Genomic DNA, 64,359 nt, shown 5'->3' with positions numbered 1-64,359 from the left:
AAGGAGACAGAGCCAAACATAATGGGAATGTAGCTAACATATCCTGCTAGCTGAGCAAATGAACAAGAATACAAATTTTAACTAATTTAAACGTTGATTGAGTACCACATTACAAATAAGGCTAGTCCTACGATGAGTGGTGGTGCAAGGTCAGTGCTACTTTATTATTTAACTATGAATGCAAAAATATACATGAATTTAAATGAAAAATGAACAGGTGAGTGATATGCATGCACCTGTTTAAGTGTCTAAGGGATAAATAAGGCAGGAGTCCAATTCTCTTCCAAACAACATTTCTCCTTCTGACGTAAGACAGGGCTGAAGACCCTGTTATCTCAAATATTTTCATCTACCACTCTCTTCAAATCCACCAAGCAAGGCTAATGATATGGAGAATGTAACTGACAAGCCAAAATACTTGGAGAGTGAAAGATTTCCTACTCCTGCTATAAAGACATCTAGCCATTTAAATGCATGTACCGTTTACAGTACTCCGAGGAATCCGTCAGAATGAGCTCACGCTAATCCTATGGAAGCTCCACCATGTACTTTGTGTCTCATGTAGGAGCCAGATGTTGGTGGATGAAGCTGCACTGAGGGGCAGTTCCCTTACACAGGCGGCTGCAAATCAGTATTTACATACCTGGGAGAGAGGAGCTTGCTTCTGAGTAATGTTGTTGTTGTTGTGTGCCTTAAAGTAATTTCTGACTTACAGCAACCCTAAGGTGAATCTATCATGGTGTTTTCTGGGACTGAGAGTGTGTGACTTACCTAAGGTCACCCAGAGGGTTTCCTTAGCTGAGTGGGGAACTGAATCCCATCTTCAGGGTCATAGTCCAACACTAAAACCACTATACCACACTGGTTGAGGATTGGTCTAAATTGTCAGTAACTTAGAATAGAGGAGGTAATTGCATTTTAAAAATGTTAACTGTTTACTACTGATTTTTAAGTATGTTAGGAAGCCAAGGCAGAACTGATCTAGAAAAGCAGATGCTTCCACAATGTTCAGGTAACTCCTTAGTTGTACAAAACTTTGCCAGAATACCGTGATGTTTCTTGTTGCTCAGAGAGCCTCAGATTTCCTCACCTGTAGCATCTGCAGCAGTGTCCAAGGAAGCTTGGATGGCTTCCTTTGTGCTGATGGCTGGAAACTGTGAACAAAATTATGAAGTATGATGGTATAAACATGAGAAGAAACTTCCCATTGGTGCTTCTGGCACCGGAGCTTTTCTCTGGTGCCACAACAAACTACCATTCCAAGAATTCCATAACACTGAGCCATGGCAGTTAAAGTGGTGTCAAACAAGATTATTTCTGCAGTGTAGATGCAGCCGAGGTATGCTTGTCTAAGTTGCAAGGACGCATCCTCTGCTTGGATATCCTTGCTGCAACAGGGCAGCTTCAACTTACTTGATCCTTGAGAATTAATCTCGTGAGCAAATATCTGGAGACTGCAACTGACAAACTAAACCAAGATCAGGCACTTGGGGTTCATCTACACAGTAGAAAGAATAGTTTGACACCACATTAACTGTTATGTTGCCATCCTACAGAATTTTGGGATTTGTAGTTTTGTGAGGCACAAGCACTGGTAAAAACTAAAGACCTTGTAAAATTACAGACCCCAGAATTCCATAGAATGATGTTATAGCACTTAAAGAGGCGTCAAACTGCATTATTTCTACAGTGTCGCTGCACCACAAATCACTGTCTATAGCAATGATTCCCAATCTTTGGTCCTCCAGGTGTTTTGGGTCCACACTGATCCATATACCAAATTGGGTTCAGATCTGAATTGCTAAATTGAGCTCCAAACTGATTCGGAATATCATGCCCAACCCCAAAAAATTAGATTTTAAGAACTTTGGGGCGGGGGGGGGGGGTCAGGCTTAAGTTGTCACTGGCCATGCATGGCTCTCACTCATCATGACATTAGCCTTCTTTGACACAGCCTGGCTGGTCCCTGCAAATTGTTGAAAAAAGAACCACCAATGTTTTAAACCATTTTAGGCAAGATACTCACTACATAGCTCCAACAATTCCAGCAGCTGTAGGTCTTACCCTGTTCTATGGGTTGGATAATGTAAAATTTGTTGTTATGGCCAATGTTGGTTTGCTTCGGTGTGCAGTGATAGTCCTTATGGTTGTGAACTCATATGAAAGAGACCAGCTCTACATAACAGAATGTAATTTGCCTTCATGCCAAGTGGGGTTGTCACAATAGGCCATTACACAAGAGAGCTCTGCTTTGACTTGGTCCATTTACTTGTTCAACATGGACCCTCTAGATTAGACCTGCACAACTAAGGGAGGGGCCAAAATTAAAATAAGTAAAACTTATTTGGCCCGCATATAGATTTTAATAAATAAATAAATAAATATTATTAATTAATATGTTAATAGTAATTCTGTTCTCCTCCTCTCCTCGGGAGAAAACTGAGTGGTGGAGAAGCCTTGCAGGGCAAATGTCTGCCCCTATTCCACATCTACTGCCCAATCTTCTCCTTGGAGTAAAGCCCAGCAGTGACAAAGCCTTCAGGGGTGAGCATTCACCTGTCTTCCTTCTCTGCCATCTGGCCTTCTCTTTGGGAGAAAGCCCAGTAGTGGAGGAGCCTTCAGGGGTGAGCCTTTCGCCTCCTTCACCCTTCCTCTTCCTCCAGCCTGTCCTCACCTTGGAAGAAGGTGGAGTGGCAGGGGAGCTTTGAAGTTGTTCTGCATCCACCTGGGTTGCCTAAAATCCTTTGATGGGCCACATGCTGACCCCGGGCTGTATGTTGTGCAGGCCTTCTGTAGATGGTACTGAGCAGATCATTATATTGTAGACTGCTTCAGCTGTGCAAAATAGGAATGCAGTAATGGTCCAGCACCTGAGAGTGTATTATAAAAACAAACAAGGCAAGATGGATAATACATTATTATTCTGAACTGCCCTAAGAGAGGAACCCCAGCAATGGTATTATTAGTCAACTAATGGAGTCCAGGATAGAATCCAAGGGGATAATTTGTCATCCAAATTGGAATCTTTGATCTATCCCTAGCCACTATAGCAGCAGCAGATCTCTATACAGAGGGGGAAAAGAATACTATCCAGTCCTATGCTAGGAAATCCATATTAGTTATTGAGACTCTGGTGAGGAGAGAGGGGGACCAAATATTTGGTCATCCATCTAAACTAATCACATATAAATTGGATCAGCAATTCAGTCAGTGGCATCACTGGAGCGGGGGTATGCAGGGGTGGATGGTCTGCACTGGGTGACACCCAGTTGGGCCCTTCTGCTGCTGTGCCTCTTTTGGCTTTGTGGTGGCAGCAGAAGCCTCCTCATGAGGAGATCTCTGCCACCGCAGTAAAGGAAAGGGCATGTTGGCCACCATTGCCCTGCCCCCGGCAGCCCCCACACACACACCAGGTGACACCAAGAGCGGGGTTGCTATAGAGCTCAGCTAAGAAAAGGTGAACAGGTTCCTTTTAAAAAATTGACAAAGCCTGAAGAGTCAGTGTTTATTTTAACGTTTATACCCTCCAACTGTTCCAGTTTGGCTGGGTCAGTCTCAGTTAATCTGTCATTCACTTTCAGCTGAATTTAAAATACAGTATCCCAGTTTTTCTCTCCTCCTCCCACTTTCGCTCTTTGTCCTCAACTTACTTACATTGATGCAAACTGTGTTCAAACTGCAAAGATCAACTAACTCATCAGGGGGCAGAATCCTACCCTTCTCAATAGGCTCAAGCAAAAGCAATCTGCTACAGCTTTTCTTAGCTCGTGTGTTCTTTCACATTAATAACTTTTTCCATCTTGACAATGTATCCCAGTTTTCATCTGTGAAATACTGGAGAGTTTCATTTCCTCCTCCACCACCCAGGTAGTTGCTGTCCTTTATGACACACCGCTATGTCCTAGGACTAGACAAAATGGGAAATAGATCCAGTCCAGTAACCTTCTACAACTCCCAGCAGTCCCAGCCAATGTGGCTGATAGTCAGTGCATTCTCACATACCAATGGCATATATATGTCTGTCCCTGGTTTCCACTCCATTATATGCATCTGAGGAAGTAGACTGAAGTCTATGAAAGCTCATACAGCCAACTTCTTTATTTCAGTTAGTCTCAAAGATGCTACAAGATCTCTCTACATGCTGAATCTACAGATTAACACAGCTATATCTTTGAATTCTACCACAATAGTTTTGTGTGATTTATACAGTCAAATGCTTTGCTAAAGTTTATAACACAGTGACTGATCTTCTTTTGAAACTCCTTAGCACTTTCCATTAGCCAATGTATGTTTGCTATATTATCCCCAATGCCTCTTCCTTTCCTTAACCCCATTTGGATTTCTGGCCATTCTTGCTCCATATACGGTAAGAATATTTTTGTTGTTGTTGTTAGAATTTTAAGCATCACCTTGCTTGCATGAGAAATTAATGCATTGGGTCTGTGATTGCTGCAGTTCCTGGTGTCTCGTTTCTTGCAGATTGGAATAAATACTGAGTGTTTCCAGACTGCGGGCCATTCTTTTGTTTTCCAAATCTACTGGCATATTTTACTTAGAACTAGAGTCAATTTTGTCCATTCTACAAAATAGAGGGCCTAGGTGATTGCATGGGATTTCTAACCCTGATGTTGTTTGGACATATATGTCCCAGTTTTCATCTATGACACAAACAAGGTTTGGAAGGTTTGTTGGAAGGTTTGCAAATAATGTCACCCAGCAGTTTCATGAATATATCAAGCATCACAGGAAACAGAACTGTTTTGCAGCTATCCCCCAAAACCAACTTCTCTATTTGATCCTCTGAGGACAACCAGAACCTGTATAAAACAGTCCCAGCCCAGCCCAGAAGGCTGATGATATGAAAAGCTGCCAAGAGTTCCAGTGGAACCAACAGGCACCTGCTCCCTTCTAGTGTAGGTCATTGACCAAAGTGATCAAAACTATCTCCATCCCAAAATCAAGCCTGAAACCAGACTGAACTGGACCTATAGAAATTCTCTCATCCAGACTCCCTGAAGCTGAGAGGCCAACCACATTCTATAGAGAGATTGTACCCTGTAACTTACACTCACAGAAAACAATTTCACAAGGTCTTTATATACACACACATTTTTAAAAAAGAAAATCACAATAATTATATTGGTAATTACCAATTAATAGTATAGAAAAGGAGCAAATGAGGAATTATGGGAGCTGCAGTCCAATAACATCTGGACAGTCACAGTTGCCTGCCTCTGGTATAGTGCTTTTAACAGGGAAACAGCTAGGACATGAATGACAAGCAGTCCAATACATTCTAAGAAAGATGACTAAGAAATGAAAATGAAAATTCATATACCAAGCTTTGCTCAAAATGGGGAAATTAATTCCAAGAGCTCACTCACCTTAATCATGAAGGCTGTGAAGTTTCCAAGAATGCAGCTTTAATTGTGGCATCTGCAGAAGCTGGCAAGAAAAGTCTGGGCTGGATTTGGGTTCTGGGAAGTTGTAAGGTTTGGAGCTAAGGAAGCTGGGTTGCAATTGCTCTGTGGGGAGGGAAAAGAGTAAAAGGAAGTGGGGAGATGCAGGAGAGATTAAGAAGTCAAAGAAGAGAGAAAGGATTCCAAACAATTTCTAGCAAAATGGGCACAGAGAGGAAGAGAAGAATTATTAGGATGGCTGCTTCTAAAACATCAGCCACTGCATCACTGGCAACACACAGTCCTGCTGACACAAAGTGATTAATTTGAGGGCATTTTGTCCAAAGAATCTGTGGTAAATAGGTGGCTAATGTTCTTTAAGGGGAATCAGTTGACTTTTCAAACATAAGGGTGGGGGGGAGAGAATAAGAGAATAAGACAAAGAACAAGACTGCCTTGGCAACCATACTTGCAAGCTATGATAGTATTAATTAAAACACAGTTCCAATACTGATGTTTGTTCTCTTGCCAGGCTATTTTGGTTTCAGCCAAATCACAAGTGCACGGCTTTAACACAACTAGGCAGATCTAATTAGGAACCCGTTTTGCTGCCTGTATGTTCAAATCCATACGACAACTCCTCTGGTACCCAGGGCCAAATGCCTATTTCAAGACAGACTCACAATTATGGCTTCAGGGATACACTACACTGTGATAGTACTATTATTCCACTTTTACTGGTATGGTTGCCTCTTGTGACATCCTGTGGTTTGTAGTTTAGTGAGGCCTAAGAATTCACTGAGAATTTTAAATGTTCTCCTCTAAACTGCAAATCCCTGGATTCCATAGGAGGCAGCTATAGCAATTCATGTGGAATAATAGCACTATAACAGTGTAGTGTGGTATTGGACCTGGTGCTCCTTTTCCAGGTTTTTCCACCCACATCTTTATTCACATTATAGGGTTGCCATAATTGTCCACTAAAACCAGGGACAAAATGTGGAATAAATTCTAGACCAAACTGTAGGACAACTGCAGGACAAAACTCAGCCCAAAATGTAGGACATTTAAGAAAAATGGAGGACCTTAAATGTCTTACATTTTGGGCTGAGTTTTGTCCTTCAGTTGTCCTACAGTTTGATCTAGAATTTGTTCTTCATTTTGTCCTGGGTTTTAGTGGACAATTATGGCAACCCTATCAAAGTTACTTTCATTGTTCAGTATTCTGTATCAGCTACTTAGTGAAGTAAACTCTCCTGGCCCAACTCCTAACAAACCTGACAGAAATGTCATTTGCCTAAGCTCCAATCATTGGCAGATAGACTTTCTTCTCGTATAGCTGTAGGTCGCCAATAGTGTTACAATTGTGACTAAGTAGTGATCATGTTTATGTAACAGTTATAGATAAATAAATCTAGATAACTGTTCTGAATTCATGATTACTATTTACTTTACTTAGTTATAATGTAGTTATAACTATAGTTAATTAAGTATACTTAACTAAATATCTGATACCAACTTCCTGTCCTAGTTCACAACTTCCAGAATCTCTGAGTAAAGAAGCCACCAGACACAGATTTCTTGGTGTTATAATCCAAAAAGCCCAATTTTACAAGGTGTGGATGTTATGGTCCTCCCAAAATCAAAATTTGCAAGCTCTTTTTATTATATTGCCTTGAAAGCAGATCTGTTAATATTGCAAAGGGGCTCTGCAATGCTTTCCAATGTTTGTCTTTTCCAGTTTGGAAAGTTAACTGCATCAGCATCAAGGAATCTGGAACCCTGTGACTGGAACACTGACTGAACTTATTTGGATGGTTCTTATAACTTGTAGGGCTATGAGTAGTTGGAACCTAAGAAGAACCTGCCTGGATCTGACCAATATACCCAGCATCCTGTTCCCCCAGTGGCCAACCAAATGCCTATGAAAAACCACTTTCTGATGCTGAAGATAATGGATAGTCATCACCACTAGTAGCATTGATTGCATTCTCTGCCAAAAGGATTGGTGAAAATTTCATTTCATTTGTTTGTTTATTTAATTATGCATCAAAATCCAAAATTTTCTTTCATATATTGAAAGGAAATGATTTGAACTTTAGAACCATCTGTATCGAAGAATCCAAAACTGACAGATTCATCTGCCAGGACGAGGATTCTGAGTGCTTAACTTTTTAAAAGTTTAATTCCCTATGAATTCAACTAGGGAAAAACTTCTTAACAAATCCTTTGTCCCTGCACACTATGATGTAGGAAGAGAAGTCTACCTGTGCTGACAGAGAAGGGCTTAATTCCTGAGGAATGTGCCAGGATAAAAAGATCTAAAGCTGGCTGAATGCCATGTCATCTGCCCTGGAAACCTGGCTAAATTATTACTATATGACATTGCCAGCTATCTACAACTAAGGAGGGCCAATATGGTGTAATGGTTTGAGTGCTGGACTATGACTCTGGAGACCAAGGTTTGAATTGCCACTCAGTCATGGAGACCCACTGGGTAACCTTAAGCAAGTTACACTCTCTCAGCCTCAGAGGAAGGCAAAGGCAAAGCCTCCACTGAATAAATCTCGCCACGAAAGCCCTGTGATAGGTTGACCTTAGGGTTGTCAAAAGTTGGAAATGACACACAACAACAACAATCTACAAGTAAATTGTTTAATCCCCCTGCTCCTCAGTGTACTATTGTGTGGGAATAGTACTCCCTAATTTTGCTAGAAAAAAGGCAAATGTTGAGACCTGATTGGCCTAGCACAGTACATTTGGGTTGCTACGCCTTGTAAGAATGTGACTTTGACTGGTAAGTGATGTCATGTTTCTGAGGGAACAGAACAATTGCTGGCAAGAGACCATTTGCTGTTGTCAGACATCCCTTCTTGTTGCTGCAAAAGAGAGGAGAGAGCAGCATTGTTCACTAAGATGGCACTGATGTGGGCACCCAGTGAAGTATTGCTCTTTTTTTAGCCCTGACTTCTGTGCCATCTGTGCCTGATCACACAGCAGTGTTTTTTGACACTCTGGTGTCTGTGAAGTATGTGTGCTGCTTGTGCAGTAAGTTCCAGATGGGCTCAGCCACACTGTTATTGGAGGCACCATGACAGTATCCCTAAGAGCAATCCCAAGGGACAGAATCTACATCTACATTGAAGATCATAGCTAAAGACCAGAAACAATGGTCAGAATCAAAGTACTGTACAAAACACACACACAGGTGTATGGAAATTGCCATATTTAACAACAATGACTCTGGTAGATTTTACTGATCTATAGTAGATCTTTCTGCTCTATTAGACTATAACAGATCCTCCTCATCTTAGAGAGTAGCCAGATCATACAGTGTCCTGTCCTAGGTCCAGTGCAATTCAACATCTTTATCAATTACTTAGATGATGGAATAGGGTTCATGCTTATCAAATTTGCAGTTGATACCAAATTAAGAGGGGTAGCAAATATCCTAGACGACAAGATCAGAATCCAAAATGACCTTAACAGATTAGAAAGCTGAACCAAAACTAACAAAATGAATTTCAGCATGGAAAAATGTAAGGTACTGCACTTAGAAAGTAAAAATGAAATGCACAGATATAGGATGAGTGACATCTGGCTTAACAATAGTACATGTGAAAGGGATCTAGGAGTCTTAGAGTACTGTAGGCTGAACATGAGTCAGCAGTGTGATGCATCAGCAAAAAAAGCCAGTACAATTCTAGGCTGCATCAACAGGAATTTAGTGTCTAGATCAAGGGAAGTAATAGTTCCACTCTATTGTGCTTTGGTCAGATCTCACCTGGAATACTGCATCCTGTTCTGGGCATCACATTTCAAGAAGGATGCTGACAAGCTGGAGCGTGTTCAGAGGAAGGTGACCAAAATGGTAAAGGGTCTGAAAACCATGCCTTATGAGGAGAGACTTAGGGAGCTGGGTATGTTTAGAATGGAGAAGAGACAGTCAAGAGGTAATATGATAGCCCTATTTAAATATTTGAATGTGTGTCATATTGAGGATGGAGGAAGTTTGTTTTCTGCTGCTCCAGAGAATAGGAGCTGGAGAAATGGATTCAAACTATAGGAAAAGAGATTCCACCTAAACTTTAGGAAACCATGCCTTATGAGGAAAGACTTAGAGAGCTGGTCATATTTAGCATGGAGAAGAGACGGTCAAGAGGTCATATGATAGGCCTGTTAAAGTATTTGAACGAGTGTCATTGAGGATGGAGCAAGCTTTTTTTCTGCAGCTCCAGAGAATAGGACCAGGAACAATGAATGCAAGCTACATGAGAAAAGATTCCACCTCAACATTAGGAACAACTTCCTGACAATAAGAGCTGTTTGACAGTGGAACACACTCCCTCGGATAGTGGTAGATTCTCCCTACTTGGAGAACTTTAAACAGAAGCTGGATGGCCATCTGCCAGAGGTGCCTTTGATTGTGAGTTCCTGCATGGCAGGTGGTTAGACTGGATGCTCTTGTCTTCTGATACAGCTCTAGGATTCTATGATTTTGTGAAGGAAAAATGTCATAAATTGGCCTGTCTTCTGCTCAGCCCCTAAGGAGGATGATATACCACAAAGTGAAAATGACAACAAAGCATTTGAAAGGAGACACAGATTAGCTGGGTACTTCCATGATGGCGCCAAAGATCATATGGACATTTACAACAGACACCTTTCTTAGCCATCAAAGACCACCAAATAGCAACAAGAATCCAGTTTTTAAATTTTTTTTCTTATTAATCAACAGAATTATTAACAATTTACAGACCAATACCTTGTAATGGCAACCTTGAACAATCCTAAAACATCGCCAAACAAGAATGGATATTATCTTAAAGCCTGCAGATAGAGGAGGTCCTTTTGTGGTACTTAACAGTGCAGACTATATAGCAGAACGCCAAAGATAACTGAAGGATGATAAAACATATACTGTAGCCTCTTGGAGAAAGACATCAATTAACTCAATGATGATGCCATCAAAACCACACAAAACATTACAAAAAAGAAGCTATTTAAAAATGAGCCAAAAGATCTCTTTATAAAGCCAAACCATCCATCATATGTCAAATACACTAATGTTTCTTATTGACAATTGAGTCTTTAAATCAGTAGTATCAATATGATCATGCTAATATACTGGTTGCACTGCATGTTACATCCCTTTACACTTAACATACCACATACTGGTGGGATTTGAGCTTTGTATGAATTCATTGCTACCAGGAGTTCAAATGATCCACAAAGGTTATTATCACTTTAGTGAGGCTAGTTCTCACTTGTAATAATTTGACAGTTAATGGTGAGCCCTGCTTACAGCTGCAGGGTACAGCAACGGGTACACTTGACCCTATCTTTTACTGTATAAATTTGTTCATGGGCAAACTAGAAAATAACATCCTTAAAGAGACCTGTGACAAACATCTCATATAATGGCAGTATGTTGATGACATATTTGCTTCATGAATGAAACGAAAGACAACTCAGAAAAGTTTATAAGATATATCAGCTCCATTTTTTAATGTCTTCCATTATCTAAGCAGAGCAGTGGAGGAGAGCAGATCTTGGAGATGTCTCACCAACAGGGTCACCATGACTTGGGGCTAACTTGAGGGCAGTTATAACAACAAACAACAAACGTAAATGTACAAAAGTTCTTCTCTGGTAAATGGCGGAAACAGCCTTATACCTTCATACACAACAGATCTGCAAGCCTGACCAGGAAGTTTAGCATCCAGTGGCTAGACATTTTAATTCAGGACACCAGTTTCTCTGATTTGTCTGTTTTTGAAATGAAGTGCCATCTCTTTCAAGATCTTTGGGTGTAAGGGAGAGCTTCTGGATCCACAGACTTAAGACTTTAGCACTGCATGGCCTCAGACTAGAAGATAATGCATAATGTCATAATCCACTTAACAATGTTGACAATAAGAATGTTATAAATGGCCACCTTGAATGTAGCTCATTTTTATTTTGAGCAATTGTGGAAGGCGGAAGCTGAAACATTTTACTAAGCCATTTCTTAAATTCTTTTTATTGGTGGGTGAGTGTGTTTGCATCAATGATACTATCTACCAACAAATAATATAGCACCTAAACGCCACCTGCTCCAAAGAGAATATCTATTTTTATCACTGAGTGCAACATCCATCACACTGCTATGTTCACTGCATTGTCTCTTCTATGAAAAAAGAGGCAGGAAAAAGTGGGTCTTCCAGATAGCACCTGGCAACCAAAGCAAGCTATCTCTTCATAGCTAATACATTAAGTCTTGCTTAAATTACTCATGAGCCCCTATTGTTACTCTAAGGAAGCTACTAGTTTGCTCTAACATTGGCTTGTTTATCCAAATGGTCATTAATCATCTACTGGTGTGAAAATACTCGTGCCCAATGGACCTTCACCTCTATTGTGCCTTCATGGTTAAATAGCTGTGTGGACTGTATATTTAATATGGGCTATTGATGGTTTATATGGATTTACTGGACATTGACTTTTTAATATTTATAAATATATACATATATAATTTTGTTTTGTTTTTTCCTGACTCTGTTGGTTTGTTATTTATTGTTGTGAATCAGGTACTATATTTCCTCCCCCTGCCCTTTGTTGCTCTTTCTCTCAACAGCACCAATGAACATCACTAAGAAAAGCAGAAGCTGAAATATTTGATGCTTTTTATAAACACCTGTTTTCAATAATTTTTATTGAATCAGCTTTAGTTTTATGTTATCGTTCTGGGATTCAGGTCCTTCCTGTAAACGGTGCTGTTACTTGCTTTCTTCGATGCCTACTCCCTCCCTCCCTCTCTCTCTCTCTCTCTCCATATATATGTGTATATATATCCCTGTCCACAAAAGAAGGTTAAGAGGTGATATGATAGCCCTATTTAAATACTTGAAGGGATGTCATATTGAGGAGGGAGCAAACTTGTTTTCTGCTGCTCCAGAGACTAGGACCCGGAGCAATGGATGCAAGCTACAGGAAAAGAGATTCCACCTCAACATTAGGAGGAATTTCCTGACAGTAAGGGCTGTTCCACAGTGGAACACACTTCCTCGGAGTGTAGTGGAGTCTCCCTCCTTGGAGGTCTTCAAACAGAGGCTGGATGGCCATCTGTCGACCATGCTTTGATCTGGATTTCCTGCATGGCAGGGGGTTGGACTGGATGGCCCTTGCAGTCTCTTCCAACTCTATGATTCTATGATTCTATGATTCTATGAAAACACTGTGATTGGAAAATGCTGGATTGGAAACTGGATTGACGACTGAGGATGTTATCAGATAAGGGAAATTGGAAATATAATCCAATGGCAATCCGAATGCAATCATGGGGTTTAACGTTATTGTGTGATAGACTACCACACGCAATTTCAGACAATGGGAAGTCAGTCCGAACGCAATCATGGGGTTTCATGTTATTGCGTAAGAGGTGATCACACACAATTTCAGACACTAGCAAGCTATTTTTGGGCAATGGGAAGTCAGTTCAAACGCAATTCAAATTCATGTAAATTCACTGAACTAGTGAATTCACGTGAATGCGTTCTGGCCCCACTTTCTCTTCATTTGAAATTAAGAGAAATTCCTGATGTGTGATAAAAGTAAAGGTTAGCTGCCCTCATCCCCTTCCCCATCACCTCTCCGTGGCATTTTCTCTAGATCAGTCCAAATTGTGGAATGCAACAGACCCCTCTAGATGTGAATCAAACTGATCAGAACCAATCCAGGTTTGATCTGAATTAATCTGAAACAGACTGATTTGGTTGGAAGTTCAGGATTCCTCTGAAACAGTTGTAGAGCCTTAATTTCTACCTGTTAAGCAGGAAAGCTCTGTGAGGGTTTTTGTTTTCTGTTGTATAGAAGAATACAGGTGAGGTCTGTGATTCTCAAAGTATGGGATGAGACCCCCGGTGTGTGTGCATGTGTGTGAATTGCTAAACGGGGGCAGAAGACTTGGAGGCCTATATTCCTCCTCCCCCCCTTCTTCTCCAATGTTTTCTCCCCTGGAGGGAAAGATAAGGCAAGGAGTCTCTGCCTGAAGGAGAAGGGAAATGTTAAAACATTAAAATATAAATATACACGAATATGTGAACAAAAATGATCATGCTAAACAAACAAAACATTTTTATTCATATATTACATTGAGGGGGAGCACACTATCCACATGTAGATGTAGAGAAGGGCCACAAGAGTAAAACCTTTGAGAACCACTGGCTTAAGTGAACCAGGTTTGGGAGGCAAGCAGCTGCTTTGCATCCAGATTAAAAATTGTTATCGGGAGTTAGTGCTTGGGACACACCATAGCTCCTGACCTTGGACAGCTCCCACCAGCCAGGATGGACAGACAATATTGGCTCAGAGATGGGACAGTCTTTACTTCATATTTCATGAAATGCTCCTTTTGGTGAACTCAAACTACCCTCCTTGCTAACGAAAATGAAGTGCCTTAGCTAGACAGAAATCTCATCCAGCAATTCTTGACAGGCCTACTCACATAAATTAAAAGCTTCTCTTCTAAAGCAATCTAGCTGCTGCTGCTTCAGACTGGAAGCAGGCAAAGAGGTTTAAAAAAACAAAACAGCCAACAGACCTGTAATTGTTATTTCCTTCTGTAAATACAGGAAAGGCACAGAGATGCTATGGTGATGGAAGCTATAAATATATATGTATTAGATAAGGAGACTGAGGCGCTAGCACACTTGAAAAAATAAAACTCACTGGCCCTTAACAAAAGCTGGGAACAGGCTAGTGGGCTTATGCACTGCTTCATTCAAGCAGAGAAGCAAAGAACCGAAAGGGGTCACAAAGGCCAGTTAGTCCAGTTCCCTGCTACTCCCAGCATTCCTAGCCATTGGCTATGCTGGCTAGGGCTGATGGGAGTTGCAGTCAATAGCATCAAAGGGCTGCATCATTCCCACCTTTAATCTAAGACCAGCAACACACTAAATGGAAAAATCTATCAGTGCCCAATTCTTTCAGGGAAGAAAAGAGCTGCTGACCCCAAATGCATCCTGAGGATATTGGTTTCCAGCAGGGCTTTCCTGCGCGGGAAATGGAAAGATACATAATCAGGATTTTGCAAAGAAAGCATACATATAAATTCTTAAAGAAGGCAAGCTAAACCTAAATAGCAAATTTCTCTATTTTACTTACTACTTTTAATTAACCTGGTATCTGCTTTACTATGCAAATGAGAATTAAAAATAGGAAGAAATAAAATCTGGGATGAGGAAGGGAACTGTGGCTTTGTCAATAGTGGAAGAGGAAGTTTTGCCATAGGATTACCAACTGCTGTTTGCCAGGTTTTCCCCCAAAATGGAGGGAGGGATTGCTGGAAAGAAGGAAAATACTTCATGTGTTTGCTTGTGCATGTTTGTGTATTTGTGTGTTTCAAAATTTCTCTGCCTGTTTTTACTCCCTTCACTTTCTTCCTCTTGCCTCTGTGCAGCTCTATGTCTTGCTCTCATTTTTGGCTGTGTGTGTATATAAAATTCATGGGACCACCATAAATTGACAGACACCTTGAAGACACACACACATGTAGCTGTTCCTGGACTGTATAGAAGAGTAGGAGAAACAGCCAGACAAGCCTGTTCAAATGTAACACACCAATAGTATCAGATTGCATGAGAGGATTGTATAAAATATGTACAGACAGAACATCAGTCAAAGAGTGGATGGATCACAGGTGGGAAGCGCGTGATCTTCCACTTGCAATGGCCATTCCCCCTTCTCTGCCTCTTTCCTCCCCCTTTTAAAACACATCTCTCCTATCAGTAGGCATTAATATTCCTCTGATAGCTGGTAAATGTTTAGAATTCAGGCAGGAAGACAAGACAAAACAGGCAATCTCTTGCTTCATCTCATCTGTCTGGCAAACAGTGTCATCATCACTTTTCACCTCAGTCACAGCTGAAGTAACTCCTCCAAAAGGGATATCCTCTTTTGGTATCACACTTTAATGGCACTGGACCTACCACTAGGGCAGATTTCCTTCATCTGTTAGGTTTAGGCATCAGTATTCTTTGCCAAGGGCCACCTCGTTCAGGAACATGATCTCAAAGCCCTTGAAAGTGGTGCCAACTGGGAGGAAAGAAATAAAACTGATGTGTCAATAATTAAAAGCATACAATCCAGCAACCTGTGTATACGTATTCACAGGTTCAAGATGCACTGAATTTAATGTATGAAAGAAAAATTAAGCAGTCTAGCTAGAGTAAAAAAACCTATAACATAATTAGCTCCAATTGCGTTAACTAAGATCTTTAGGTTATGAAGGAAAACTCCCCTAGATTAACAGACACCAGAAATCTTGCCCTGAAGCAAATAGAAAACTTTAGGACTCATTTCAAGTCAAAGGACTTTATCACGCTGGATGAATCTCAGGCAAAAGCTAGATTTAAAAGTAGGGGAAAAAATCCACAAATGCGGGATGTTTTTCAGACAACATTTGCCCGAAAGAGAAATAACGCAAAAATAACCTGAATGGAAAATTGACAAAAATGACTCCTTTTTACTTTCAGGAAATCCCAAAAGTTAAAAGGAGTTGTTTTTGTCAGCTTTCCATTTGAGTTATTTTCATGTTATTTCTCTTTCAAGTAAACATGTCTGAAAACATCCTGCAATTGTGGGTTTTTTCTGAATTTTAAAATCCTGTTTCTGCGTGGGATTTAAACAATTTGCCTCTGTGTGATAAAGTTCAAAGATTGGCACACTGAACATCTCTTTTGCTGGAGTTCTATTGAAAAGAGCCATCATTGTTGGATAACTCTATCCCCTGTTGTGATTAGGATCTTGCAGATAATTTCAAAAGTGGTGTAACTTGTGGGCCAATACAGACAGCTTAGGACCAGGCTATCTGAAAGCTCATATTTCCCTATATGAACCTGCCGGTCTTAGGATCTTTGGAGGATGGCTTCTCTCAGTCTCACAACCATTACAGACCCGTCTGGTGAAAACATGGATATATATAAATCTAGTAGGAGGGAACTGGATTTGGCCCAGATGCTGGATATTAACGTGTCTTCTCTAAAATGTTTGTTGAGTTACTATTTATGCAGTTGAAGAATTGTGCCCTTTCTTCCCACCAGTCTTATATGCACAGGGTGAGCAGATGTCACCACTGCAAAGCAGGACAAGGCACTGAAAAATGCAGGACAATCAAGAAAAATGGAGGACATTACACAATAAAAAGCTAAAAACACTAATTTAAATATAAATGTCTCCTTCTTAGTCATACCCAAAATGGAGGACATTTCAAAATGCCTTCTGGACAGAAGGTCAAAATGTAGGACATGTCCTGGAAAAGGAGGACCCCTGTTCACCCTGTATCTGCCTTAGGTGCCTTTGGGAAGCTCATCTCTTTCTACATTAACTGCTACATGATTCTGCCTCTTATTTATCTGGCCATGGATGGCTATGGGCCAGCACTGTGTCAGACAAGATCAGGAGGTTCTTCATTTCTTTTCTCTGCTAATCTGTGAAACTCAGTGGGTGGCTATGGGTTGATCATTCCCTTGTAGCCTAACCCAGCTCATCAGGACTGAGGTGGGTAAAGTGAGCTAGAATAGGATAGGCAACCTGATACCCTTTAGACATTTTGGATTACAGCTCTCCTAAACATGCATGTCTAAGACAAGCAAGTACGAGATGTAATCCAGAATTATCCAGAAGATACCAGGTTGCCAAACTCTGGGTAAAGTGTTATGGTTTATATGATTTATTCAATGTATTTATATATTATGTCTCAGCCCACCAGGACCCTCGTGGCAATGCTCAGTAGATAAAACCATTTATAACAATACATAGATGAAAACTCTTAAAAACAAACCAAAAATGGTCCTTAAAAAACATGTAAAGCCAAATAGTTAAAACAGCCAGATCAGTTTCGGGAATCAAAGGCAATGCAGAAAGAAACTGTTTTAGCTGTGAGATGAAGCCCAACAACTAACTTTGGCAGGGAATTCCACAGGGAGCTGCTGCAAAGAAATCCCTGCTTCCTTTCCTGGGTACTACTTCCATTCTCACTACCAGATAGGGATGTCATTTGTACATGTGAATGAAGGCCTAATTCTCTTATAGAAGGAACTGTTTTGGCAGATACCACAAGCAAAGATGTTAACTGTTTCCAAGGAGCATGTGTTGCTTCCACTAAAGTAGCTGATCTTGTTTCCAGTAGGTAAGAGCTACTATGGACTGCCAAGAGATAGCAGCACCTGTGGAATCGCAGTAGCAATTAAAGCCTTTGGGGATGGGTAAATGGTAGTAACAGTTGGTTTGCCAAAACTGTCAGAACGGCCCTTGTTTAGAATGAGTCTGACATTTTACAAAACTATTTATGAGACCTATTGATATTTTCAGTCAAATGTGTCATGCAGAATTAGAAGGGAATTCCAAGACTCTCTGGTCCAACAAACAGCTAAATGTTAATGTTCAGGGCTAGGAATGGAGATGATCTGACAGTTTTGCTTTGTTCTGCTTTCCAGTTTTTAAAATCTGAAGTTCTTTCCTAGTATGCAACGATTTAGAAAATCCTTCAAGAACAGCCTGAAAATAAATCTTTCTTCATTTTCACTGATCACATTGAAGGTACAGCTACCCCTGCATGAAATTCTCCGGCCTACTACATAAAGGGTTAAAGCCTGCCAGGATGAATAAAAGAGAATGCAACCAAAATTCACTAACATGGGGCTTATTCAGAAGGGAAGAGTTTCTATTTCTTTCTGTTTGATTTGATTTATTCACAGGTTTACATCCATATTTCCTTAAAATACTTCCCCCCCCCCCCGCATTCTTCCTCCTCCCATTCCCATTAATCATGTGTCACATCTAGACTCAGGTATAATTTCAGAAATGGAAAGGTAGAAAGCAATTGAAAGAGAGGAAGACCGCATGCCCGATGGATAGACTCAATCAGAGAGGTCACAGGCCTGAATCTACAAGACTTAAGCCAAACAGTGGAGGGCTGGGGGTCTGGGAGATGTCTCATTCAAAAGGCTGACATGAGTTGAAGGAAATTAACAACAACAATAAAAAGTCAAAGTGCTGACAAGTTAAACATTAGGATCATTTTGTTTTGGTGCAAATATTCCTTTGTCTTTCACGTGATCTCTGTTGAAACTGTGTCCTGGAAACAAGAACTATATTTACTAGCAGCAGCCATCTTAGCTGGTGCTGAGATAATACAGACAGAATACTGGGTTAATTTAGAGAGAGCTAAGAAGTAGGAAAGAAAAATCTTTGCTAATGTTCAGAGTTCCTAGGAAATAATCTAGGGTGAGGAAAGTGTCATGTGGATCTCTAAAATAAAATTAGTTTGTACAGGAATAAAACCTGGGACTTTCTGAGACTTTTTTCTGATCTGAAGAGACTCTTGATTGAATGGAATACACACAGGAATTCAGGCCTAGATTTACAAGAATTAAGCAGTCAAAGGCCTGGGTAGAAGTGGACAGATTGGTCTGATTCAGTTTCTCTTTCATCCAATTGTTTAAAAACTTTCCACCCTGAATATGAAGAAGCTTATGAATTTTGGTAAGTTCTTAATAAAAATCAAACCAAAACGAAATTTTCACTCATTCCTAGCTAAAGTACTGCAATTGCAAGAGAAGGAGAAAGCTATCCAAGCAGCACAGAAGGTTTAGACTTGGACCCAGAACAGCTAGGTCCAAAGCCCCAAACCACTGTATCTTGGGACAAGAATACTAGAGCGAAGGGGCAACAGCATTACTTTATAGACTAGTTGCCATATTCTAGTTCCCCAAGTCTGACTATTTAATTTGCACATTCTGCTAAGTATGTTAATTTTGCATTTTTTCCATCACTGTGTTTCAGCATTAGTATCATTTTTAATAGTAACCAGCAGGTATAAAATAATGTTGGAACAGGGAGACCCATACTCAAACCACTGCTTAGTCGTGTAATTTACCCATGGGCCATCACTATGTGTCAACAAAGCTACATTACAGGGTTGTTGTGGAGAATTAATGGGAAGATCCATCTTTAATGACCACACATATTCCTGGTGCAGTACAAAAGCTATTCTGGCCATACTCCAACTAAGTAAATGGCAACCCTATCTGTAACGTACCACATGCAGGGATGACACTGATAAAGAAAAGAAATCTATGCCAAAGCTTAGAAGCAACCTGTTAGTAATGTAGTTATCTGTAATGGTAGTATTACTGGTGGTGCTTCTTAGGGAATAAGAAAGTTACATTTCAAAAGCAATGGAACAGGGATGAGATTATTCATCTCCTTGCTGTAGGGGTTAACTTTTTCTCATTTTAAAAGTCATTTATTGTGGGCATTTTTAGACCTTTTTGGAGGGATTTTTGCTATTCTAATAACAATCCCAAGAGCAGCCAAACAAGGAGTGTACAAACCTCCAACTGTCCTGATCTGACATAAACAGTCCCAGCTAATCCCCTGTCATCCCACTTTTTCAGCTGCTTTTAAAATGTCTCAGTTTTTCTCTCCTCTTCCCACTTTCCCCCTTTGTCCTCAGCTTACTTCCGTTGCTGCAAACTATTTTTGCACTACTTTTGTAGTTTGTACTCAGTTCACTCAGCAGGAGGGAGAGAAGAGAAGGGTACAGAATCTTCCCCTTCCCAGCAGGTTCAGGTAAAAGCAAAGTGCTGCAGTCTCTCCTAGCTTGTGTGCTCTTCCTCATTATTAATATTTGCCATGTTGACCACACTCTGATGTTACTTGGCCTCATATGTCCTGATTTTCATCTATGAAATGTTGGAGAATCTATATGTAAGAGTGTAGGTTTGAATGTAGGCCTTGGACTTTGGAGAACAAAGTTCAAATCCCTGCTCAGCCATGAAACCCACTGGGTGACCCTGGACAAGTCACACTGTCTCAGCCTCAGAGTATGGCAATGGCACCCCCCACCCGAAGAAACATGCCAAGAAAACCGCATAATAAGGTTGCCTTAGGTTTGCCATAAGTCAGAAACAACTTGAAGGCGCACAACAACAACAAGAGCGCACCTGGTTACTATCTAAAATACTTGAATGTGTGTCTAAAGGATGACACAGGCCATCCTCTCTCATCATCCATAGCTTCTCTTTCTTGATCTCCTCTCATTTCTGCTCATGGGGAGGAAGCACAGCAGGGGTGCCACCTGCTTTCTTTGAACCTTCCTGAGTGCTTAGCAAACATTTAATTAACTGGACAAACATAACATTCTGGGGAAACACTGTCTTACATGCAAATACATGATAATAGAAAAGAGAAGGAAACTGGAAAGGAAAAGAAAGGAAATGCAGGTCAGTGATTCTAGACCAATTCCACAAAAGCTCTTTTAAAAAGTCACAGTTCAGCCAATAACTCGTAAAGGACATCGCTGACACTTGTTATGTAAAATGTTGCTATTGGCTGGGGTTTTTAAGAGTTGAAACAAATGAATATCACTCATATTTTACTCTAACCATGTATACAAGCATGTAAATGAAGAAAGAAAAATATACACTATGTAAATATTTTACAATATAGACCGTGGAGTTTATTTCATTTAGAAAATGACAACAGAGAAGTACAATAGGATACCTGGTCTTGCTTGAAGTAGTGAAGGCGGCAATAGAAGGATTTTGCTTCCAGTCAAAGGTATTCAATTTAGACAGTCTGGCATAGTAGTTATAGTGTTAGACCTTGATTTGAGTCTTGGACTTGGGACCAAGCTCCATCCTAGGACACATAAATAATGGAGAAGACAGTCATCAGTAAAACATGAATTTTAAAGAAGAGACTGTTATTGTCTAAACATTTTGGAGTGCAGTTGCTTCTTATTCCATTTACTAAAAAACAATAGCTTTAGCACATCTTAAAAATTGTTTTTCAGCAACAGTCAAATTTGCATACTTTTTTTAGGTCACACAGTGTAATTGTTTTGTGACCCAAGAGCAGCAGCAATGCCCCCAATCCAAGGATGGTACTAGTAAAAATTAATCAGTGGTGACTAGAAGATTGGAAGACTGCACAAAATTGGCTTTGAGTTACAGAGGTTGACTATTGTTGAGACCTTTTGGAAATATAATAATCTATTTAGATTAGAATACAAGTGTGGTTGTAAATGTATATAAATTAGAGAAAGTGGACAGAGGGACATTCCCCCCCCCCTTCTTATAATACTACAATGCAGGGCCATCCAGTGAAGCTGAATGGTGTCAGATTGAGAGCAGATCAAAAGAAATACTTCACAGTTAACATCTGGAATCTGCCTACATAAGGTGTAACTATAGCCATCAGTTTGGGTTGCATTAAAGGAAGATTAGCAAGAAAATCATGGGAGGATAAGGCTATTGTTATTGTTCAAAAAGTAACTTTTCCAAGTTCAAAATCACACACACAAAGATATGAAGGGCAAATCTATCAATGGCAAATAGGCCATCTCTTCTATGAGTACAGGTAAACTCCCTTCCACAGACCAACAGGGCAGTAAATCACACTCTCACTGCACACACCCGCACACACCCACACACACTTCTCTACCCATCTTTTACCCCTCTGTCCATTCCACTGTCATCTGCTACCTATTAAAGGCAGCAGTAATAAGGCCTAGGTGCGCTTCACGCTGCTGATGGCTGCTACCTCAAAGGTACCCCACTGTCACTTTATCACAGTGGCAAAAGACACCATATGACAATTAGTAGTGAACTGTTACATTTAAAGTAATGGGTTTTGTTGCTACTGCAAAGCTGCTAGCAGCATTCCTCCTATTGCTTTCTGGACTATTATTTCAATGCTCCAGCGTTTCACACAGAGGAAGGACCCTACTGCCTGTGATGAAGCCATTTGCAGAGGAAGACATTGTAGGACAAGATAACCCCAAACAGCATCAGGAAGAAGAAGGTAGCAGCATGGTGGCATTGACTTCTCTTCCTTAAGTGGTAGAATGTCCTAAACTGGCCCTGATGGCAATTATTTGTGATCTCTAAAGGGAACCTCCAGATTCAGAGATTCAACATCACTTGCTGGAAAGCAATGGCTAAGAGAGGACCATAGTCTCCACATTCTGGTTGTTGCTTTTCCTAAGAGATTAAAACTTACATCTTTTAAACCGCAATTATACCTGGAAGAAATCAGCTTTGACAATACCAATTGAATGATTTTGCTTCCAACCAGCAACTGCTACATCCCCTAAACATGGTTAGAGCACCCTTTTTCACTGATGGGGGAAACCTGTCAATGATCTCGCAATTACATTGGTACCCAGGTGCAAAATGTTGCTGCCGGGGCAATTGCGTTATTGGCAGTCACATGGTGTTAGTGTCCTCTCGTCTCCCTTACTCCTTCACCTCACTATTCCCAAGCAACTTGATTGCCTTTATTTATTTATTTTCCTATTTTTTTAATTTCACCCCTTCATAAACTGCAGAATCGGAGCTCCAGAACTGTGCAAAAAACAAAAACAAAAAATAAAAACAGCATTGAAAAACTCAGAAGACATGTTGGGTAGGGCATAGGGCAGTGCGGCAGAATTAAGAGAGTGTCAAGAAGAGAGCCTGGTGGCAGCAGTCATGCAATTACAAAGATGTGCAGTGATGCCGTGAATAAAAAGCGGGTACAGTTCAGTTTTCCTTGACAATTGCGATTGTAGTGAGAAAGAGGCTTGTGCAATTCTGTGATAAAGCCCCTAGAACAGTGATTCCCAAATTCAGGTCCTCCAGATGTTTTGCTCCTGGAATTCCTGCCTGTGGATTAAGGTGGCTGGGACTGCTGAGAGTTGAAGTCCAAAATACCCGAGGAATCAAAGTTTGGAAACCACTGCCCTAGAAGCATCTAGTTGGAAACAATGTGAAAAAGGATGCTGGGCTGGGTGCCATCCAGCAGGGGTCCTGCTTTTATTTCCTTCATCACTTCTGTTGTAACATGTAATGGGGGAGGGTATCATTCCAGATACAATTGTAATCTGAACCTATTTTCCTTGGTTAAGGACAACTAGAGGTATTTTTAACACACATACCACTGCTGCAGAGTAGGGAACTTTTATTTTGGACAACCAAGCATCTCATTTGATAGCAGAAGATGCAAACAGCCTTCAGAAAAATTAGGTTGGTGAAGTCTATGTTACAGATATTTCTAGAAAGTATAAGGGTGTGGCATACTTAATCCACAAACATCTTTTTGTTTCAGTACAGTGAGCAATAATAGAGCCAGATGGAGCTGTTAGTTTTTTTTATTTTAGATATTTTGAAAAGTTAATTGTTTTGATTAATGTTTATGGATCTAATAGTGATGCACCAGAGATGTTTCATAGTTGTTTTAGTAACCTTGTTGCTTTAGAATATGTTTATTTGATAGTTGGTGGCGATTTTTAACAAAACTATGGATCTTCTGTTAAACAGAAATACACCTCCACCAAAGAAACAATCTATGGTGACAGTTATTTTACAGACATATATGAACGAATATGGTTTAACTGATGTGTGGAAAACTGTACACACAAGAGATAGGGAGTATACTTTTATCTCACTGGTCCACAATAATTGTTTCAGATTAAATTATTTCTTAATTCTTCATCTTTCATTAGAAAAAATAAATAGAGGCAAAACTGAATCCTTTTCAATTTAATTGAAATTTTTTTCCTAGTATGGCACCTTGGTTGTGAAATCACTTCCTCCCTATGGAGGCCCAATTGGCACCTTGATATCGGTGTCAAGTTAAAACCTGGATCGTAATTAAAGTGTTTGAGCCAAACTGATTTTATCCAGGCTGCACATGTAGTTATATTAGTTATAATATAATAGTTATATTATTTAAAATTGTTTTTGGCTGTTTTGAATTTTCAGCCTTTAAATTGAAAATTATTTAATATATTTTTAATCTTTTAAAGTATTAAAAAGTTGATTTTATTGTAAGCCACACTGGGATCTTCAGATAAGAGACAGGATATAAATATTTTAATAAATACATAAATACATCTGCCAGAACTCCAGCCTGGTAGAATTCAAAGACACAGCCATATTAGTCTGGAAAATCAGTATGCAAAGGGATCTTGTAGCACCTTTGAGACTAACTGAAAGAAAGAAAGTTGGCAGCATCAGCTTTTGTAGACATGAGCATGCATGTGTCTGAGGAAGTACCCTCAAGACTACGAAAGCTCATGCTACCAACTTCTTTCTTTCAAAGGTGCTACAAGATCCCTTTGCATACTGGTAATTTCAACCTATTAGTCCTGCTGGCTGGGCCTTCTGGGAGCTGAACTCCAAAATATCTGGAGAACCAGTTTCTCCATCCCTGAAGCACAGGATTATTCTCAATTATTCTCAATGCATCACCTGCCACAAAAAATCCTGTTTTGGGGAATATGAAGCGTTACTGTAATTCTCTCTTTGACAGTTGAGCTAGGCTGGTTGATTCACACATGCATGTTATCAATCATTGATATAACTGAAAGGTGTCATACATGCATTGGTTCATCTCTGATTTTCACAGCCAGAAGGGCAGCAAAGACAAAAACATCCCAAATATTACAACAAAAAAAATGATATACCCTCCAACATGACACAGATGAAAACCAGGAGACATGTGGCTACATAACATCAGAGTGTGGCCAAAATGGCAAATCTTATTTATGAGGAAGAACACACAAGCTAAGAGGGATTGCAGCAGTTTGATTTTGCCTGAGCCTGCTGGGAAGGACAAGTTTCTCCCCCTCTCCTTTCCCCGCTGCTGAGTTAATGGAGTGCAAATTATTTTGAATAGTGGGAGGAGGAGAGACAACCAGGGATATTTTAGAAGCAGCTGAAAAAGTGGGACTGCAGTGGATCAAACAGAACTATTCCTGTCAAATCAGGACAGTTAGAGGGTATGGTTTGAGAGAGCAAGACAGGACAGAATGATGTTAAATCAATTTAATACAAAGTTAAGGCAAAGCAACAACAAAGATTAAGTAACAAAAAATGCAAATCCTAGCACTGGTAATGTTAAAAACTGGAATCATTATATACATACATGTATGACTGATAATAGTATAAAAACTGGCCAGTCTTTAAACATCGGCTGGACAGAACCTCTGGATCGAACATGGTACCACATGCCCACAAGCCTTATCAAGCTTCCAGGGAGCTAGCTTCATTAATTCAGCTTTCACCACAGGAGGGGGAGAAAAAAACCCAGCTCTCTTTATTCTTTTCCTCTTTCCCTCTTTGAAGTCAGGCTTGTTGCATCTGGTTGGAAACAGTCAGGCTCCGTTATCTCCCTGGCAGAGTGGCAAATGCCTCAGATGCTGCCTCAGAGCCACCACTGTGGCCCTGCCCAGTTGCAGAGTGTGCCCCAGCCGGGGTCACCCCAGCCTATGCTGTGTGGAAGGTGCTTAGGACCCAGCAGACCTCTCCCTGTGAATGACAGACTGTGCTTTAAAAGGCCAGGCAGAGCCCAGATGTGACAGCCTGTGCCAGCATCCACACACTGAAGAAGCAGCAGCAGGCGCTCCTGTCTTGCTTCTTCATTCCAGGTGTGGAAAATCTGTCTAACAGTGACTTACAGGAGAGGAGGCAACACCTTCCTGGGGGTTTTGTGCATCCTCCCAGCATCTTTCCCCTGCCAAACCACCTCCAGGGTGCATCAGATGCCCTCCTGCGTGGGGTCTCTCTTCTCAGTGGGGAAAGGACATTGATTCCACAAACAAAGCCGATCATTGTAAATAGGACAATAGTCCTGGCTTCCTGTCTGTGGAGCTGGTACGGCAGGCCAGAAGAACATCCCCAGCTGGCTGTCTAAGGGAGAGAAAGGACACTATGGATCACGGAGAACTGATCAAGCTGTCTTGAATTCCATCATCAGGGCTGGGCAGGAATGCTGTCTTCATCTGCCAGTTATGAAGAACTCACTGACCAAGAGGAGGCGAAAGTCAGGGTGGCTGCTGACCACCGAAGAACTTCCCATTGCACTTGTCTTGGGTGAGTTTCTTCTTCTTGGGAGCTTCTGGGGAGGAAGTAAGTCTGGGGTCAGAGGCAGACACTTCATTTTCTGAAAAAGAAGTGCAATCTATTGCCCCTTTCCCATTGTAGGGGCTGCTGAACCATTCAAGAAGAATGGATACCTTCAGGTATCATTGCTAGGCTGTGTTAGGCACTGCATTGTAGACTGGGCAGGGGGATGCAGACACACTGTGAGAAATGGAAAGCACAAGTAAACATTTGGTTGAGGTGTGGGGTCAAAATTTGCTCACCTGAGAGAGAGAGACAGCAAGAAGCATGGAAAGAAGAGTGCAAATAAAGAAGGGAGAGATAGAGAACCTGTTTTGTCATGGGGAGGTATGGGGAGAACTGCCCGGCACTACCAGTTTAAAAAAGATATTGCTGTTTAAGAAGACAGACAATTAGTGAAGTAAAGAGGAAATAAACTTCTCAAACTTGCAGAATTTTTTTGGATTTCAGTTCCCACTGCCCCTAGTCTGCATGACCAAAGGTGACACATGGCTAATGTATGTTGGTATAAAACCTCTTATTTGTCCATAAACTACCAAGTGTCAATTAATATGTCTCTAACAGAAGAAGAATAGACTGAAAATAAAACTTTCTGGTCAGCTCTGGGGAAAAGAATGACTTGGACTGCTTTCAAAACAGTTGGAATCAAATTATGAAGATGAATTTTGAGTTTATTACATTAGTTTGCTTCGACTTGTATCAACTTGTATGTGTGAGTGTGTTTCCTACGTTTTTTGCAGAGAGCTGTTTCAGTAGTGTCTTCCTCACAGTGTGTCTTGAACTTTTAAATAAAATACTACTGTAATATGCGCATCCTTTATGGTTCACCTCATTATCTTCTTTTATGGTTACTATGTCTGCCTAAATATCAAGAGAGCACCAGATTCTGTCTGATCTTGGAAGCTAAGCAGAGTCAGGCCTGGTTATCACTTGGATAAAAGATCACCAAGGAATATCAGGTGCTGTAGGCTAAATTTTAGAGGAAGGTAATTTGAGTATTCCTTACCTAAGAAAACCCTGTGAAATTCATGGGTTGTCAAGTGACTTGAAAGCATGCTGCATATGAGTGCATGTACGACACACATGGCCATTGTGTGGCCAGATGCTCAAAAATTCCCAAATGAATCCCAACTGCAATGATCCTATGTGGCTGCAGTTCAGCAAATGGACTTGCTGTGGGTAACAGAGTGAACTTTGAACACAGTATAGGTAGTTTTTTGTGGGTTTTTCGGGTTATGTGGCCATGTTCTAGCAGAGTTTCTTTCTGACGTTTCACCATCATCTGGCAAAACGTCAGAAAGAAACTCTGCTGGAACATGGCCACATAGCCCGAAAAACCCACAAAAAACTATGGATGTCGGCCATGAAAGCCTTCGACTTTACAGTATAGGTAGTTTCCCATGCCACTGGAAAGGCATGTTTAAATTTTTAGATTAAAACAAACGAGTAAAAAAATTAGCCTCCCTCTTCAGAACATCAATAGAAACACCAAATGAAGCTTCAGCTCTTCAGCATGTTATTCACATGATGATGAGAGTAATGTATGTTTTATGGGGTGATTGTCATCGTCGTCATCATCACCACCACCAGGATGCCTACCTGAAAGTGCACCAATGCCATTGGAAGTGTTGTTACTCTATGTCTCCTTTCACTCATGCAGCCAGCAGCACTGAAGCTGTTCTCACCTGGTGTGGTTCCATATTTTGTGAAAGCATGTGTGCCATAGTACACTGTAGCCTAAATCCTATGACTAGGCCCATTAAATCAATTGGATTTACCTACATATTGTCTTGCCACCGAGGAATTGATTCAATGGGTCTACTCTAGTTGGAAGAAACCAACAGGATGCCAGCTTGTGTGAGTTAGGTTAGTTGTGTGCATCTCTTGATGTGGTTGCATTATTCACCCATGCCTTCAGTAGCCTTGCTGGCTGAGGGGTTCTAGGGCTGTAGTCCAAAAAAATCATTTGTTTGCAAGCTCTGTGTTAGTATCTTGCAGAAGTGATTCCCACACTGCGTGTGTGAAAAGAGACCAAGGAATGCTTCCTAGTCTTGGGTCTCCTGGTGATGTTGTCCTACAATTCATGCTCCCCCCCTCGCTGGTCATGGTGGGTGAAGGTGATGGGTGTTTTAGTCTAGCAACATCTGAGGCAACCATTGCCTGAAGTTCTAAGTCCATGATGAAATTGCTTGGGCACTATCAAACAAAGGGACCCTTTCTATTTATCCTTTAAAAGGCACCATGCAGCTATACATGTCTCCTTAACAGATATTATTCCCTAGGGAGAAAAAAAGTGGAAAAAACAAAGGAAGTAAGCATAGGAGGGCTGCAAATGGAAGACGCTGAGATCTGTACCTCCCATAACCTTTTATAAATAAGGCAGTGTGACTGCACAGTGAAAACTTTGAACACATGATCACAGCAAGCCCTGGGTTTGGTTTGTGGATTGTGATTATTAGGTTATGGAGTCATCCATTGCAGCAACTTTGTCTAAGCTGTTGCAGGCCAGGAAGGCCCTAGGGGATGCCTCCCAAGCCATTCTAATCTTGTGGTGAGGAGTAAATTGTTCTTTGTACACTTTCAATGGTCTCAGGCCAATTTTGCCTCACAAATTGTACTTCTCTATGCTCTTTGTGCAAAGCACTGCCTGTACTTTGGTGTCACAGGATTAGCAGGGAAGTCAATGGAGAAGGATGGGCAACTGGAGGGGAGATGTCCCAGGAGTCTTTCTCCTTGTCCAGGCATCCCACAGGTCCTGCCAGTTTTTGCTTCCTTCAGAAGCAAAGATTGGATCAATCCTTTTAAAAAGCAATTCATGACTTGTTATTATGACAGGGGTAATTAGCTGCATTGCTCATCATAGGTGATAAGTTTGAAGGGGGAAGGGAAACTATTGGTAGCATGTTACAGCAAAAACAACAGAAAGCCTTGTGACAACTCAAAGACTATCAGGTGTTGTTGTTTTTTGGCACAAGCCTTTACCGACTCTGAATTACTTACAATACTCCATCAGATGGATCTGATAAAGTGGCCTGAAGTGCATGAATGCTTATACCTTAAGGCCTGTTACAGACTGCCAAAATAAAGCTGCTTCGGGTCTTTTAGGAGGTATGCTGTTTAAATGATGCATGCATCCTAAGAATCTGGAAGCTGCACCAAAGCTGCACTCTGGTGCTTAGGAATGGAGTGTGGCTTTGGCGCGACCTCTGGACTCTTAGGACCCATGCATCATTTAAATGGCATACCTCCAAAGAGACCCGAAGCAGCTTTATTTTGGCAGTCTGTAACAGGCCACAGTCTTTCAGATAGCCTGGACCCAAGCTGTGTAGGGCTTTAAAGGTGAAAATCAGCACTTTCAATTCTGCCCAGAAACAGAAAGGTAGCCAACATAGCTCTTTCAATGTCAGAGTCATGTGGCATAATGGCTTCAATGCTGAACCAGAACTCCAGGAGACCATAGTCTGGATCCCTACATGGGCATGGAAACTTACTGGATGACCTTGGGCAAGTCGCACTCTCTCAGCCTCCAAGGAGGGCAGGGGCAAGCCCCCTCAGAATAAATCTTGCCAAGAAAATCCTAGGATAAAGTAGTGATAAATCAGAGTCAACTTCAAGGCACATAACAGCAATAAGAATAATACTGTTATTGATTCTCCCAAATCCAACACATTACATGTGATGTAACACTTCCAAAATTTGTTCCCACATACCCCAGATCTGTCTTAGATCCTTCAGCCCCAGAACTGCCATTACCTGCATGCACTAACACAATATATTTATGTAACACTTTCAGGGTATACAAGACTACAACTCTGATGCTGCCTATATTGGATGGGTTCTTTTTCATCTTTCTTACACATACATACACACACACACACACACACACACACACACACCAAATGTGACATGTGCAATGTGGTAAACACACTTATGTTCTATCAACCTCCATACTGGCCATTCAGGTACAGACTATTTGAAAACAGGTTATTTCCAGTCTTTCTCTTGTCCACAGTATGTGCAGCAATTTCAATGTCTCTCCCCTTCCAACAATCAATTTTGGTTTGAGACAATCTTCTCTTTCCACTGTTTTGTCCACTAGGGGTTTTGTACAAAGCTGTTCCACAAAGAAACAGCTTCACAATGATGTTGCTACAAAAGCATGAGCCAAAGCTGCTAGTCTGCTGCTAGAATGGGATGCTCTTGGTGCTGGAGGGAGACCCACTCATATATCCAGCACTCTCTTCAGCAAGTATAGAGTTGCCCAGGCAACTCGGTCAAAGGAAGAGTATGCGATTATTGCTGGGGGAGGGGGTCAGATGGAGAAGTCAAAGGGATAGCTTGCTTATGGTTTTGGTTTTAAAGTTCTTTCTGGATCAGACCATCCATCCACTGCTGCATGCATACACAGAAGAGAGAAAGAGAGCTATTTGCTTTCCTCAGTGCATAAAATAGATGCAGATGTGTAAGTCCCTCTTGGTGTGCAGATGTGTATGTATGTGCCTTCAAGTCACTGTCAATTCAAGGCAACCCCATGAATTTCATATCGGGTGTTCTTAGGCAAGGAATACTCAGAGGTGGTTTTGCCAGTTCCTTCTTACATCACCTGGTATTCATTGGTGGTCCCTCTTCCAAGTACAAACCAGGGCTGACCCAGCTTAGCTCCCAAGATCAAGACAGGATCTGGCACCATTAGGGTAATAGTATACTTGCATGAAAATGTGCAGACTATGCAAGCCTGTACTTTGTAAAAGGGCACATATATGTGTGTTAGAATATATACAGATCAATGATGATCATGAGCATAATCAATCATTTACATCATTATTGGGGGAATGAACGTACATAACGTATTTAGGCAAGCCTTTGTGGGTGTCTTGAAAATTGTGCTGTAATCTGTAACTAAAGTTATATGCTGTGTGTGAGAGAGAGAAAGAGAAAATGAGATCTGGCATTGGATTTTAGTTTTTAAAATTAAACATTCTGCTTTTAGTTTAAAAAACAGTAATATGAGAGTGAGGTGAGCTTTCCAATCTATATCCGCTGTCCCCACAGCTGAAGAAAGCATGGGCAGTTTTGGCCCTGCAATGCAAAGGTACAAGTGAAGCCTAAATAAAGATCTAGGTCAAGATTTGAACAGTATGCTATGCACTAAAGAAGCTGCTTGTGTCAACTTCAAATCATACTTCTCTGCAGAGGAAATGGAATCACTGTTAGGTTCCTTGGAGCATTTTTGTCTCCAAATTCTGTATTTGTACAAAGTGTTTCCAAGGTAGGAATCTCAGTGTTTTTTAAAAACATAAACACCTGGAATTAGATTAGTTTGCTCCCTAGCTAATTTTTGAGGTACCCCATATTATGTGCCCATAGTCCATGCCCAGAAGACTGTCCTCTACAAAATTGAGGGGTGGGGCTTGTACTACCCTATTTGTTTTTAAGGCATTGGTCCAAGATTTAGAAATGTTTTGCTACTGCATTCTGAGAGTTGATTTACAGTGGCCCTTGGTATCCACTGGGGTTTACTTTCAGGACCCTCCATGGATAACAAAATCCATGGGTGCTCATGTCCCATTAAATACACAGGTACAGTAAAGTTGTGTCCCTTATACAAAATAGCAAAATCAAGATTTGCTTTTTGGAATTTAAATTTTATTTGGATATTTTCAAGCCATCAATGGTTAAATCTATGGATAAAGAAACTGTGGAGGTCCAGCTGTATATGTTATCAGAGTAATTTGAGGGCAGCTTCTGCATGGCTGCATGCATCCCATGCTGCTCCAGCAATGTGGGTCACATAAATAATATAATTCCTCTCCATGTCAGGCTTCCTTGGAGACCAGCAGAAATGGATCAGAAAGAAACTGTAATTTGTGCATACTGTGTTGTTCCAGCTCAAGTGTTAGAGCGTTCAGGATGTGCAACAGACTTCAGACATATTACTTTGGCATCCAGGATACAGGAGTTCAAAACTTTTCAAAGCTCAGATATGAAAGATACTTTCCCTGCCTATAAGTTACCAAAACTTACATTTAAACCAGTTTGCGCTTCGCCTTCACTTCGTGTCGGTGAATCGATTCCAAAAGGTCCATCGTTCCCACTATCAAAACAGATCTTTTCAATATCTCCTTGTAATCACTTCTTTTTTGGCATGATTGTCATCCCCACTAATTTGCGCCACTTCAAAATGCATGTCAGTCATCTGCGCATCATCGGTGAAGTAAGCAGCAGCCCAACTTGGGAACTATATTTTTTTAAAAAATTGATAGAAGAGTTGATTCATTGATTTTGAAACTACTTGCCTCATTGAGCTGCTGATTGCCTGGCTTGCCGCTCGAGTAACTGCAAGTAGTTGCAAAATCAATGAATCAAATCTTCTATCAATTTTTTTAAAAAATCATGTGCCTATAGGTCGCACCACAAGCACAAAGGCATTCCTGAGGGGGGAGGGTTTGGTGGATCTACCAAAAATGGAGGAGGGATGGTAAATATCCCTCTGCAATTAGTTCCTCCCTTCCAGAATGATGTGATTCAAATCCATCGTGCCCACTTGTTGAACGCGCTTCAGAATCAATTTTTTACAAAAGAACTGCCAAAGAACTAGTGTCAGGAAAGAGCAGGGTTTGGGGTTTTTTTTTTGCCTTGCTTCGTTGAAATTGAAACTGAGAATCAGAACTGGTTTCAAAGGGGAATGACAGTCATATAAACTGATGAGCAATTTGCTTTAAATCATAGTGGGAATGCAGCCATTGGAGAGTATGCTTACATTGTGTTTAACTCACAACTGGGGGGGCTCTCAATGCACCTCACCAAATGAGGGTATGTGTGTGAGAAGGTATCTGTAACAAAACATGTACTGAAATGAGCACAAATTAGGCAGGGAGATCAGACTTATTTACAGAGATTTTGCCAAACTGGGAGAGAATGCTAGGCAAAACCCAGCAGACCACATTCACTGATGGAAGGAATTGCTTCTGTGGAGCCAGGAATGGGTAATTTTCATGCCTCACACAGTTTCAGCCCCCCATGCTGTCAACATCTGCTCAGGAATCCCAGAGGAGAATTTCAGGCTGATTGGGGAGTATGAAGAAAGAGAAATTCCTATTGAAACTTCATAGATGCTGTAGGGGAGAGAGAAATGGAATCCTCCTGATTCAATTCAGGAAGCTATTTCCAACAACGGATGTATCATGTCCTGGCCCTTTACAGGAAAATGGTATAGAGAGTTTGGAAGGACACTCTATGGCCACATTAATGCATCCCCATAAACACAAAGCATATCAAGCAGCTACCTTGCATTTCCCTTCAGGCTCGCAAACAAGTCAGGATTCATAAACCAACAGCAGGCCAGGATTACAGGTTCAGGTGTGATGTGAAGTTCTATCTTTCCTGGTTTGTTTACTTGAGAGCGTGTATAAAGAAAATTTGGAACATTTGATTTATTAAGCAATAATTCATGAGGTGTGAAATTAACCAGTAAATTGCCCAGTGGATTTTCCTACTTGACAGTGGAAACCAACAACATAATGCAAGGCTTTAATCTGAACTTTGATTCAAAATACAACTAGCATAATCTTTCTCTGTGGACAAGTTTTTCTCATAATAACCATGGAAGATAAATCACTGTTATGCCTATTTGTGAACTAGGGAGAGCCATGTTTGAATAAGATGATGGGTTGAATTCAGCTCTCATCCTTGGCATCTTGTATTACATTGGTATCCACTGGGGTTTGGTTCCACTAGGACTGTGGATACCAAAATCTATGGATGCCAAAGTCCCATTTTATACAATGGCACAGTAAAATGGAGTCCATTATATAAAAAGGAAAAATCAAGGTTTGCTTTTTGAAATTTATATTCTGTTTGAATATTTTCAAGCTGTAGATGGTTGAGACCATGGATTAAAAAATCAGTGGATATGGAGGTCTAACTGTATATTGTGAGGAATAAAGCATCAGTTGTAGGAACCTTTGGGGATGTATCTTATTCAGAGCCACCCTCAATGTTGAGTTTTAATTTAAAATTAATTTAGACTGAAGCCCATTGTATTCAAAATTCTTAAAAATGGGTATCCACATTCTGTACTGAGTCTATAGAAACTGCCATATTCAGTTCAGCGAGATAAAATGCATAGCAACCAAACGAGTAAACTATTCCGCCTACTAAGATATAACTGTGCAAAATACCCACCATTGCCTGCTCTCAGTGATGACCCTGATAAAGGTGTATCAGGAATATTCTATCTCAGCCTAGGGTGACTCACTGAATAGCTCCCAGATTAATTTCTGCCCTTGTGTCAGCAATGATTTCATAATGCAGGCTTGTTATGTTTCATTTTCTTTCTTCTGCATTAAAAGGGGCTGATCCTGCTCCTCTGGGAGTCAATGGCAAATCCCTTCTTGATGTCACAAATGTCAGAATGAGATGAGACCAAAATATAGAAGGAAAGGTAGGCATTTTTCATTGACTTCACCGGGTATAGGTTTAACCAGAGAAAGCAGAAAAGTTTGGAGAGCCCACTAGGTAAATGTTTCCAGAGTAACATGGGCTCATCAAGCCATCACTGAATGTTATCTACTAAATATGGGTCTCATCTGACTAGATTCACCCCATCACTTGAAAAATCTATCAACCTACAAAGTTAAAGGTTGGTTTCAGGACAGGTTCCCAAGTGGGTTTGCAATGAGCTTGGAAACAACTTGAAGGCACACAGCAACAACAAAGCCACCTGGTTCATTATTTATCATGAAAATGTAAGCTATAAATGCAATAATGAAATAAGCAGAGAGGTATAGCATTCTTTCATTTATGTGGAATATTACTGATACCATAACAAGTCATAGCTATGGTGTTTCAACATTATGTAAAAGATACGTTTTTGAAAATGACAAAATAGTATGCATTGCAAAGTCTTAAAGAGAATCCATCAGTAATACCTTGGAGATGTTAGATGCCTGCATGTTGTTTCAGTCTTTGCTAAGGACTAAAACAACATGCAGGCATCTGACTAACATCTCCAATTGTGTTTTTCCCCCCTCCTGTTTGGTGTGTAACATCTTGCCTGATGAAGAAGTCCATGGAGCTTCGAAAGCTTGCAACAAGTATATTGTGCATTTTGGGTGGCCAATAAAGTTATCACTGGTGGATTTTTGTTTGTATTTGTTAAATTAGCAACACAGCTACCTCTGCATGTTTCCTAGAGATAATGTTTTTATTGTTGTTAACTTCCATCAAGTTGACTTATGAGGACCCTATGCATGAGAAACCTCCATGTCACCCTATGATCAATAGCTCTATTGAGGTATTGCTGGCTCAGGGCTGAGACATACTTAATTGAGTGCATCCATCTGGAATCAGTCTTTTTCTTTCCCTATTGCCTTCTACCCTACCAAGTATTATTGTCTTTTCTATGGATTCATGTCTTCCCATTATATGGCCAAAGTACGCCAGTCAGTTTAGTTATCTTGTCTTATAGGGAGAGTTCAAGCTTGATTTGCTCTAGGACCATTTATTTGTCTTTTTAGTCATCCATGGTGAATGTGTGTTTAATTTCAAATGACTACTGTATTTAGGCAAATTGAAGTTTTCTTATCCATAGCAACTATGCCACACTCAGTGCTTGGAAAAGTTACTGTTTTGGACTTTCCCTAGTGAACATGGCCACTGGTTGCAATCACACAAGAAAAAAACATAATTTTCCTGGTAGTGTGGGAAATCAACTCAGCTTGTAGTTGACAGTGGAAGAGTGATGCTTATGAGAACTAGGGGCTATCTGCCTGGGAGCAATGAAGAATATCTGCTAAAAGGAGTCCCTTTCATTGCACAGTTTACAGTGCAATCCTATAATATCTGCTTAGAAGTAAGCTCCATTGAATTCAATCATTCTTACTCTCTGTAGGAGTATAGGATTACAACTTTGTCTGCTTCTGCCAGTCTCCAAGAGAGTCAGGGAATGGGGCAAGACACTAAAAGTTGAGCCCTTGACCCATGACAATCTTATTATTGGCTTTGGAGATTTGCCAGACAATTCCTGCATACTGACAAGCTTCTTTCTATAGTCATATAAGCTAGAAACTAGATTTTAAAATAAACAAAGAAAGTTAGAGTTTTCTGCAGCTTACGGCACATTCTGTATTGTCTAGCTTAAGGCAGCCATCCTAAATATACTTATCTGAGAGTAAACCTCACTAGAACACAATAAAATAAAACAAAATATAAAATATACAAAAGGGTGGTAACCTTTATTGGCCAGTCATAGAATCATAGAGTTGGAAGAGACCACAAGGGCCATCCAGTCCAACCCCCTGCCATGCAGGAACTCTCAATCAAAGCATCCCCGACAGAAGGCCATCCAGCCTCTGTTTAAAGACTTCTAAGGAAGGAGACTTCACTACACTCCAAGGGAGTGTGTTCCACTGTCGAACAGCCCTTACTGTCAGGAAGTTCAAAATACATAAATCACATAATGGAAGCTTTCGAGACTTCTTCATCAGGTAAAAGATATTTAAAATCACACAGGACAAAAAAGTGATGGGTGTGGACTCATGGGCCTACATACAGTATAGATGTTGTCTCTGTTGTAATTCAGTTGGCTTGGAAGGATCTTGGTGCAGGCCATGGCCAAACCTTTCTTGGCCATGTGGTGTCAGACAAAGGACAATAACATTTAAATTGATTTGTTCAAACTCCAGTTCTGGTGCAAACAATCTGGATGATGTCTAGGCCATTCAGCACTGAACCTATTCTATAACACCTTTTAAAAGGTTTTTTAAAAGTTACCTTTTGTTCCGAACCTTCCCAGAAGATCTGGAGCTCTCTGTTGCATTACCAGGTGGCTGTTTGCTATGCATCCCACTGTGACATCTGGTACAGCCACCACCAGGGTGAAATGCTCACTCTGATCAGAATGAGATGATGATACGATCAATGCTGAATGCCTTGTTCTGACTTCAGAGTAAGTGAATTGCCATGGTAGTGGCCACAATGGGCAGCATGGTGGGATTTGTGTGAGAACAGCCCCCTCCCGGTGGTGCAACAAGAGTGTCAGTTAGCAGGGACAAAGTCAGGGCAGCTCCAGGGCCAGAATACTCTGAGCTCCCCACAGTACTAATGCATAGGACTGCACTGTAAGTCTCTGAAAGGAGCCGATTATTATGAAATGTCATGGGGAAAGTCATAGTTTGTAACTGAAGCAATGAACATCCTATTGCTCCAATATGTGTGCAGAAAGCTAAACTTTGGCAGAGTGAGGGAATCACCTCAGATGGTGGATCCTGGGGTGGTAGTACTGTAGCCTTCCATCTCTTTCAACTCTCCAGCTGTTCCCCTCAATCTGAAGACAAAGGTGTGTTTCGGTACACAGCCTGCTCTGTTCCCCCCTGCTGCCTTGGATGTAGTGAAGGACATAATCCAATCACCAGTATTCAAGTAATATTTAGTGGCCAGTCTCACTGGCTTCTAGATGGGGAATGTGGAGAGGACACCATCTTGTCCTTTAATAAAGTACTAGAATGACTTGAGCTAGCCCTGGAAAGCTAAAAGTTCTTAGTGAACTCTACAAACCTAATCTTCTGAATCCCCACATTTTTAGCCAGATCACATTTTTAGCCTTAAAATAGTAGCCAACAGTACCTCTCTGCACCCCCTCATTTATTTGACCCTTGAATATCCTCCACAAGTTTTCTATGCACTATATTGAAGAATGTCTCATCACTATCTCATTATATCATTTGTATGTTAATAGAATGGCTTCCAAAATGAGTTCCAAAATGCTGTTAGCCTAGAGTTGCATGTAGTGCAGTGAGATCATCAAAGCCCAAAGCCCATGGGCAGTCCCAACAAGGGTACACCCATTGTATCAATAGGTTTCACCTTTCAGTTGACTCACTGTTCAACAATTGATTCAGCCGGTCTATTCAAATTGGGACTTATCAATAGGATTCAGGCACAACTACTTTGATTCTAGCACATTTGTCTCCCTTCATTGCCTTGCTATTAAGTTTTGCTTTTCTCTACAGAAATCAAGCACTTCGAGAAGAGAAGATGGTGCCAGTGACACAGGCTCCAAGCATCTACTGGGAGTTCTTGTAGCTAAGGCTCAGGCCACTTTGAACTAGACCTCAGATACAATGGTAAACAGAACAAGGATTAATTCTACCTATGGACTGGATGCAGCTGGTGTTTCCCAGTTCCAAGAAGCCATTGGCATTTTCTTCATGGTCATGCTGAGTGTCATTGCCTTGGTTGCCAACACAGCGGTCATGGTTGTCATCCTCAAGACACCTCTGCTGAGGAAGTTCATCTTTGTCTGCCATCTCTGCCTGGTGGATCTCTTGTCAGCCATTTTCGTCATGCCTCTGGGGATCATTTCCAGCTCCGCCTGCTTCAACCGAGTATTGTACAGCATTGCTGAATGCCAGACGCTGATCTTCCTGAACGTCTGTTTCATCAGTGCCTCCATCCTCACCATCTCCGTTATCAGTATAGAGCGTTATTACTATATCGTCCACCCCATGAGGTATGAAGTCAAGATGACTACTGGGCTAGCCATCACTGTGGTGGCTTTCATCTGGGTAAAGTCCATTCTTGTGGCTGCCTTGGCATTAGTGGGCTGGCCCCAGGATAATGGTGCCAGCAGTGCCAGCAAATGTACTGTCTGCTGGAGCCCTGGAGCCCACAAGAAGGTATTTGTGATCATCTTCAGCATCCTCTGCTTCATAGTTCCCACTGTTATCATCTTCGCTGTCTATGGCAGCATCTACAAAGTGGCCCGGATTGCTTCCTTGCAGCACGCACCTCAGCCTGTCCCATCTTGGACTGCCACCATGCCCAGACAAAGAACAGACTCCATTCACAGCCAAGTTACCATAATCACAACCAGGAATGTGCCACCCAAGCTGTCACCAGAACGCTGGTTTGGGGGAAATAAAGCTGCCTTGACCTTGGTCCTAATTGTTGGCCAATTTCTCTCTTGCTGGCTTCCATTCTTCTCCTTCCAGTTAAACTGCTCTCTCACCTCTCCTGCCTCAGTTTCTAGTTATGGTGAGATTGTTGTGACCTGGCTTGCCTACTCCTCCTTTGCTATCAACCCTTTTTTCTATGGACTACTGAACCGTCAAATCAGGGAGGAACTAGCGAAGCTGGGACGACACTGTCTCAGCAAGCCTCTGGGCCAAGAACTGTGCATCTCCAGTCCAGAAGGTTCAATCCATGAGAATTTCCTCCAGTTCCTGCAGAGGACCAGTTGTACCACAGAGACTCGTTCCAGCTACGTTAATTCCAGCCCCAGAAACACTTTGGATCAGACTGCAATGGGTTTCAGAATTCCTGGACAAATCCCTGAAGAAACCAATTGACAAAGGAACAGTGTGATCATGTCACTGCCTCCATCTCTTCCCACCCTGTCTAACTTAAGAGGAAGAAGAGAAGAGGCAAGGTGCTGGAAGAACCGACTGAGCCTTCTTCATGGGAGAAATCTTCAGTAAGGAAGCAAATGTAATTAAATGTGTGAGGATCATCCCCTCTACCCCATTCCTAACAATGTGATCAGGGCCCAGTTCTTAACATGATCAGATGAATGAGACAGTGTTGTACATAAGGGCTTTCCAGAAAACCCCTCTTCCAAAGTTCTTGTTGTTGTAAGCATTAATGTTCTGTTACACACCGGCCAGAACCAATGGTGCTCTTCCTTGCCTATCTTGTAACAAAAAGGGAGAAGATTTAACTTTGTAGCAGATAGACAGCCAAATTGTTGTATGATTATTTTAAGGTGTGTGTGTGTGTGTTTTAAAAAATAAAATAAACCAAATCCATTGTACATTACAAGGCCTGAATCCTGTTGTTAGTCTGGACTAGAGTAGACCCATTTAATCAATTTAGTCAATTGCCACTTGTTCAGCAATTGGATCAATTGGTCTACTATGGTTTTGCCTGACCAACAGGATTCCAGTTGAGTGCTGAAGAGGGAGACAGAGCAACTCTCGAGTAGGAGCAGTGATCACTTGATTCAAACTCATCAAAATGGCACAGATTTGGAGGGAGAGACCCATTACATCAATCACATACCTGTGTTACAAGTCTGGAGCAACCAAATGATCCATGCAGTATGTATTAATGTGATAACTGAAACAGAAAGTGAAAAATGCATTTTTCCAGCACCTTAATACTCTAATACACATGTGGTTTTTCATTTCCCTGGTTGTTCAGGAGTTAAGTGGAATTTTCATGATTGATATAAGGTAGGCAATCCCTGTCTGTTCCCTTCATACGAGTAATATTTCCAAGAAGTGCCCTAACACTGTGTTCTTGGATACAGAATCATAGACTCAGCTGGAAGAGACCACAAGGACCATCTAGTTCAATGCCTTGCCTTGCAGAAATACATTGCTATAACATTCCTGACAGATGCCCATCCAACCTCTGTTTAAAGACCTCCAAAGAGGGAGAGTTCACTATCCTCTGAAACAATTTCCCACTGTTGTACAGCTCTTATGATCAGAAGCCATTGTATTTGTGAACTTGAAAGCTGTGCATGGGAAGAGGGTGAGTGTACTATAAATTTTTTAGGTATACTGAGGATATGTGAGAATTCTAATTTTTCATGTAAGATTAGTAATGACTGGGAACATGATAAAACAGACCCTCAACAATGAGAGCAAAAATGTCTTTAGAGGTAATCCGTTTTCTTATCGGCTGCATCCACACTGCAGAAATAATCAAGGTTGATGCCACTTTAATTGCCATGGCTCAGTGCTGTGGAATTCTGGAATTTGTCATTTGTTGTGGCACCAGAGCTGTCTGACAGTGAAGCCTAAATGTTTCACAAAACTATAATTCCCAGAATTCCATATGGCAGTTAAAATGGTGTCAATCTGGATTATTTCTGCAGTGCGGATGCAGCCTATAAAAAAAGGAATTACTTCTAAAGAGATTTTTGCTCTCGATGTTGAGGGTCTGTCTTATCATGTCCCTGGATGCAGTCTCAAAGGGGTTTATGATAATTCTTTAGGTCAGAAAATTATAATAGCATAAATCAAGTTTTCAAGATTACTTCCCCTTCCTTGGCCTTTATTTTGGTGGCATAGATAAAATCTCCCAATGCACAGATTAATTTAGGTCTCTCCCCATTGGAGGCTGGGATGAAGACAGTGACCAGCATCATACAACTGGTTATGGCAATGATGGCTGGGGATTGTGGAAGCTGTAGTCCAACACATCTTGAGGAAACAGAGTTGAGGAAGGCTGTCATAGGCTCTTACATACATACAGTTGGCCCTCTGTATCCACAGATTTTTCATCCATGGATTCAAACATCTATGGCATGAAAATATTGAAAAATATATATAAATTCCAAAAACAACCCTTGATTTTGCCGTTTTATATAAGGGACATCATTTTACTATGCTATTTACTATTCAGTGGTACTTGAGCATTCATAGATTTTGATATCCATGGAGGGTCCTGGATCCAAATCCTATTGGAAACCAGGGGCTCACTATATATGCATACATATGTACATGCACATATATACTGGGAAGATCCATGCTACAAACATATGTTGGTTCTATGTATGTTTAATTGTCATGGCGTCTCAGAAAGAACCTTGGGAATTGTGATTTAAAGAAGAACTCATAATTCTTTAGATCCTTGTAGCCCCAATGATTCCTCATGATGAGGGAATGGGTTTTTAAAATGAGTTTAAATGTAGAGTATAGCTTTGCAAATATTGACTGTCTTCTGGTTTAGATTTGGGCAATTTCAAAAATAGCGAACTATTGGTACTCATTAGATGACACATGTCACAATAATTTGTGTTTTGTGTTAACTAAGTTGTTGCTTAAGCTATGATTTACACAGCAGACAACCCAACAAACTGTGATGTATTTATCCATTTCTTGCTTGTTTCCTCTGTCCCTTTTTGTCAGCTTCATTTTAAGGTGGACAGATGGCACAGGAAGCTGGTGTCTCATGTGTCAGTGTCACAGTGAAACCACTCTGGAATTCGGTACGAACCTCAAAGGTGTGTCATGGTGGTGAACCCTATTCCCTGAACAGATACAGCCCCTTAAATAGTTCTACAATTCCGACTAAATTCACTGCCTTGCCAGCATTGAAGCCACTAGCTACCACTGGTATGTGGGCAGCAACAAGTCATGGTTGTGGGTTTGGAATAAGAGATTGTTTAAACAAACCCAAATTCATAAAGCAACAACAAACCATAGTCTGGATATTGTTTTATGGCTGATTAACAAACCATGATTTCTTAGCGGGGGCAGGCTCATACATCATAACAAACCATATTTCAAGAAACCATAGCTTGTTGTGATATATGAACACACAATCTTTAAATCAGTGTTATCTTCTGTGGAAAAATGTGTTTCAATTCCTATGCCTTTGTACTTTCATCAAAGATAAGGTGACAAAAGGAGGGAGGGAGAGAAGGTAGGAAGGAGAAGAGAGAGAGAGAAAGAAAGAAAGAAAGAAAGAAAGAGAGAGAGAGAGAGGCCACATTGTAGGTCTTGTTCTCTCACCGAGGCAGAAACAGAGCTGATTCATTCCAGATGAGCAAAGCTTTTCGTTCTGTGCAGTTGTATCATTTGGTTCACTGTGACCTCTGAGAAAGTGCAGCTGAAATAGACACGCAAAGCTGGGATCAATGAGACAGCTCACAGTAGCAGGCCAAGACACCACAGTACCTGTCTGCCTAAAGGCATTTCTAGAGAATCAGCCTTAATCTGGCATGAAAGTAACCTCTTGATTCGTTTGATGTGACAAATGCAGGCTGTCAGAGTAAGAGAGAGCGTTATTGTGTCAAGACATTACTTACTCTCTTGTAGTGGGCAGCTTCATATATTTCAGGGGCATATGACAACACCATCAGAATCTAAGATGCTGCTTATACAAAATGACAGAGAGTGATCACATGGCTTTGGCTTTCACACTAGTCATGAAATTTGGTTAAGCCATCTCACTGAGGGACTTAGGCTGTACACTTTCCATCTGGATGTAAGTTTCACTGAATTCAATTGAACTTCTGTGTCAACATCAGGACTCAGAAAATTTTACTTTTATGAAACTACCACTCCCAGAATCTTCCTGCCAGCATGGTCAAAGGCTATTTTCCCAAGCTTGGCCTGTGTACAGACCACTGTGGTACAAGACTAACATATTTAGCCATATTCATTAGAATCAGCAGCAAATACGCAATATCGTTGAACAGAAGCCTCCTGATGGACTAGTGAAGGAAGGCAAAGAAGAGTGATTGTACTGAATATTTGAATTTGTATGAGTTTTAACAGTCTGTTAATAGGAGCAAATCTTTGAAGGCATTTCTGAGCAACTGCTGTTTTTTGTTTGTTTGAATAAGGAGCACAAATTACTCTGATCCATGTCCAGAACTAAGTTTCTGGGTGTGCATGCATCTACATTAGACATGGAAATTGGGCACATATTGCTCCTCCAATGTTGTTGACTATATAGCATAGAGGAATATGGAGAGTAGCAGTCTGACAACATTTGGTGGGCCACATGATTTCCACCCCTGATCTAAATGTTCACTTCTACTCACATGCATGTAAATGGTCACCTCCATCTATATTGTGTTGCTCCCCTATACCTCACTGTCATGTTTTGGTGTATCTTTTAGTGTACGTAAGGCTACATGGACCACTAGTCGCCCATGACTGGAGCTGATTCTGGTGCCAACGTTCCCATGTAATGATTTGTTTCTATTCCTTCTCAGTCATGGAGCAAAAATTGAAGTTTTAAGAATGAAAAGAGAGGACAGTTTTTCTATTACCAGCAGCTTGTTAAAGCTTCTAGAGAATGATTCCCTGAGACCTGCTCTGTCTGAAGTATGGGAGCAGATTCCACTAGAAATTATTGTCTCTGGGTACATCTACACTGTAGAAATAACACAGTTTTATATCACTTTAAATGCTGTAGTGCAGTCCTGTGGAATCCTGGGATTTGTAGTTTCACAAGCTCTTTTGACTTCATAGCCAAAGAATACCGGTACCTCACAAAACTACAAATCCCTGGATTCTATAGTATGGAGCCATGGCAGTTAAAGTGGTGTCAAACTTGCATTATTTCTACAGTTTAGATGCACCTCTTGTCTCTATGCTAGATCTTGACCACGCTATTGACATTACACTCTTGGCTGGGGATGTGATCTGTATTTCTTGTGATGTGTCAACAAACACAGATCAACAGAAAAGAATGTCCTTGGAAAGAAGAAGAGTTAAAGATCCCCCCCCCCCCCCCATTTCTGGCTTTGGGAAGCTGCTTTGTACCAGGCCAGACAATTTGCCTGTTTCAACCAATGTTGCCTACTCTAACTGGCAGAGGTTCTTCAGGGTCTCAGACGGATAAGAGTCATGCCCATTACTCACTACTTGATCCATAGTGAGGCAGGATGAAATGCTTTACACCCTACGGGAGAATTTCCTCTGAACTTTGTTCTTAATTGGAAGTCTAATCTCTGTAACAAGCATTTAGTGGAAACATCAAACATTCTTTTTTTAAAAAAAATAAACTCCAACTGTTTTAAAACAAATATAGTTCAGAACAGTGAATGAATGTCTTTTTGTCATTCCTTTTTATTATTGTATTGCCAGGTTTGTGTGACATAAAGAAGTGTACTCAAGAATGAATGTCCGTCCCCCTGAGACATTGAAATTATCATGACTCCCCTGCTGCTATTTCTAATGAACCCAGAAGAGATTAGACTACAGTAATTAACAAAGTGCATCTTACCTTTTGGAGCACTAATGGTCCTGTCAGATTTGTGCAGCTACTGAAAAGAAAAGAAGTGATGGTGACAATTTGATGCCCCCACCGCCTTTAAAGCCTTTTCACTAAGAATCTCATAGTATGATCTCAAAAGCAATTGCTAGCAGAATATCAAAACATGCAAGTCCCCACATGGATGAACAGAGCCCCAGTCCTAAGAACCAGAGTGGGAAAAGTTAGTTTTTGGACACCCAGAAGCTCTCAGCCAGCATGGTCACTCCTGTTGAGTTTGAGGGACTAAAGCAACTGATGACAAGTTAGAGCATAACCAAAATGGGACAAAACCTGCCCACCATCTTTGACATTCATTGTCGCAGATTTTGGTGTCAACGACCATCAGGGAGAGCAGAGTACAGAGAGATTGGTTTTGCTCAGCACAATCTAGGATTCTACTAGTGTATTTCTTTCTACATCAGTTGTGCAAATAGGCATTTTACCACTTTGGTTTACAAACATTAATATTTTGACAATATATTATTGTCAATCCAATAGACAATAGTGCTCCATTCTTCAGTCAACTGAAATCTTTAAATCAGAAGATGTGCCCTATTACAACTGCACCACCTTGCTGCAGCTGGTACCATTTCAGACCTATTACCTATTGTATGTATAGCGCTGTGTAAATTTACAGCGCTTTATAAATAAAAGTTAATAATAATAATAATAATAATAATAATAATATTACAAAAGCTATTTATTTATTGAATTTTTGTGCTACTTTTTCTCTAGAGAATCTCAGATAAAAACAGATAAAATAAAATTAATTCATTAACAAAATAAATATCATAAAACCATGACATGCTGTATCTATGTCAGTACTCCTCCACGTACATAACCATGTTGCTGTTTTGCATGCGAAAAAGTTTGTCTATTTATCTACCACCAGCAACCTAAAACACTTTCTCTTTCTCCACAGCAAGATATTGAGCTTCGCTTGAGTGCAGCTATAGAGAGTATGGCCTTCAATGGTGCCACCTCACTTTTATTTATATTGATCCACATAAATTCACTTGCCTCTCTCTTCTGCAGTACAAACAGCTATATTCTTTCCTGACCACGTACATATACCCTAGAGAAATTCTAGCGTGAATATTTTTGTGTATAAGAGCAGGCATACCAAAGGACTTCTTGGGCTTCTTCTTCTTGTTGTTTTTATTGGCTGGCAGTCAGGAAACGGGCAAAACCATCTCTGAGTATTCCTTACCAAAGAAAACCCTATGAAATCCACAGGGTCGCCAACAGACAACTTCAAGGCACACACATACACACACATGTTGGCTTTAGTTTAGGGTGACCCTCTGAATGAGAGACCTTCAGATCACCCTCAGGTCTTTCAAACTCATGGTAGCTTCCTGGCTGCTGCAACACTGCAGAATTAATACAGTTTGATACTACATTAACTGCCATGGCTCCATCCGATGGAATCCTGAGATTTGTAGTTTGTTATGACACCAAAGCTCTCTGAAAGAGAAGGCTAAATATTCCACAAGACTACAGATTCCAGAATTCCATAGCATTGAGCTATGGCAGGTAAAGTTGTGTCAAACTGCATTAATTCTGCAGTGTAGATGCAGACAGACTTTGATTGGGTTTCTTAGGGCAGTTTAAACCTCTCCCTGGCTTTACTTCACATTCAGGAAGGACTCATCCCACGCTTTCTATCCTTCAATCCTATGCAATGGGTTTTTCTGGTGGAGCGCAGCATGCACAGAACTGGCTTCACCCTTTAAAAGATTCATCTGCTGAGGCCTTGACAAGCATGGACAGTGGGATGAGCAAGGTCCTCGGGTCGTAGGTTTGTTTAGAGTTACCTTCTCTTAGATGGTTGACCTTACAGGGTTAGATGAGCACCATCTGCCCGGGTTTGGGATTAGAGTTATCCTTCTCCTAGGATAGTTGCCATAAGGCTAGAGAGCCCATCCTGCCCTTTGGCACTCTTGGTCAGACCCTTCGATTGTGACCTGTCTGGCATTGAAGGCCCTACTGGTGGCTATTATACCACCGCCAACATAGCTCACAATTTCATTAGGTTAGGCAAGCCTCTCCCCCACGAGAAGGGGGCATCAATGGAGTTTAAACCTAATGCCCCAGTAAACAGCATATTGCAAGGATGCAAGTCTTAGCATCCTTAGGACCTTTTCAGATACATGCTGGATGGATAGACACAGTAGCACATAGCTGTGAAACCGTCCACATGTCCTTCCCTAGCGTGTGTTGAAAGTGCTGTATGCTTGGATGAGTGTATGTGCATACATCCCTATCCATGCAATCTGTCTACCCTTATTTGTGGTAGATGTACAAACTATTATATGTATCTGCAAGAACACATCTGGACACACTATATGCATGTACTAAGTCAAGGTTCTAGAGGCTAACTCTCCAGATGTGGTTGGAGTCCAATTCCCATCAGCCTCAGCTGACTTGGCTGATAATGAGAAATAAGAGAAGTAAATATTAATTAATTAATATCTGAAAAGCCACACATTTTGTCACCTGTGCATGGGATGGATGCAGAACCTGAGACCCATCTCTGCTGCTATCCCCTTTGCTTTGGTTTTCAGTTTACAGGTAATAAAATGGATTCTGCTTTGAATGATGTATGAAATAGATCCTTTCCACTTCTGCTAAAGCTCAAGTTCTTCAAACAATTTGGACTTCTGCTCCTAGAATCCCTACTCTCTGAGGTTTCCAGGAATTGGAAGTCCAAAACATCTAGGAGACCAGCGGTTGAGAACCATGCTTCTAGAAGAATTATTAGAAGAATGCTATGTCTAGAATGTTGTTGAGGCACTATGCCTGTGTAAAAATAGTTGCACCAGCTGTTGTGCTTTCAGAGGCTCCTGAAGGGTTGTTTCTAGTAATATATTCAGTCTTTCTGCAGGGACACATACATATTTTACTTTTTTCTCAGCAGGTGGAGATCTAATTAACTGTTGTGCAATGGATGAACTTAAGGCTGTGGTGGACATTACAAAACAGCTATGTGCCTGTGAGATCCAGCCTAACTGTGCCGGGGTATATTGATGCCATATCCTCTAACTGTTCAAATTTGGCTTGGGCAGTCCTGATAGATCCTGTTTTCTCAATCAGCTGCTTTTAAATGTTTCAGTTTCTCTCTCCTCCTCCCACTTGCTTTGTCCTTAGTTTACTTCAGTTGTTGCAAACTAAGATCCAAAATACACTTGCAGAAATAATTCTGTTTGAGACTGCTTATGTGGCCTGCCTCAATGCTTGGAAATTCTGGAAACTGTAATTTTGTGAGACATTTAACCTTCTCTGTCAGAGAGCTCTGGTGCCACTATAAACTACAATTCCCAGGATTCCATAGCACTGAGCCAGGTCAGATAAAGTGTTCTCACACTGGATTATTTCTAGCAGTGTGTTTAGGACCTAAGTGCAAAGTGCAAAAGTAATTTGCACTTAATTAACTCAGTAAGCCCAAGCAAAAGCAAACTTCTAGCTTATGTGTTCTTCCTCATTGGGAACTTCTACCATCTTGACCACAATCTGATATTGTTTGGCCACACTTATCCCATCTTTGTAAAATATTAGGGGGAGGGTAAAGGTAAAGGTTTCCCCTTGACATGAATGTCTCTAGTCATGTCCAGCTGTAAGAGGCAGTGCTCATCTCCGTTATTAAGCCAAAGAGCCAGTGTTGTCCGAAGACAACTCCGGTTGTCATGTGGCCAGCATGACTGCACAGAATGCTGTTATCTTCCCACTAAAGTGGTGCCTATTTATCTACTTACATGATGCTATTTTGAAAAGGCAGAGAATCTTGGGTCAATGAAGCCACACATACTTTCCCCATTCTATGATGTGCAGCAATTTCAAAGTGTTATGCTGGAAGTTGAGTGCCCATCCCCGACCTTTGCATCAGTCTGTAAATGAAACTGCATTCTCTATTCACAACTGCTTCAGCCAACATAAGTGGGTTGATCAAAGCAGTGCCTGCCTTTTATTGTCTTGGCATCTGCTGGCATATTTATTAAAAGCAAAGGTATCAAATAAAAGCAGTCTAGGTGAATGCTTCACAAGGCAAACACTGCAGAAGGCCTCTGAGTTCACCCACAGTCTTTCAGGAAGGATTCAATTTTCCATTTATTATTATTATTATTATTATTAACCTTTATTTATGAAGCGCTGTAAATTTGAACAGCTGCAACTCAAAGTGCTGCCTCCTCTTACCTGAGGGAGATGCAAGCAGGGCCAAAGCTCCTCCGTAATTCCTCAGGGCCAGTTCCTACATCATATTTTTGTACACAGGAAAGCCCTGAACAAGGAAACATTCATTTTGTTTTGTGTCAGTTGCTAAATACCTATCCAGTTTGAGACACTGGAAGTGGATGCTGTGAGGATCATCTGTGAAATTTTATTACATTCATTTTTTAAAAGATTTATATCCCACCCTAAATCATGAAGCTCAGGGAAGCACATAAGTTTTAAAAATATGGTGTTTTTTTTTAAGTTCAAGGAATTAAAAAAAAACAATAGTGCAGCCATTCGTATTTATATATTCTATTTCTACAGTAGTACCTTTATCATGCACCACTACTGTTATAGCCAGCTTTTAGGAATGAGTGGACTATTTGGAATATTCACTGCCAAGAATGAATGCATGGGGTATTATACGGATGATTGTAAAAAATCCATAGCATATTCATGGTGACAAAACAGTATCTACTTTATTACTACAACTGTTTAACTGGCAATTTGGTTCTTGAAACCTAATACTGCATTGCCTGTGTCCACATCATTAGGATGCCAAATTTGGGGACCTTCCAGTTCTTGCCTCACTACAGACTGCATTCACTACATCTCCCGGGAAAGTGTGTCAATAAATCTGTGTGCAATCTGGCTTTTCTCCTCCCACCTGACCCCAATTCTTTGTTATATATATATTTTCCCCCTGCAATTTTAGCCCAGTCCATGCAGTTGTTTCTACTGACCTGATTACTAGTCTGTCTGTCAAATCACATGCCCTGTTACATTTTGTTTCTATAATCGTTGTTCCTGTACAAGAGGGAAATCTTAAATTTGTAATACGGTGAGTAGAATCGACCTTCTGTATCCATGAATTCCTTATCCCTGGATTCAACCATCCACAGCTTGAAAATGTGTTTTAAAATATATAAATACCCAAAATCAAACTTGATTTTGCCATTTTATATAAGGGACACCATTTTACTACACCATTTAATTGGACTTGAGCATCCACAGATTTTGGTATCCATGGGGGGGAGGTGCCCTGGAACCAAATCTCAGCAGATACCGAGGGCCCACTGTATAGTTATATGGATATATTCAATATTTCAGTTCTAGTTTGAAAGGAATATGTGTTCCTTACTTATTTCCTGAGACATTTCACACACTTTAAGGGGGAAGGAGTAGATTTTATATACAGCTGCTAGAGGGTAGTAGTAGGAGCCAGGGTGGTGATTTGAGTATTGGACTAGGACTCTGGGAGAGGAGAGTTCAAATCACTGCTCAGCCATGGAAACCCTCTGGTCAAGTTACACTCTCTCAGCCTTGGTCAGCATATTCGATTACATCTCTGGGAACCAGGGTTTCATTCCCTCTCAGCCATGAAACCCACTGGATGACCTTCGGCAAGTCACATGCTTTCAGCTTCAGGAGAAGATAATGGCAGACTTCCTCTGAACAAATGCTTCCTAGAAAACCCCATGATAGATTCGCCTTAGGGTTGCCGTAAACTGGAAATAAGTTGAAAACACACAAGAAGGATTGTGGAATCTGACAACTCATCACAGTGGTTTGGCGATGTACTAAAACTCCCTTTGACCTCCTCCTATACCACACTATACAGAATCCTTAGGAATGTTTTTTTTTTTTGTATTAATTTACTTATAAATCATAATTCCCATATATCACTGAATGTAATGGTAATAGATGTGACATAAACTAGCAAAATTAAATTGATACCTTTAAATTACGATATCAGAATGTGTTTACATACACATAGTTTCATGTGGTTAAAGTGAAAATTTGGTAAAACAAATTTGGTATAACACCCTAGGGCCTCTCCTTTCTCTTTCCACTGAGATTCATCCCACTTACACAATTTCTTCAGCATTTTAAAGAGATACAGGTGAATGCCACAGCCCATTTCTGTCAAAATGCAGTTGTCTGAAAAGTAGTGGTGTCACCCCCCCCCCCTTAGGGTGTCACCAGGTGAGGTCCGCATCTCCTGGTGACGTCACTGAGCCTGTGATGCTATGTTAATCACCTATGACAATATATTTTTGAAATAACTTTAGCTTCAGTTCAGAGATAGTAATAAAAAGAAGCCAAAGCCTTCTAGCTCCAGCCCAAACAGTTCCTGATAGAATGGAGAAGATTCCTAGAAATGGCAGAGGGTTCCACATGATTACAAAACAAGGGTGAGGAATGTGGCCTTCCAGATGTTGTGGGATTGCAGTTCTCATCAGTCCTACCCAGCATAGCTAATGGTGAAGAGGTGACAAGTTGCACCAATAGCATCAGGGGGACTATATATTCCTCATCTCTGGAACAGATGGTTATAAACTAGCTCAGGCCTGCACAACTTGGTAGTAGGTAGGGGCCAAAATTAAAATAGGCTAAACTTCTTTGGGCCTCAGATAAGTTTTTATTTATTTATTTATTTATTTATTTATATTACTAATATTAATTCCATCCTCCTCCTCTGCCCATCCTTCTCCTCCACCTGGATGTCTCCTCAGGAGAATGTTGATCAGCGTAGAAGCCTTACAGGGCAAGTGTTTGCCTATCTTCCTCCTCTGGCCACCTTGGGAGAAAGCCAGGAAGCAGAGGAGACTTGAGGGGTGAGTGCTTGCCCTTCCTCCTCCTCCACTGCATGGCCCTCTCCTCTGCCTTGAAGTCATTCCACATCTTGCAGACCACCCAAAATCCTTTGGTAGGCCTCATGTGGCCCCTGGGCCATATTGTGCAGGCCTGGTCTAATAGTAAACATACTGGCTAGGGCATAAGTCCCATTGAACCTAGAAGGGTTTAATTCTTTGGAGAGACAGGGTACTGTGGTGGTTTGAGTGTTGGACTTTGGAGACCGGGGTCCAAATTCCCACTGAGCCATGAAACCCACTAGGTGACCTTGGGCAAATCACACACACTCAGAGGACAACCATGGCAAACCCTCTCAAAAGAAACTTGCCAAGAAAACCCTGTGACAGGGTTGCCTTAGGGTTGCCATAAGTCAGAAACAACTTGAACACACACAACAACAAAATCTTTGGTGCTTTCTTCAGGTAAAGGAGACAGAGTATGCTCCAGATCAGTGGCTCCCAATCTTGGAAAGCTGTAGAACTTGAACTCTCCAAGGCTCCAACTGGTATAGCCAGGGCTTTGGCGAGTTGCAGTCCAACAACATCCTGGAACTGAAGATTGGGAATCGTTGCTCTACTAGATGAAGGAATCTAATGTTTGAGTTCCAAATAGCTCCAGTAGGGGCCAGTGTGTTCCCAGGAACTTGGGCAACATGAGTCCAAAGGAAGAGTGACTCCAGAGGCAGACAGGTTGTGCAGGCACTCATCTATTCAGGAAATAGAGCTTTCCCAAGGTGCAGCATGTGATATTATCCGTTCACACTGCTGCTTATTACATATGCTAGATGTCTGCAGCAGGCCTTGTGCGTGTCACATGCTGGCAAGTAAACAGACTTATGCAGTTGCTGTAGCAACCAGCAGCATGAAGCAGGGAGGGCTCCCATCCTTTTTTATTTGCACAGCAACTAGCCAAGATGCCCAAGTGCCTTGCTTTACATAGGACAGACCTTCTAGTTCAGGTCCAGGTTAAAGGAAAGGTTAAGGGAAAGTAGAGCTGGGGCCTTGAAGCTGCCACCCAGCAGTTGGCGCTTGGGCAACCTACTGAGGCTATAGTCCTCTGGGTGACTTAGTAGGCTAGCTCACAGGTAGGAAACTGGGTGACAGGCGGGGGGCAATTTTACATCTGGATGCACCTCTAGACACACCAAAAGTGATGTTGCATCACCTCTGGACAACATTTTGGCTGACCGAAGAGTGCTTTTTTGCACTTTTGCAGGGGAGGTTTCCACGGGCTGAGGATGTCAGGAATGTATGTGACATATGCAAGGTGGAATAGTGGTTTGAGTGTTGAGTGTATCAGGGTTCAATTCCCAGCTTGGCCATGAAACCCACTGGCTGACTTTGGGCAAGTCATATGTTCTCAGCTTCAGGGGAAGGCAATGGCAAACCTTCTCTGAACAAATTTTGCCAAGGAAACCCCATGACAGGTTTGCCTTAGGCTTGCCATATGCCAAAGATAACTTGTAGGCACAGAACAACAACAAATGCAAGCAACCAGAGCCCCCCCCCCCCCTTTTTTTATTTTTTTTTTTTGCTGCTTTTGGGTGAAAATTCATCCCAAACAAGAGCTTTTTCCTTTTGTGAACCCATGGTGACACTGCATGTGGCCCATGGGCTGTATCTTTTCCACCCCTGTGATAGTATAACCACATAATCTACTAACAACACTTCTTTTTCTGAACTTGTTTTAGAAAGCAAGTGGTACCTACCTCCTTTCACAATGGTATTGCCAGGCAGTGTGACAGCAACTAGGGAACACCAAGGCATAACTCTGATCCCCTGCAACCCAAACAGCCATAGACTGGCTTCAGGGGTGTATTGGGAGAGGTGCCTTTTTGTATCACAACCTAACTGACCATCTTCACTCTTTTGGACCACTTTAAGTATACTGGGGGAACTTTACGCTCTGCCAGCTTTAAATGGGATCTTGCCATCATCAGGCACACAAGACAGCCAAAATCTTCCCCATGGTGGTGATCTGTATTGCATGATGCATTTTATTTTATGCAGTGAAACCCATGTGGCTACCTGAGACATTGTCCTGTGATGCCAAATTCACTCCTCATAAAAATTGGTAGGTTTTCTCACTTGCTGCTTGCCCTTTCACTGCCACCATGTTTCCTTTTACATACCTGTCATCAGCATATAATTGACATAATTCAACACAGACAGGCCTACGTTTGGGAAGGGAACCAAGAAGCGTAGGGTTGAAACTGCTTTCTGGGTGTTTTCCTGTGCCTTTGAGCAGCAGCCCAGTACACAGGGACATGTTCTTGCATTTGCCTACATATGAGGAGCTTTTCCTCTTTCTTATATGACTGTGTGTGAGGTTGCTACCTTTTTCACTGTGGCTACACTTGTGAGTGGACAAAAGTTGCTTCTTTCTCTTGTTACACTTGGTTTTGCTCGATGGATCTAGTAGTGTAAGATATTCTGCAGGGAACCTAGCCCTGATGTAAATCATTCTTTCATAGATGGAAATGCTGGCAGCATGGTTGCTTCTGTGTTACTATGAGGCCTGCTGGTTCTTACAGTTTCCCAGTACATTAGAAGATAATTTGCAATTTCCCAGGTGGTTGAGGTTCATAGAAGGGTCACCATTTTCAATGCCTCTTATACTGTTTAGGATCTCTTGTGTTTCCCTGTGAAGCAGGGAGCTACAGCACTATAGCATTTCCTGTACTGCCAAAATGAAGCTGAAACTTTATTTGCCTAAGCTTATGTACTATATACAATATCTGCCTTGGTGGCTCAAGGAGTTGGTAGGTCCTGAACCACCCTGCAATGGATTGCCCAGCCACTCAGCCATCATAGTTCCAAAGCTAATCAGACAGCACTCCTCATCTTTAATACATAGATTGCAGTATGCAAGAGGATCTTGTAGCACCTTTGAGACTAAGAGGCTCAACAGACGGCACGCCATGGCCCCGATCTGGCCTTTCCGCTCCTTTTTGTGCTGTGGAAAGGGTGCCTTAGCCATGGTGGCAGCTTTCATCCGCTTCTTTGGCACAGCGCACGTAAACACTGCCGAAGACACAGCATGATGCCACCTGCCATGTGGTTGATTGGGCGTTGTCACGCTGGTGTGGGGGCAGAGTCGGGGTGGCTGGCATGCAGTCACCATGCCCCCACTCTGCCCCCATGCCGGCTCCTGATGCTGGTCTGTACAACCCCTAACTATGTAAAAATTGTTGTAGTAAAAGTTTTTCTAGACTTGGTTTATTTCCTCAGATGCATGGCTATGTCTCTGAATTCTACCCCTATAGACAGAATGTTGGACACAGATTGCAAGACTTAGCAGCTAGTCTAACTAACTTTGGACCAGGCATCTCTGTTTTTGTAGGATTTGGGCTGTATTCTAAACACACTTAATATAGTAAAACCCATTGAACAACACAACGTGTGTGCTCAAGTAAGCATGTGTATGATTGCATGATTTACCTTATTGTCATGTTTTGAGGATAAAAGTAGAATCTCCCCATGGGTTAGCCTGAGGTTTTTGGAGGTAGAATGAGCTATGTCTCTCATACATAAATCAGGCCACATTCTTTGTCTAAAGCATAATGTTTGTGTGTAGTGGGTGGACAATCCTTTTACACAGAATGTTTTTACCTCAACTTCTTCTCTGAGTGTACAGTCCACGCAGTATTGTGATAAAATTAATATACATACACCTTCTGCCACCCTGCAAAATAGGTGGGTTTTTGTGTGCTGGCAGAAATCAGATGGGTTGAACATCACTTGAGATTTGTAGCTGTAGATTTTTTAAAAATAATATCTAAATTATACTTGCTATCGCGGTCAATTTGCCCACAATTCTCAGAAATACTACAACTTTTACTGCCAGCCTCCAATAGTTTCTTTGGTTTTTTTCAATTCCAATATTAAAAAAATATTGGGCACATATGCGTGTAGTTGTGGTTCATGCTCAGTTTTTCAGTCACTCCCCCAGTGATGCATACTGTCAGGTAGGCTGCAATATTTGCATGCTTTACAGTTTCAGGATGTATGATGGGAAAGATAAAGGCAATTCCTTCATCTTCTTCCCCCTACTTTCTTTACTTCATTGATGCACTAAAATTCTAAGAAAAATAACAATACTGTACATTTCAAAAAGGCAGGATGATACCTCAACCTCAGCAAACCTTGCCCTCCATTTTTAAAAAATGCATTACAGATACAAGACATTGCTATGTCCAGTGACAAAGTCTCACAAAAGTAACAGGAAAGAACCCACTGACAGGGAATTAGTGAATGCAGAGGCAACAAACAGCAATATCTGGCAAAAATGAAGAAGCTATGCTGCAAATGCTCACTTCTTTAGACCAATCTGGAATTGCCCAGAGACATGACTCTGATTTGCCTTACTGAGGATCAGGACACAATTAGTAGGTGGGAGTTTATTTCGAATCAATTAAAAAACTGAAATCTGACTATACTGTGCAGAGCCACGTTTTTCTCCTGGGGAGTTTCTGTGTGTTTAAATTTCCACGAGAACAACAAACAAAAAAAAAAACCCAGTAAGTAAGTAAGTTTTCCAGGCTCTCAGTACAACAGGAAAAAAAAGGTAACTTGCTGCTGATGTCTTGTCATGTGGAAGTCCAGCTGTCACAGGAGAACCTAGAAATTCTAGCTACCATTGATTTTGGGTAAAATATTTTAAAATTCTTATCTCTCCCCACTCCCTTTCACTAAACTATCCAAATGGTTGCTCTGGAAATGTTTTCTTCCTTGATTCATATGCTTTTTTTAAAAAAATGTAATCACATTACTTCTGAACAGATCCAGTTTGCATTTTTATTAAATCAATGATAAGTTACAAAGAAGGAAAAATAAAGAATTATATGTACAGCATTTTCAAAGACAAGCCTAAAAGGACTGGGATGGGAGAGGAAGGGAGGGAGGGAAATTCCTCCAGGCAGCAAGGAAGGATGAGCATGTTTTGCCTGCAAGTAACAGAAGAGGAATTAAGAGAGGTTTGTACCAGCCAGGGTACAATGTCAAAAACTGGTTCATCTGCAGTAGAATATTTTTTGTTGTTCTATCCCATTTTTGTGGGATGAAAATATTGAGATGCACCTGTATTGATGTACACCATCTGGGAACCTGACTCATTAGATCAGATGGGCAACTTCAGTGGGTCTGGAAACCAATCCCTAGACCTATCCACCTCTGCTGGTCTGTATCCCTGCTCACTGCCCCATCAAATTTCAGCAGCCAAATAAAAAATGAGGGATGGTAGCAGGCTGCTAAAGACTGGCAGCAATTAATGAAAACCTTTAAAATAATAATAATAATAATAATAATAATAATAATAATAATAATAACAACTTCCTATTTGTGCAAAGGGGGAATTCTTTTGTCTTTCTTTATTTTTGGTGGCCAAAAATTGACAACATGGTTGGAGGCCAAGTTTTAATGGTGCTGTTTGAGGGGCACTAGGAGCAAACAATAGCCTTCATGCCCTGCTCGGTATCAGATCTACGAAGCTATACTCATTGACCTGTCATCACCCGTGACTATCAGTCATCACCTGTGACATCACAAGTGGCCAGTCTGTTGATGCCATGGGTGCAGAGCCAATGGTCTTCAAAGGTGCTGTAGACTTCAACTCCCATGATCCTTTATCCCAGTGGTGCAGGCTGGAGCTTTTGGGAGTGAAGCCCCAAACAGTTGGGAGGATCAAAGCTTCCTCATCTCTTTTCTATTCTATACAGGTATTATTAAACCAAACAAATCCAACAGTTTTGCCTTTTTCAACTTGACTTTTTTCAGGATTTGAAATGTCATTTTTACAAAATATAAACAAAACGGCAGCCTGAAAGCTATGTATAACTGAACAGGATTGGGCACCATCCTATTCATGCTCAGTTGTGGGTAGCTTCAGCACATCAGTGTTATATTTGCATTCTTCTTAAAAAGTAACTTCTAAGATCTGCTCTTATTTTTCCTGGGTAGCTTTGGTATAGTAATCCAGAAGAATGAGCCCAACGTAGCAAGGGCTTTGCATTACCTGATTCCCACAGGCAAGAGAAAGTACAGGATGTGCTACAAAGATGTAATTGAGAATGGGTAAGTTGTGCCTGCTGAAATTTTCGGGACAATGGTTGAACATATAATTCCAAGTGGCTGCAGGCAGCAAGGTGGATCGAGTTCACTAGGAAAAGCCAAGTTCAATATAGTTGCTTTCAAACCAGTACTCCCGATTCATTCAACAGTCATGTTTCTTTACAAAGAAAATTGGCAGTTATAATTTGCTTTACAAAGGTAATCTGCAGCTAATGCAGTAGTATCTACAAAAACACACATGCCAATTTATATGAGGTGGCAATCAGACCCGTTTCAGTGAAACTCTACCGATTTACATATTAGCTAACTGACTTTGGCTATGCGGTACCTATAATCTTCTGGAATATAATTACTGAATGGAGCAATGTGAATTGGAAGCTTTGCTTAGGATGACAACCTGTCTAGGTCACAAGTGCTAGACAGACAGGTCAGTAACACTGATTGGAAGTCTTTAATATAGCCATCAGCTTCAACCTTAGGTCTCTGGGTGCTATCTCTTCACTGACACAGGCTTCTTCTGACTAAACAAGCACCCTCATGTTAACAATAAACAAGGGCTGAGAAAAGGAAACCTTTTCAGTGAACAAAACGTGGCAGAATTTATTAAATCGCTAACACTGCAATCACTTGTACACTTTTGAGTGAATCCTTTTCAGGGGATGGGCTGGAGCTTGCTGGTAGCGCTCATGCTTTGTACACAGAAAGTCTCAATTCTCAGCATCTCCAAGTAGGACTGGCAAAGATGTCTACTTAAACCATAGAGAGCTGTTGATCAACCCAGATAATACTGAGCTGGATTAAAGGTGGGCAACTGTTAGGGTTGAGGAACCCAACTGTCAGAGGGGGGAAAACGTAGAAAAATGCAAAGTTGGATAATTTTCTGAACTAAAAATTACTCCAAATGCCTCAAACCCACTACAAAATGTGCAGTTTGCTTCCATGACCTCCCAGAATCCTCCCCACAAAACTTACCCTCCCCCCCAAACCTCCAGCCAGAGAAAAACAGTCAACAACGCAATTGGAAGTGATGCAACATTTTTGAACTGAAGAACAACTGCAGACCCTGGAAAGGTTGCAGGAGTGAAAAATGGAACACAGTCCCACTTGAGTTGCTAGCTCCTGACATGAAGAAATTAAACCCCACCCATTCAGTCACATCTTGGAGACATTTTGTGACAGTTTCCCCCCAAATTCTCTTCTACAAAAAACAGTTTTGGGAAATGTTAGGAGGCCTAGGGAGCCTCAAAATGGTCTTGTGGGACAGCATTCAGCTCTCTCACACACCATCTGGATGGACTTATGATCTCACTCAGTATTAAAGCAGCTTCCGTGCTCAGGGAAAGTAAGCATCACTGAATGGTGTGGGGCTGGGGAAACGTGCTTAGGACTGGACTGTAAGGGATCAAAACAACATTTGTGAACACTTATTGGAGACACCACCATGTGAGAATTTTCTGATATTCAAAGGTGCTTTATTGGCAAGACAAGATCTTGCATATCCTGCCAAGGAGAGATTTCCTGAGGTATCTGCCATAAAATAAACATGGTGGTTGATGTCACCCACTTACAAAGGGAGCAGCTGAGACTGGCATCCAGTGCTGAAAGCTCTAATCCAGACTATTTCTGATTAGTCATTGTTCATTTTTATAATGAGGAAAGCCAAATATATGACCACAGTTGCTATGCAAGGCCCTGTCAACTAGACAGAACATTTAGAGAAAGTTTATACCATTCAACACTCTTTTTCCTTTAGTAAGAGGCACAATTCTACAATCTTTTCCCAAGCTGGCACTTCCCCCCAACTGTGTTGAACTATAGCTCCTACAGTCTCTAGGAAGCAGGATGGAGATGATGGGAATTACATTCTGCTGCAGCTGGAGGACAACATCAGGTTTTAGAAGATTGCCATGTTGAGGACCAGGCTGAAAGTTGTGAAAGAATTTTTTTTCATTTCTTTATTTTGCGGTAATGACACATGACTGGACTGAAGCGCTAGGGACAGAGCACCAAAGTCTTCCCTTCTTGGTATATTCCCTTGTATCTAGGTCCCATCTATTTTCTGGTTCTATACAAACCAGAAACCTTTTTCATTCTACTCTTGAAAAATGCAGTCCGCGAGACACAGCAGCATATTTTCAACTATCATCACCAGAGATGTAGCAAGTACCACCTGCTGCCATGATCAAGAAAAGACTTTTCTCATGATGTCCAGCTCCTTCAATGTAATGCAAAGAATTGTGTGGGAAGGGATGTTGTCAAATTTTCTAAAGTAACAAGTCTTCCTTAAAAAAAATATGTTGTGATATCAGCTCTTTTCTGAAGGAGATCTGACAGGTTTGGGGAAGGTAAAGGAAAAATAGCACTCTTGAGCAGAGAGCAGACATTGTATAATAGAGGTAATACCATGAGACTCAGATGGTCTTACTCACTGTAGAGATCTCAGCCAGAAGCAAGTAGAACCCATGCAGAACAACTATTTCTCTGGCTGAGTCTTAGTGAGTGTTGCTCTCATCAACTGTCCAGGTTAACTCTCTCATCCCCTCACTTTCCTGTACAACTGGCTTTTCCTTTGCACACACCTTACTCTTTCTCCAAGGAGACCTGCTTTGGGATGGCCTGATGCTGATGCCCTCTAACAAAGCATGTGAGGGTTCCCAAAGGTTTCCCCCTCCCTGGCCCACAGCCCACCTTCCTGTTTCAGTATGGGGAGAACTTCTGTCTCTCAGCCTTCTTGCTGGCATTGGCTGTGGAGATCTTGGTCGTGTAGGTGGCAAGGCTGCCATTGTGCCCCGTGGCTGAGGAAGGGGGCAGCGTCAAGAAGGGGACGGGTTTCAAGCCGATGAAGTTGGATAGGGAGATGGCATAGGGGGCACCAAGCAAGGTTGGGGGAGGTGCGGCCACTGCTGTCAGCGTTGGGGCTGGCGAAGGGGTGAGGGGCTGGGAGAAAGTCATGCCGAGGTCAACGGGGGGCGTCTGGGAGGTAGATTTGGCCGTCTCTAAACTGAAGAACAAGAAGGGAAAAAGAATGAGACCCATGCATGGCACACACATTCACATACACAAATGCTGACAGATGTGGACATATACCTTAGTGTATATGTTCCACTGTATACATATACAGGCTCGCATAGCATAGGTGAGACTATGTGCAGTTTGCCTGATATACAGAAGTATGCATATGCAATAGGCACACAGAGACATGTGTTTACATTGGCATGCATAATGGTATGTGCAAAGAATAGGTACACACAAGACTGGAGCAGATGAAGAAGATGCTCAAAAAATTTTCTGCATCCACATAATGTCTTCTCCAGTATCATCTCCCCTGGGAACTATGTTTATGTCTTTAAAACCTGTGTTTGGAGCCTCCTTTATGAAATACAGGGTTTTGTCAGTCAGTGTTCAAAGGGCGTAATATCAATGCTCTTATTATAAGGTAATCTTGTAGTGGATCCTGTTTATACAATTATACCATTCAACATCATATTAGCCTTATACCCTTCCTGACATTCTTGGGTTGCTCATAGACCACTGCGATTTTTTATAGAAATCTGAACTTCAATCACTTGAGATAATGACCACATTATTATTTATCTGTTTTCCTATCCCAAGGGGCAGGGGAACAATTTGCCTTCAGCTTTGCTCAGCTTCTTGAACATGAACACATACAGAAAGTTGAAATAAATTACAGGAGTCATTCCAACAGGAAAACTGATCATGTAAACAGGAAACTGTATCTTTTAGTAAAAGGCTATGTATTTAGGACCTGTGTTCCCTGGTGGCACTAGCAAAGGAAATGTGAATGATTTTTTCCTGATCCAAGTCTTGTAGCATTGCAAATGTCATCACAGAATGAAATTACAAAATATTTCTATGCTCCACTGAGATGTGGTTATCTCTTTGATAAGGTGGAACAATTCCACCATTCTTCTTGGACAGGTCTGACTGATGTGTTCTGTGGCTTGGAGCTAGAAAGAAAGTTAAAGAGAAAGTAGTGACAGGTCAGGATAGAGTATGCCCCAAATATGGCAGCTAATGTGCTAAGCATCAGGTTGTCTCATAAGAAATTCAAAGAGTGGCTGTTCACATCTGGGCTAGAGGCAAATGGACATTAGTGGGAAATGCTGATGACAGAGCAATGGGAACACTTCAGGATGCTGTATTTAGTATTCCTGTTTATTAAGCAAAAGACAAAGTATTAAGCCAACTAAACAATTTATCCACCGCAGTGTAAGAAGTCACCATTTAACTCCCACACAGGTGATCACTTAAGAACCCCAGGGTTTGGGTACAGCAGGAAAGATCCACATCACTATCTTCACAAATCTGTGTTAGTGCTGCATCACTCCCCCACAATTCAACCCCACCTCCACGCCAACAGTCATAATGGCCCTTACCAGGCTGTGATGAGGTACTGAGCCAAAGTGATGCTAACTGGGGTGCCTGTGATGGTCACGTGGCGTTCAGAGGAACCCTCAGTCTGGTTCCCAATCTTGATGTGTGCTCCTGACATCTGTCGGATCTCACTTATCTTGCTGCCCTGGCGACCGATGATGCAGCCAATGAGCTAGGAAGCAGAGTGAGAAGGGAGTGGAAAGACACCATAAACTTTGCCACCAGAGCATTAAACTTCACAGAGCAAAGTGTTTGAGAGAAGTTATTTATCTGGCATGAGGGATGACTTGGCAAGAAGAAATCAATGAATACCTCAATGCCTGACTTATGGTACACCAAAGTCAGTAGGATAGTGAACCTACTCCATGTCTTAGTCTGATCTTTAAAGGAGCTATTCAAGGAGTTGACCATGATCCCAAAACATGTCCTTTAAAGTTCAGGCTAAAACCCAGAGCACATTTTGTCCTGTTGACAATGTAGTTGCTAGTTGTCACTACAGCAATGCAATATTGGATTCTCATCTGGAGCTTGTTGAGGCTCAGCCACTCTGTTCTGCTTTGATCAGACCTCAACTGGACTACTCCCTCCAGTTTTGGGTACCACAATTCAAGAACTATATTGATAGTCTGGAAAGTATCCAGAGAAGGGTGACCAAGATGATCAAAGATCTGGAAACCAAGTGTAATGCGGAATGACTAAGGTTGTTCGGTATGCTTCGTTTGGAGAAGAGAGGACTGAGGTGACATGATAACCATTTTTACATATCTGAAGGGAGGTCATGTAGAAGATGGAGCCAGGTTGTTTTCTGTTGCTCCGAAGACTAGAGTACAAACCCATGGATTAAAATTACAAGAAAAGAGATTCCACCTAAACCTTAGGAAGAATGTCTTTACTGTAAGAAATGTTTGAAAGTGGAGATGGGCTCTCCTTTAGTGGTCTTCTGTTAGATTCAATTAAATTCAACTTCTGTTAGAATTGGTATTTTATAGGAGTGCTGTAACTGTGTATTCCTGCATGGCAGGGATGAACTAGATGACCTTTTGAAGACCGAAGATACCAGACTGGAGTGAGAAAAGACAGCCTTCTGTTCAAGACAAGACGAATAACATGGGATAAATCCTGTTGCAGTTATGTGTGCATTTACTGGTGCTATGTTAGACCCAAGGGTATTTCCTAAACCTGAAATTGTAGCCAGAAGAACCAATGTGGGGGGATTGAGACATACAGTATCTTTATGTGTCTTCAGATGTAGGGCTTTTCATGCAAGCAGTTCAAAGTAACTATTTAAGCCAATTCATCTCTTTCTTCTTAACAGATTTTCTGTGTTGAAAGGCAGAAGTATGAGTGGAAGAAATCATTCTCTAAAGCCACCAAAAAATTCAGCAGAGGCAGGGCAGTTACAAGGTAAACACCGCATCTGAAACCTCTTTGAGTCCTGTACTTCAGGGTTTCTACCGTACTGCAGCAGACACTGACCTTTATTTTAAAAAATAGTTTCCCAATGCTTTTCGCTTAAACAAAATCCTCAGAAATTACTACTTTTTTGATTTTCAGAGGGATAGAGAGCAGAAATAAAGGTCAACAATGCCTTCTGCCCACTCATTTCCTGCCTTCTAAGACTTTTCAGCAGCGTCTGCTGTTGTGCAATGGGTCCAGCAGCATGTGCTGACATCTGCAGCACAGGCCCTGGCACACTGGTCATGTGGGTGAACACAAGAAACTCTGGTGCATTCCTCTGTTATTTTGACATTCACTCTTTCTGTACCCTTAGCAAGCATAGATGCAGGGGCAGTATAAAGGACACTTCATATGGAAGTAGAGAGGGGAGAGGAGACCGAAATGAACCTGTTCCACTGATCTTGCTCCCTACATGAGAATGCACTCAATAATAATAATAATAATAATAATAATAATAATAATAATAATAATAATAATAAT

At 41.2% G+C, this 64,359-nt stretch overlaps 2 protein-coding genes across 4 annotated transcripts in view; one reads left to right on the top strand and one right to left on the bottom strand.

Annotated features, from left to right (window-relative positions):
- Positions 1-25,864: 25,864 nt before the first annotated feature.
- GPR62 (G protein-coupled receptor 62) lies at positions 25,865-41,009 on the top strand. Of its 2 annotated transcripts, none has more exons than XM_042453542.1 (2): positions 25,865-26,299; positions 38,341-41,009. In XM_042453542.1, the coding sequence occupies exon 2, from the start codon at positions 38,452-38,454 to the stop codon at positions 39,676-39,678; it is 1,227 nt and encodes a 408-aa protein (XP_042309476.1). In that variant the 5' UTR covers positions 25,865-26,299; positions 38,341-38,451; the 3' UTR covers positions 39,679-41,009. The 2 variants fall into 2 exon arrangements, with proteins under 2 accessions (XP_042309476.1, XP_042309477.1); XM_042453543.1 differs by lacking the exon at positions 25,865-26,299 and adding an exon at positions 34,679-34,772.
- Positions 41,010-58,822: 17,813 nt separating this feature from the next.
- Positions 58,823-64,359, bottom strand: part of PCBP4 (poly(rC) binding protein 4) — a 62,511-nt gene continuing 56,974 nt past the window's right edge. Inside the window, exons 12-13 of one of the 2 annotated variants that reach the window (XM_042452141.1) lie at positions 62,424-62,593; positions 58,823-61,027 (exon numbers count right to left, since the gene is read on the bottom strand). In XM_042452141.1, the coding sequence (XP_042308075.1) occupies positions 60,724-61,027; positions 62,424-62,593 (474 nt within the window). In that variant the 3' untranslated portion in view covers positions 58,823-60,723. Of the gene's footprint in view, positions 61,028-61,049; positions 61,995-62,423; positions 62,594-64,359 lie in introns of those variants that run through there. The other variant, XM_042452142.1, reaches the window with a different exon arrangement.

The sequence above is a fragment of the Sceloporus undulatus genome, chromosome 2 (genome assembly GCF_019175285.1).
Source record: "Sceloporus undulatus isolate JIND9_A2432 ecotype Alabama chromosome 2, SceUnd_v1.1, whole genome shotgun sequence".
NCBI classification, from domain to species: domain Eukaryota; kingdom Metazoa; phylum Chordata; class Lepidosauria; order Squamata; family Phrynosomatidae; genus Sceloporus; species Sceloporus undulatus.
The sequence above is the reverse complement of the archived record's forward strand: the minus strand, read 5'-3'. Positions and strand labels throughout refer to the sequence as shown.

What these genes read in the sequence shown, in the direction of transcription:
- GPR62 (XM_042453542.1), top strand. Translation starts at nt 38,452, where the DNA reads ATGGTAAACAGAACAAGGATTAATTCTACCTATGGACTGGATGCAGCT.